General features: G+C 38.3%; 4 protein-coding genes across 4 annotated transcripts; 2 read left to right on the top strand and 2 right to left on the bottom strand.

Annotated features, from left to right (window-relative positions):
- Window positions 1-38,119: 38,119 nt before the first annotated feature.
- Window positions 38,120-40,760, bottom strand: LOC131436729 (uncharacterized). The gene is made up of 3 exons (XM_058605608.1): window positions 40,449-40,760; window positions 40,259-40,381; window positions 38,120-38,608 (listed from the first exon to the last, which is right to left on the bottom strand). The coding sequence occupies exons 1-3, from the start codon at window positions 40,580-40,582 to the stop codon at window positions 38,185-38,187; spliced, it is 681 nt and encodes a 226-aa protein (XP_058461591.1). The 5' UTR covers window positions 40,583-40,760; the 3' UTR covers window positions 38,120-38,184.
- Window positions 40,761-47,102: 6,342 nt separating this feature from the next.
- Window positions 47,103-47,960, top strand: LOC131437014 (succinate dehydrogenase assembly factor 2, mitochondrial). Its single transcript, XM_058606050.1, has 3 exons — window positions 47,103-47,254; window positions 47,323-47,498; window positions 47,584-47,960. Exons 1-3 carry the CDS (start codon window positions 47,237-47,239, stop codon window positions 47,855-47,857), a joined length of 468 nt encoding a protein of 155 aa, XP_058462033.1. The 5' UTR covers window positions 47,103-47,236; the 3' UTR covers window positions 47,858-47,960.
- LOC131437013 (DNA mismatch repair protein Mlh1) lies at window positions 47,923-50,256 on the bottom strand. Its single transcript, XM_058606049.1, has 2 exons — window positions 48,779-50,256; window positions 47,923-48,725 (listed from the first exon to the last, which is right to left on the bottom strand). The coding sequence occupies exons 1-2, from the start codon at window positions 50,017-50,019 to the stop codon at window positions 47,999-48,001; spliced, it is 1,968 nt and encodes a 655-aa protein (XP_058462032.1). The 5' UTR covers window positions 50,020-50,256; the 3' UTR covers window positions 47,923-47,998.
- A 9,034-nt stretch (window positions 50,257-59,290) lies between these two features.
- On the top strand, window positions 59,291-60,333 carry LOC131438585 (exosome complex component RRP42). The gene is made up of 2 exons (XM_058608693.1): window positions 59,291-59,417; window positions 59,468-60,333. Exons 1-2 carry the CDS (start codon window positions 59,361-59,363, stop codon window positions 60,308-60,310), a joined length of 900 nt encoding a protein of 299 aa, XP_058464676.1. The 5' UTR covers window positions 59,291-59,360; the 3' UTR covers window positions 60,311-60,333.
- The last annotated feature ends 7,382 nt before the right edge of the window (window positions 60,334-67,715 follow it).

Genomic DNA, 67,715 nt, shown 5'->3' with positions numbered 1-67,715 from the left:
AATAACAACAAATTTTCTTTCTATATGAAGATAACACCAAAATTTAACACTGTTTTTGCAGGAGTAAAAACAACAACAAACCGCTCCTGCAAACTGAACGATTATTTCGTACAGTATGCTGTCCAACAAACCCTCAACGACCAACAAAATATAATCGCTTGCCTAGTGGGCTATTTTCCAATTTTCGATTATATTCGTCAAATTAGTCTCAATTGTTCCAACGGTGTTTTAACATTTCTACGCCACTTTTATACCAAGATTTCTCCTCAACCTCAAAATAAAAACGCTTCAGTCTCAGCGACGACTTCATCACTCGATGCAAATATCTTTCCAGGAAACTTCTTTTCCAAATTTGAAAAGGGGCTGTCCATAAAAGACGTCACGCTTTTTTTTTGGCGATTTTGACTCCCCATCCCGCGTTTGTCACAAATTGTCACAGAAGCAAAGACCCCCCCCCCCCCCCCCCTCCTCTATGTCACATGTCACAAATTCAAAATAAATAAAATTCATCTCAATACATTCTCAATATGTATGACAAACCATACAAATATGAGGGAAAATCGATTTATTACATGCTGTCATTAGATTAAAAAATATCCCTAAAACTACAAAATCATCGGAATTATATAAATTAACAAAAGTATTTGGTTGGAATTGATGAAACATTTAAATCATCTGTGTTATTCCTCCTAGGGGTACACAGATATATTATTGTTTTAGGTAAAGAATAATATTTCCTTAGTGTAGCGTACAGGGCTGAGAAAATAAACACAAAAACCTCATCAAAACGAGATCACTGCCGGAGAATCTTTTCATGATCAGTTGATCAGTGAATTTTAAATCACATCGATCAATATCGGTACTGATCTTCCGTCGTTTCCTGCATCATTCATTTCCGAATTTACAAGAAGAAGCTTTTACATCAACAAATACACGTTTTCCTATAGAATGTAAACGTTTATTGTGGAGATTTTTTCAGGAAATAGGGCAAAGCAGTAAAATAATTAGGTATTTCAAAAATGCGCTCATTGAAAATATTGGATTTAACATTCTAAAAACCTCCCCCTCTTCCCCCTGTCACAAAAGGTCCCGTTTTATGAACACCCCCCTCCCCCTTGCGGCGTGACGTCTTTTATGGACAGCCCCAAACTGAAAATAGACGCTAGGGCTAAATCTAGTGAATATGATAAAATGAGTAGAAATTCGAATTTCAATTCATGCAATTTATTCATCATAACAATTGAAGTTTGACACTATGCATTCGATCAGCTGTGAGAAATTATTTTTTAAATATTCGATTCTAGTGTTTAAATGAATCGGCCTCCGACACCATGAGTTTAGCTGTTTCAACTGCTATCGTATGGTAATTGAAAATTCTACCTCGCGGAAATGTTTGTACCGGCTGAATAGCGAATTGCAAGTAGGAAGATATTTTAATATAAACTACGTACTAGTAAAAACTTTAGGGTGCTGTATATTTGAATTGAACTAAAAGGAGGTGAATATTTGAATTGAACTAAAAGGAGGTGATTAGGGACGCGAACGAATTGAGCTCACCCTCACCTTGTTATTTCAGGACTTGGAATCTGGATAAATTGGCCGTTAACCGTCTAGAAATGAACATTTAATGTTTTATTTATGATTTATGTATACTACTCTAATGAGAATCCATAATACTAAAATCGAAAAATAATTCGAATTATTTATAATTGTGATTTGTGGGTTTCACTTTTCATGTGATCCAAAGTTTGTTAAAACCTCTGCATAGTAGTCTGAGAAAACTCGATGTACGATTTATTTCTGAAATCGGTGTGGCGTTCAAAATCGAGCATGGTCATCTATAGATGTTATAGCATCGCAGAATAGTCTGACTTTTAATCGTTAAGATTTCATGCTGTTTCACAGACATTCTAATGAATTTAAATTCTGAATTTTAAAATCATCTATCGTTAACACTTGCAAGTGCAAGGTCAGAATCAACGTTTTTAGTTCAGATTGCCAAACTAATTGAATGAAGAATGTGGCATGAAGTATCGCAAGAGCATGATAATAATTGTCGTTCATATAGCTTATTATGCTTGAGGAACTGAACTTTCTTTGGTGCGCTCGACCATGCTTGACCAAATGACGGTTTTACTTTCTGTTATAAAACATAGGTCATTCCGTGATCGACAGTCAATTACTTGTTGGTGGTTTTGATGTGGAGTGCTTTGTACAAATTTTATAATACGTTCGAAATGAAAAAGCTGAATCGCTTGCTTATTATCTATGTTATTTGCATAGTAGATGTCCAAACAGAAGGTAACACTTATATTAAAGTATAATACATTTTCTTGTATTTTATTCGTGGTTTTTAGAACTGAAATTTGTACCATCAGAAAATCTGGATGCTGAAGACGGATGGCGTGTTATGAAAGATTCAGTACTCGATATAAGGAATTTTATTGAAAATGAACCGCATGTTCATCTGACTTCGACAGTGATGGGAGGATTAAAACCGGATTTCTTGAATGATAATAGGAAGTTTCGAATAGAAGTTTTCGATATAAATCCAGAGCAAATAGTAGATAGCCTACCGTTAGAATCATTAAACTTAGCAAGCGCCTCAAATCAAATTGAAGACCAAAATCTCATGTCGTTTCGTTTTGTTCAATCACCGGTTAAAACATTACCAGATTTTTTGAAACCCCCAGTTATCGACAGCGAAGAACAATATTCAATGTACATGCCTATGGAAACCTTACCGGATCCGTTGTACCATTTACCAACATCAAATCATTATTCGCTTTTCAATATCCGACCACATTATTTCGAAAAGCATCAGTTACCTCAGACGTTCAGTGATGATTTGTTATTTTCGACCGTCAAAAAGTTGCCATCCATTACACCTTTCAGGAAGCTACTTCCGGTGAAGGATACGATTAAATACTACGAAATTGATAAAAGTGTTGCTCCGGTGATACTAGGTGAAGAGATTACGTATGGAGGAACGCCTCGAATATTAGGAAAATTACCACCGACTCCTATGAACATGCGATTCCCGATGGGCCAATCACTTCCAAAATCATACTTCATGGGGCCAAGTCCACGAGGTTCGAGGTCTAAAAATTCGAAGCGCAATACTGGCGAACTATCCAACAGTATTCCGATAATTCGTGGTCGGTTTAGAGTGTAAATCGTAGTAAAGTATACATTTTTAAATCTTCTTAATGTTTTGTCTTTGACTGATCAGTTCATAGTACTTTAAATTTGACAAATTATTGAATAATTGGGCTCAACAAAATACTATATCCTACAATTTAAGCGACTTGAAAATATATGTCGAAATGTGTTAGCCGCGTATTATTAGTAATAATAATAATAAATTAGAAGACAAACACGAATACTAAAGTGATCTTTAAGTTCTGATGTAGAGCATCATCAATGTTGGTCATCCAAAGGTAATTTGCCGTCGCTTTCGAAAATTTATCCCATATATTTATTTGAACAACAAAGTTACTAAAAAAGACGGGTAGGTAATGTCAGAGAAATAACAGGATTGAAGTGAATATAGCAGTGACTCCAAAAACATAATAACATTTGTGTATTTGATACATCATACGGTAGAATAATTTCGTTTAGAAAAAATTTTCAGTAGAGCTTCTGCGTTTTCCATAACCTTCAACAGTTAATATGATTCAAATTTTAAAAGCGAAAAAAGGGTAATTTTTTTAAAGTCATTGTACAGAAACATGAAAAAGGCAGAAATTTTTTCCTGAGTGTATCTTTAGATGTAAGGTTTAGGAAAAGAAACATTCATGCAACAGATTAGAATTGCAAAAGGATTTGATTACACGATGATGTCTGCTTAGAGCAGCCCTTTCAACGTCGAAACTATGTTTGTTCGTAACATAAATTGTGTTGACTGTATTTACATTCTCTGTATTTTGAGCCTGTGTAAAAAACAAAGAATCTTCTATGTATATTGCATTTATCACAACAATAACAAACTTACTGAAACAAAAAAGGATTGGTGGACAATGCCGGAGACCTCACTGGATAAAGTAAATAAGAATAAAACTGACGTGCTTTTTCGGCTTTTGCCCTACTTCCAAATATCGATAATCGTACGTACTAGTTGATTGTGGATTTTCTTTCACAAGTCAGCGTTGTCAGGTCATTTTTCCAAAAATCTGTATTCGGCGCACAAATCTATCTGTACCATGTCGGTTTCAGATTCTCGTCAACCTAAGTTCACGGAAATGTCAACAAAGCTCATTTTGGTGAGCAAAAAAAAAGGTCTCGTAGCAACCTTTTCTCCTGTCTATCTATGCTATCAACGAAAATCGGTATTTATCTGTACGATCCGTGAATTATCGGCATTTTGGGAGTACATATCTGTATTGCGGTATAGAGGTCAAATATCTGTATAAATACCGATAAATAGGTATACCTGGCAACGTTGGGGACAAGATCGATAAAGATGACATTAAAAATGCAATGTTAAAGTTAATTCAAAAATAATTTAAATTAGAAAAATCCACAACAAATCATTTGTGATCATCTATGATATCAAAATTTAAGTTAGGTTTTAATATGACATTAATGCCAATAACTTACTTGTCAAACTCATCTCGAAAATACAAATTATATAGTGATTTGAAAGAAAATCCACAAACTGAAACTGTTTTAATCCACCTAGGGGTGTAATGATGCCTTTCTCATGTATAATTTTGTGGTATTCTATTCAAAATTTTTCGCTTCGATTTTTGAAAGAAACCAAGAGCTTGTTTGTGCATTAACTAGTACCTTATGATCAAAAAAGAAGCGGAATTTTCATTTTAAAATTCCCGCGCTTGTCCAATCGGTAAATTTTTATTCTCTCTTTTTATACACATTCTGTCAAATTTTGACGCATATCGTACGATTAGTTTTTGTTTGGCGTCTATACAAAGAAGTTGAAAAATCTTCGTGTGGCGATTTTTATAATGGATGAAAATTTAGAACAACGGCTCGCCTTCGAAGCGTCATTCGGTCGACCCCCTCTATTGAGGTATAGTATCCTATAATGACGTAAGTGACACTCAACTTTAATCAAATCCTCAAATTTCTTCGCATTTACAACAGAATGCGATTAAAATTCTTGAATGAAGGAAATTCAACAAAATATTTAATCATCTTCTTTCTCATTTATTCTTGGAACTGAAAGTAGTTGGGACGAAAGCGTAAAATGGAAAGAAATTTTTAGAAATAACTATAACGTATTCCGTCATGACCGTAACTTAGCACTATTCAATAAAAAATCTGGAGGTGGAGTCATCAAGTGCTGACTTTTCATCCGACAAAATTGAATAAAAAAAAGGCGGGTGGGTAATGTCAGAGACATAACTGGATGTCGTGAATACGAAAACAACTGACATGTTCCTTAACACTTCCGAATATCAATTGTATGAATTATGCACGCATTCCCCTTTTTCACATTTTTCGCAAAAACAAAGAAAGCTTCACTTGATCTCGATTACTGTGAATTTCACACAGCGAAAAGTGCACAAATCTAAGCAAACTGTTCTTGATTTGTAGTAAACTGAGGATATTTCCCTACGATTTGCAAACAACAAATCCTAATAGTTCTTTAGAAAACTTTTAGAGCCATTAGAACGGCTGATATTGTGCAATGCTCTCCACCGTTGTTTTTTTCCCAATGCTAATGACTGGCAGCTGTGAAGAATTCGCTCTTGTCGAAAGCGAAACTAGCTGTGCAGACGACACAATACACATCTGCTCGCAGTGGCGATAGAATCCAAACTGATTCAATTTTTGTTAAGAGATTTCCTTTTATGTGATTTCGTTTGTAGCTTTTTCACTAATGGGCGGTCCTAACGGCTATAAAAATAGCCGCATTCAGAATTTTAATGTTGATTATTTCATTTCGGATTTGCATAATTTATTGAAAGAAACTATCAATATGCTGAAGGGACTCGTTTCTAGCATTCAGAAAAGTCAAATTGCGTAATTCTCTACGACATTAAACTCTGGAACATTTTTCGCAAAAGCAAAGAAATCGGCTGCTCGGCCATCCATGGAAGTTGACCATCAATGTCAACTTCCCTCTCTGAGCAGCCTAGATAGCTGTGTAGTGTCGGTAGCGGTTTCCCAACTGGCTAAGAATAACGCTACGGTCCACCTGTACCGGTGGTATAAGTCCACCAAACAGGTAAGCCGTGTGGCATCCGGCGGAATTATTTTTTTACCAAGAATTGATCCACTGGTTTCCTGTTCCATGTCGTAAAAGGCCACAAAAATAGGAACTCCTAAGCCAAGGTGTATTTCCGTGCCGATGGCTGAATGGCTACAGGAGGTTAAACAATGCAGTCGTGAACGGAATATCTTGGGGTGTTCCCTTACTGTGTTAAGCGAAGCTCTGGCACAGTGGACGACTTCTTTCTTCGCAACTCGTGGGATTTAAATGATAATAACATTTAAAAAAATCCTTACATGGTTCGCTATAGGCGATTATAAGCCAATATATTTGGTTTCTTGTAGTTGTTGTACGGTTGGTGCTGGAGGTGGAATGTTCGTTACTCTAATTTATAATGGTTAGAGTGGCACAAATCAATCTTCAGCATAAACGTACAGCAACTATGAATCTATCCAGACTTCTTCAAGAAGGTAAAGCTTCTATAGCTTTGGTTCAAGAACCATATTTCCAAAAGGGAAACTTCTACGTTGGAAAATTGTTAAACCCAGTCTTTGTTGCCTTCAACAAGATCGGTATGACAAATCCACGTGAAATGCCTCGAGCATGCATACTTGCAAATAGTGCTCTCGATGTTTCTCTCATATCGGAGCTCACAACTCGGGATATTTGTGCTGTCACAGTTAGTATGACTATTGATGGCATAGACAGGAAATATGTCTATTGTTCGGCATATTTACCGCATAACCAACCTTCGCCAAGCGATGACTTCAAAAAGGTTGTATCATACTGCTGCAAGAGTGATATACCGCTTGTAATCGGCAGTGACATAAATGCTCACCATATCATTTGGGGCAGCACAGATATAAATTCGAGAGGCTCTGATATGATGGAATTCGTGAGCAGTACAAACCTGCACATAGTCAATGCAGGAAACCGCCCAACTTTTGCTAGATCTGGAAGAGAGGAGGTTTTGGACGTAACTCTCTGCTCTGATAGAATTGCGCATGAGTTGGTGAATTGGCTCGTCTCCGATGAGCTCGAACCTTCGTTGTCTGATCATAAGTACATATTCTTTGATCATTCAAACGTTGAATTTGATATTGTCACATATCGTAATCCCAAATCTACAAACTGGGACCTCTATGAAGAGGGCTTGGCGACTAGATTTTACGGGTACCAACCAACAATTGAAACCCCAATTGATTTGGAAAATGTTGTCGACGAGACAAATTCACTCATAGTTGCAGCATATGAAGAGGCTTGTCCACTTCGGATTGTGCGAGCTACTAGAGGAACTCCTTGGTGGAATGCTGAACTTGCTAGACTAAGGAAACTATGCAGAAGAGCTTGGAACCACCGACGCAGAGATGGGTCGGAGGCATTCGTGTTGGCTCGAAGGGCTTACAAAAATGCTCTTCGATCGTCTGAGCGAAGTGGTTGGAAAAGCCTCTGCACAAATGTCTCTAGTCTCAACGAGGCTAGCAGATTAAATAAGTTACTTTCGAAGTCTAAGGACTTTAATGTCAGTTTCTTAAGAACTTCAGATGGTGAACACTTGTCTGATGAAAGTGATGTACTTCACTGCCTTTTTAACACTCACTTTCCAGGATGTATGGATCCATCACCGACAGCTCTTCCCGAGACTTTTTCAGGTAGTTACGATTCTTGGGCCCTTGCTCGAAGCGTTGTGACGATTGAATCGGTCAAATGGGCAGTTGAGAGTTTTGCTCCGTACAAATCTCCTGGAAAGGATGGAGTTTTCCCAGTGTTACTGCAGAAAGGGTATGAACATTTCAAACATGTTTTGAAGAAAATACTTACTTTTAGTCTTGCGACTGGATATATTCCAAGAGCCTGGTAGGAAATAATTGTCAAATTTATTCCCAAAGGCGGTCGCGACACTTATGAGGAAGCGAAGAGTTTCAGGCCTATCAGTCTTAGCTCATTTCTTCTTAAAACAGTGGAACGCATAGTCGATCACTATATCAGGAATGTTAGTCTGGGCGTGCAACCGCTACATGGAATGCAACATGCTTACCAGCGTGGAAAGTCCACTACAACCCTGTTACATGATGTTGTGTACAACATTGAAAAAGCTTTCTCACAAAAGCAATCTTGCTTGGGAGTTTTCCTAGATATTGAAGGTGCCTTTGATAACGTGTCTTTCAATTCAATTCTGGAAGCAGCCCGTGGTCATGGCATACCTTCAAGTATCACAAATTGGATACACGCAATGCTTAGCAATCGACTACTTTGTTCATCGCTTCGGCAAGCAGAGATTAGAAAGCTGAGTGTCTGTGGGTGTCCTCAAGGTGGTGTACTATCCCCACTTTTATGGAACCTAGTCGCTGATGGTTTGTTAAGGAAACTTAATAACCTTGGATTTCCGACTTATGGTTTTGCCGACGATTATCATATATTGATGACCGGTATAAGCATTAACACTCTCTTTGATTTAATGCAGCAAGCCCTGCGATCTGTTGAACAATGGTGTTGTCAGGTTGGATTGTCTGTAAATCCGAGCAAAACATCAATGGTGCTTTTCACTCATCGTAGGATAATCACAGGAGCTCGTCCGTTACAGTTCTTCGGTTCAGAGGTCACTGTGGTCGATCAAGTTAAATACGTCGGGGTTATTCTTGACTCAAAACTGAATTGGTCTGCTCACATTGACTTCAGGATTAAGAGAGCTTGTATGGCTTTCGGCCAATGCAGACGAGCTTTTGGAAAATCATGGGGACTCAAACCCAGATATATTCATTGGATCTACACAACTATTGTTAGACCAATTTTAGCATATGGTTGTCTTGTATGGTGGCAGAAAGGAGAAGTCGCGACAGTTCAGTCAAAGCTAAATCATCTCCAAAGGATGGTCCTAATGGCGATGACAGGAGCATTCACGACAACTCCTACTGCTGCTCTAGAGGCGCTACTGTGCATTAAACCACTACATGTGTTCCTAAAACAAGAAGCATTATCTTGTGCATATCGTCTTAAGGTTACAGGGCTTTGGAACAGTAACCCATTAGATTATGCTACCAGCCACACTCGCTTGTGGTCTCAAATGGTTACATGGGATGAGTATTTACTCGCTCCTAGTGACCTAACTCTCACATGCAGTTTTCCTTTCAAAACATTCCATGTGAGCTATCCTCTTCGTGAGGAATGGTTGTCTGGTTGTCTGGAACGACAACTTGATGAACACATAGTTTGTTATACGGACGGTTCTCTGTTGAATGGTCGTGCTGGTGCTGGTGTCTACTGTCGTGAAATGAGGCTGAAGCAGTCTCATTCACTTGGTAGATACTGTACTGTGTTCCAAGCAGAAATCTACGCGATTCTGTGTGGAGTACAATCGGCACTTCAGCAGAGGATCTGTGGTAAACGAATTTATTTTTGTTCCGACAGTCAGGCAGCCTTAAAAGCACTCAGTTCGAATGACTCACGGTCGAATCTAGTGATCGCATGTCGAACTCAAATTGAAGACCTCAGCATTTCAAATGCTGTTTACTTCTTATGGGTACCCGGCCATTCTGGTATTACTGGAAATGAATGGGCTGATGAGTTGGCTAGAGCTGGTGCAACGAATGATTTCGTTGGTCCTGAACCAGCTTTACCACTTTCAACTAGTTGGATAAATCACAAGATTCGTTCTTGGGCTGCATCCAAACATGCCAGCTACTGGCGCAGCTTGCAAACTTGCGCTCAGACAAAAGCATTTCTACCAGATTTAAATCTGAAAATGTCAAAGTGTCTACTGCATTTCTCCAAGCAACATTGCAGTATTCTGGTCAGAGCTCTGACTGGACATTGCAAACGCAATTATCACATGGCTACTATTCAACGTGCTGAGTATTATTCGTGTGATTTGTGTGAATGCGATTATGGTACTTCATATCATCTGATATGTAACTGTCCCGCATTGACGCAGCTACGTATCCGGGTTTTTGGTTCTCCATACATGGTTGAGTCTGTGTATGCGGAGCTAAAATTGAAGGATATTCTCTCGTTTCTCACCCAATGTGGTAAGGAGCTATAGGCAGAAGGGTTCATCGTTCTTCCTGGAGTGAATGAATCCCTTCTGTATTCACCTTAAATAGGGTTTAGCAGATTGTTTGGCATTCTTTAGGGGGTGCCGAATTTACCTCTGCTCGTACATACTGCGAATCGTTCTGCATTCTTCCGGGAGTTCAGAATGGTGTCGCTTTTGTAAGATCTCTAAATCCTCTCGTGGGTTGGAGGTTTTATTAACAGCAGACTGTTCGGGACCTCGTAGAGGTTCAGAATTTACTTCTGCTTCCACTAAATGTGATCCTCAGCAGATTGTTCGGCATCCCTTAGGGGTGCAGAATTTACTTCTGCTTTTATGTGTTTTTGTGTCATCAATTTTTCCCATCCTCCTAGTCCAACCCTTACCATTTCCTTTCAATCCTTCCCTCTTATATATCGGGAAAATGATGCTAAAAACAAATTGATGGCAAGGCACAAATCTCCAAATATCAAGGGGAACGTGCCATTTGAGCCAATTTGTTCTGATTCCTGATTCCTGATAGAACGGCTGATATTGTGCAATGCTCTCCACCGTTGTTTTTTTCCCAATGCTAATGACTGGCAGCTGTGAAGAATTCGCTCTTGTCGAAAGCGAAACTAGCTGTGCAGACGACACAAAACACATCTGCTCGCAGTGGCGATAGAATCCAAACTGATTCAATTTTTGTTAAGAGATTTCCTTTTATGTGATTTCGTTTGTAGCTTTTTCACTAATGGGCGGTCCTAACGGCTATAAAAATAGCCGCATTCAGAATTTTAATGTTGATTATTTCATTTCGGATTTGCATAATTTATTGAAAGAAACTATCAATATGCTGAAGGGACTCGTTTCTAGCATTCAGAAAAGTCAAATTGCGTAATTCTCTACGACATTAAACTCTGGAACATTTTTCGCAAAAGCAAAGAAAGCTTCACTTGATCTCGATTACTGTGAATTTCACACAGCGAAAAGTGCACAAATCTAAGCAAACTGTTCTTGATTTGCCGTAAACTGAGGATATTTCCCTACGATTTGCGAACAACAAATCCTAATAGTTCTTTAGAAAACTTTTAGAGCCATTAGAACGGCTGATATTGTGCAATGCTCTCCATCGTTGTTTTTTTCCCAATGCTAATGACTGGCAGCTGTGACGTAATCGCTCTTGTCGAAAGCGTGCAGACGACACAAAACACATCTGCTCGCAGTGGCGATACAATCCAAACTGATTCAAGTTTTGTTGAGAGGCTTGTTTCTACCTGATTTCGTTTGTAGCTTTTTCACTAATGGGCGGTCCTAACGGCTATAAAAATAGCCGCATACAGAATTTTAATGTCGATTATTTCATTTCGGATTTGCATATTTTATTGAAAGAAACTATCAATATGCTGAAGGGACTCGTTTCTAGCATTCACAAGGACCAAATTGAGGAACTCACTGCGATATTCACCACTTTTCGGAACATTTTTCCCGGACGATTTGTTGTACAGCAGCAGATATTTTGTTCTCTTCCTTAGAACGCGTTCTGATTCTTATCACTCTCTCAGAGGGTAAATTTTGAAAAGGCACCCCATAGTAAAGTAAGTCGTATTCACGACAAAAATGGGTTGTATAGAGGTACAGTAAAGTAAATTCCGCATAATTCTTTAGGAGTATTATTATGGTTTTAAGAACAACCGAATAGAAGTCTGGAATAGAGAACTGGACCCTGAGTTCAAGACCTAAATTTAGATCCAATAACACTCAGAATCCAGTTTCAGTCGCTGCTGGTTCTCGCCTTGGTGGCCAGCAAACGAATGAGAGATGCGACCTGAGCGTTTGAGGTTGTAACCACGCAGAAGGTGCATTCTCCGTCGCTGCTGGTTAACTCTCGCTGCTGCTGCTGGCTGGTCCTCTCGCCTCGATGGCCAGCAAGCGAATGAGAGATGCGACCTGAGCGTTTGAGGTTTTTATTAACCACGCAGAAGGTGCATTCTCTCTCGCTGCTGGTTGATGATTCCACTCCCACGACGTCTGCTTCCATCGAACGCACAAGAAGAAATGATCGATTTTCGACCACGGTTCCCCTTTTATACGCATTCAGTTGAAGATATGTGCCTGACTATCTCAAAATCGTCGTCCTTGCGCGAAAAACCCAAGCGAAAGTAAAAAGTTTTCCGCGTTGTTTTCAAATTTTAAGAAAACTTAATTTTTGAGTTGTTTGTGGTTATCGCACACTGTTCAAAATATTATCCTGAATTCCTGATCATATTTTTGATGAAATGGTGAAAGAATTTGTTTTGTTACCATTAATACAAGTCGAGATATTCGCGATTAAGTTCTGCCCATTCTTCCATATGGCTAATTTTGAAAAGGCGCCCCATAGTAAAGTAAGTCGTATTCACGACAAAAACAAAGAATTTGAAGATGTTTGGACCAAAGTCATTATATCAGGACAAAAACATAGTTTTGCCTCTGTGTATTTTCCCCCTGAAAATGCTAACAAAACCACTTTCGAGCTATTCTTTCAAACCGCAGAAAATGTAATGTCGAATATGGAACCAGAAGTTAAGTTACACATGAACAAAATGAATCAATTCTGCTTCCAATTGCAGAAGAAAATGAAACACTACAATTCCTTTTCGACAAAATTTCTTTATTCGGCTCGAATTAAATAAATTCGGTGAAAAACGAACAAAATTCATATCTTGCAATTGAAGCAATTGAATACTCCATCTTCATGGATAACATTTCTCTCCCTTACGAAATAGAATACGAGGAAGTGCCGGAATACCACAAAACAAATTTCGAAAAAGCAAAACGTAGACTAAGCACATTAAACTGCGAAATATTTTGAGTATAGAAGGAGACGTCAATGAAGAAGTGGAAAAATTCTATCTAATTATTAACAACCTAATTTCGGAAATTGTACCAGTAAAAAGAAGAAGAAGAAGTCACAATAGCAAATTGCCTGTTTGGTTCAACTCGCAATTGAAATACCTGGAAAATAGTGTTACGTTTCGTTTTGTACTTGTGCTTTTCAGCACCTGACCACCAGTTCAGGGTCGTTTACCTTGTTGGTCTCCTGGAGAATCTTCACTTCACTATTTTTTGGCGGACTTTCTTTCCTACCTGTGGCCACTGAGTAAATCGTTTCGGCGGAAACAAGTAACAAATAAAACAAAATGGACGACACAGCTTGTATAAAGAAGAAAGACCGTACAATTTTTAATTCTAAACACTATATTTTATAAAATAAACACAAAAGAATATACTTTTTACTACTTGCGCAAGTTTATTTGGTTGCGGCCGTGCTGATCGTTGGTCGACTTTGGTGATCTCGGCGGGCGATGACGGGCGGGACGGCGCTGACTTCGGGGCGATGGGACAGTGATGTGATGACCAGGGTATCCAGACGATGCAGCAACTCGGCCTATTTGTAACGGAGGCCTGCGTTTCACAAACAACCCGGCGAGTGGTACACGTGCACTTGGATTATCACGAGTGTCTAACGCGAAGTCGAGTGGGATTTTCAACTTGATCGGTCTTTCCCGCCAAACCCTGCCAATACGTGGGTAGTGGCGTCGTAATTGGCGTCTTTGGTTTTGCCAACACTGACCGTCTATTGCACTCGCGGCGTACGACTCAAGGAAACGGCAACCACACTGATCCCAACTCGACTCACCGAACAGAAACTAACGTTCGTGTGGATCTTCTGAACGGTTTAAGATCCCTTTGGATCTAGTTTGAACTTTTGAAACGCACTGTCACTTCTTGCCTGTGACTCGCTGCTGCGATCTTCACTCTACCGGGTCTGAAAAATACTCCTCCTTGCTTAAGGATTTTCCCGCGGTTTTTATCGGCTTGCTGTCCATTTTCCATCCCAATCCCACCGCCGCCTTCAAAGCATGCCACCCCGCATTTTAAGCTGCGATGATGACGACGATGACAGTGTGTAGACAGATGACGGTTACAATGTATTATCGTTTTCTGGTTGGTGTCTTGACTAATATTTATACCTACTATACTTGTTTCCTTTAACCGAAATAATCATAATTTATTAAATGAATTTGTATAAACAAATAGATGAATTTACGAATGTAAATAAATGAATAATATAAATAAATAAATAAATAAATACTTTTTGAATATAATATATAATTTAATAATGAATATGTAGTGAATAAATAAATAAATAAATAAATAAATAAATAAATAAATAAATAAATAGAATAAATAATTAAACAAGACCCTACTTTTGACACCAACCTTTGCTATTGAGCAGAACTTAAACGTGACTCAAACATGTAAACACGGAGTATGAACGCGATTGACGTTTAACTTCTACTCAGACATTTACTGACAATGAAATAAACAAAAATATACAATATTTGAAAAATATATACAAGCTGGACTCAGTGGCCAAAGGAACTACATTGTGACCAAAGAATAACAGGTCACAATAGAAAGCAGAAAGCACACAAGACATATACAAAAGATAGAAGTGTTATCAATCTACAAAACTACCTCGTCATTTGCAATGACCTTAAAATAACAATCAACTCGACACACGAAGAATATAATCTTAAAGTTGAAAGAGCATCCAGTTGAAGAATAACAACCTTCCTTCCCAGATGAACCTAGCCGGAACCACTGGAAATAATAGTACTGAAATTTGCAATTTATTTGCAATTTTTTCCAAGAAATATATACATCATATGCCGAGACAGATCATGAACGTTACTACTTTTCCTTCATACCAGAGCTTTCTAATGTCATCAGTGTCAATCAATTATCAAAGCAAGAAATACTCACTCCACTTGAAAACCTGAACGCAGCTAAGGGACCTGGACCTGACGAAATAGCACCAATACCTATTTTTGAAACAATTAGCAACTGAACTCACAACACCATTACACCATCTTTTCAACTTATCTCTGAGAACAGCAATATTTACAGAAACATGGAAATCCTGCTTCTTAGTACCGGTCTTTAAATCAGGCTCAAAATCAGACATACATAATTATCGGGGAATTGCCATTATCTCGTGCATTCCAAAATTGTTTGAAAAAATGATCAATGGAAAAATATTTCAACGAGTAAAAAATTACATAACCCCAAAACAACATAGCTTTTTCATAGGTCGTTCTACTTCAATAATCTCTTGGAATTCGTTATATTCACTTTGGAGAGTATGGACAATGAAAAATGTGTAGAAACTCTTTATACTGACTTCAGCAAAGCTTTCGACAGAATTGACATACCATTATTAATATTCAAAATTAAAGAATATGGCATTGAACAAAAACTTTTGGAATGGCTTGAATCATATCTCACAAAACGAAAACAAATTGTACGCTATTAAAACACATACTCCAAATCAATGAATGTCACTTCGGGGGTTCTCCAAGGTTCACATTTAGTCCCTCTTCTTTTTATCTTGTACGTAAACGACATTTCCTTCTTACTCAAACATCTAAAAGTACTTGTATATATAAACGACGTGAAGCTCTTTATGGAAATAAAAAATGCTGTAGATGCAGAAGTATTCCAATATGAAATTAACGTATTCAACATTTGGTGCAATAAAAGCTTACTAAAAACCAAACGTAAAGAAATGCAGTTTAGTAACGTTTAGTAGAAAAGGCGGGTGGGTAATGTCAGAGACATAACTGGATGTCGTGAATACGAAAACAACTGACATGTTCCTTAACACTTCCGAATATCAATTGTATGAATTATGTACGCATTCCCCTTTTTCACATTTTTCGCAAAAACAAAGAACGCTTCACTTGATCTCGATTACTGTGAATTTCACACAGCGAAAAGTGCACAAATCTAAGCAAACTGTTCTTGATTTGCAGTAAACTGAGGATATTTCCCTACGATTTGCAAACAACAAATCCTAATAGTTCTTTAGAAAACTTTTAGAGCCATTAGAACAGCTGATATTGTGCAATGCTCTCCACCGTTGTTTTTTCCCAATGCTAATGACTGGCAGCTGTGACGTAATCGCTCTTGTCGAAAGCGTGCAGACGACACAAAACACATCTGCTCGCAGTGGCGATTGAATCCAAACTGATTGAATTTTTGTAAGTAGATTTCCTTTTATGTGATTTCGTTTGTAGCTTTTTCACTAATGGGCGGTCCTAACGGCTATAAAAATAGCCGCATACAGAATTTTATTGTCGATTATTTCATTTCGGATTTGCATAATTTATTGAAAGAAACTATCAATATGCTGTAGGCATTCGTTTCTAGCATTCACAAGGACCAAATTGAGGAACTCACTGTGATATTCACCACTTTTCGGAACATTTTTCCCGGACGATTTGTTGTACAGCAGCAGATATTTTGTTCTCTTCCTTAGAACGCGTTCTGATTGGCTGGTGTTGACATGGAGCAAATGAGACAGGTTTTTCAATAGTGTACTATTGAAATACTTCATTGCTTTTGCTATACACGTTTAAATTGAAAAATTTCGATTCTATTGGTAGTTAGATTATATAAATCCTTTCACAGATCACTGAGCTATGAGCTTTAAAAATACGAGAAAGGCAAACGCGCCTTATGAATTATCCTCTTTGATACTCGTTTATACCAAACATTTCAGAAAAGTTTAATTTTGAATTATTTGAGACTATGTCTCAAAACTGAAAATTTTATCATAAAATTGTGATCATATTTCCATATCGGCATGTCGCAAGTATTATGTTGATTCATTAGATACAACGATAGATATTCACGATCAGAAACTTATCACTCTCTCAGAGGGTAAATTTTGAAAAGGCACCCCATAGTAAAGTAAGTCGTATTCACGACAAAAATGGGTTGTATAGAGGTACAGTAAAGTAAATTCCGCATAATTCTTTAGGAGTATTATTATGGTTTTAAGAACAACCGAATAGAAGTCTGGAATAGAGAACTGGACCCTGAGTTCAAGACCTAAATTTAGATCCAATAACAGACTCAGAATCCAGTTTCAGTCGCTGCTGGTTCTCGCCTTGATGGCGAGCAAGCGAATGAGAGATGCGACCTGAGCGTTTGAGGTTTTTAACCACGCAGAAGGTGCATTCTCTCTCGCTGCTGGTTAACTCTCGCTGCTGCTGCTGGCTGGTCCTCGCGCCTCGATGGTCAGCAAGCGAATGAGAGATGCGACCTGAGCGTTTGAGGTTTTTAACCACGCAGAAGGTGCATTCTCTCTCGCTGCTGGTTAATAGTTTAACTCCCGCTGCTGCTGCTGGCTGGTCCTCTCGCCTCGATGGCCAGCAAGCGAATGAGAGATGCGACCTGAGCGTTTGAGGTTTTTATTAACCACGCAGAAGGTGCATTCTCTCTCGCTGCTGGTGGAAAGTTTAACTCCCGCTGCTGCTGCTGGCTGGTCCTCGCGCCTCGATGGCCAGCAAGCGAATGAGAGATGCGACCTGAGCGTTTGAGGTTTTTATTAACCACGCAGAAGGTGCATTCTCTCTCGCTGCTGGTGGAAAGTTTAACTCCCGCTGCTGCTGCTGGCTGATCCTCGCGCCTCGATGGTCAGCAAGCGAATGAGAGATGCGACCTGAGCGTTTGAGGTTTTTATTAACCACGCAGAAGGTGCATTCTCCGTCGCTGCTGGTTAACTCTCGCTGCTGCTGCTGGCTGGTCCTCTCGCCTCGATGGCCAGCAAGCGAATGAGAGATGCGACCTGAGCGTTTGAGGTTTTTATTAACCACGCAGAAGGTGCATTCTCTCTCGCTGCTGGTTGATGATTCCACTCCCACGACGTCTGCTTCCATCGAACGCACAAGAAGAAATGATCGATTTTCGACCACGGTTCCCCTTTTATACGCATTCAGTTGAAGATATGTGCCTGACTATCTCAAAATCGTCGTCCTTGCGCGAAAAACCCAAGCGAAAGTAAAAAGTTTTCCGCGTTGTTTTCAAATTTTAAGAAAACTTAATTTTTGAGTTGTTTGTGGTTATCGCACACTGTTCAAAATATTATCCTGAATTCCTGATCATATTTTTGATGAAATGGTGAAAGAATTATGTTGCTACCATTAATACAAGTCGAGATATTCGCGATTAAGTTCTGCCCATTCTTCCATATGGCTAATTTTGAAAAGGCGCCCCATAGTAAAGTAAGTCGTATTCACGACAAAAATCAAGTCTTGTCGTGGACGCTCAATTTATTTTATAATATTTTGGAAGATAAAAGGGGCTGACGAGACAGCGGTAAGTACGATCGAAAAATCAGGCTGATCTTAACATAATAGACCGAATTAGAAAATATTTAGCTAGGATGTAGCGTCAAGACATCAAAATCAGAATGTAGACAGGTAATAAATATATATTGCATCTCCTCTGAATGGGAAAACTCACCTAAATTGGTCTCTATTGAGACGCGCAAAGATAAAGCTAAATCAGCAGGTAAAATTAGCATGTTTTTGTCCATTTTTTGAGATTTGAAGTGTAGTAATAGAATAAGAAAAGTGTACATATGTAAGATGAAAATAATGAAGTTGTCTGTTTTTAGTCAGGAAACAACTCACGTGTCTTTTTTTACAATAAAAAAGAAATCCATTCGTTTGGAAGGAAGTCGTTTTCCATGAGGGAAAACGAGAGTTATAAGAAAAGAAAAAGCAATACTTGTGTAGGAAGAAATTTTCGTTTGGGAAATTCATATGTCTCCTTCTTTTAACATATATTTAGGAAACCAACCTGTAGAAAAATTTTGACTCAAAACTTACTTTCGTGGAGCATTATTATACAATTGTCAATAAAGGAAATAGTATGTTAGACCAAAGATAAACTCAAGACTACGAAGTCCCATATAAATTAAAGAAACAAAAACTTGTTCGGTAATCGTGATCCCGAGAACTCAGTAATAGTATACTTTTAGTAGCCCCTTGTTAAAAAGCGTCGATAGCAGCCCGGTGGCAACAATAAGGCGCTCCAGCTAGTGTTATCGTAACCAACATCTCAGTCCTTCGGGGCCTTCAAAGCTAGCAAGTCAGTGAGAGCAAAGTAAACAAAATGAAGTAAAATACAACACTTCATCGATTGTGAAAGTTAGTATTACAATTTGGCACCGCACGTTTCATAACGATATCACATTTATAATCAAACATTAAAAAATCAACTTTCACAGCTAAATGTCACAGATATTTAGCAACAACGAACTTATATACTTCTTCGTTGTTTTCGTCTTTGCGGAAAAGATGATGGTCACGAAAACATGGCAGCCTAGCAGGGACTTGGTCGATAGACATAGAAAAGCGTTGCAAAAATACCATGGTTACGCTACAAAACCAAAAGAAAATAAACAAAAGTTTGAAAGTTTAGCGTAAAAATTTTTGTCGTGAATACGACTTACTTTACTATGGGGCGCCTTTTCAAAATTTACCCTCTGACAGAGTGATAAGTTTTTGATCGTGAATATCTCCTGTTATATCTAACGAATCAACATAATTCTTGCTACATGCCATCGGAAATATGATCACAATTTTATGATAAAACTTTCAGTTGTGTGACATATTCTTAAATAGTTCACAATTAAACTTTTCTGAAATGTTTGGTATAAACGAGTATCAAAGAGGATAATTCATATGGCGCGTTTGCCTTTCTCGTATTTTGAAAGCTCATAGCTCAGTGATCTGTAGAAGGATTTATATAATCTAACTACCAATAGAATCGAAAATATTCAACTTGAACGTGTATTACAACAATATTGAAGTTTTTCAATAGTACACTATTGAAAAACCTGTTTGATTTAACCCATGACAGCACCAGCCAATCAGAACGCGAGATGTCTGTATCTATACAAGAGCATCCATATAAAAGTTGAATGGTTCACTTTTCCTATCATTTGCTGAGCAACTCTTCCCGAAACAAGACACACGACAGCAACTGTTCGCTGAGGCGTAACCCTTCAGTCCAGCAGTTATATCTTGGCGTGCTAATTTAGCTCGCCAAGCTCTAACTGTTGGCAGATTAGCTCAGCTTGTGATTTAGTTGACAGTTCGGAACTGACAGAAGAGGCCTCTTCGAATCAGCTGTAGCGAAATCTTGACTAGTGCTACCAGCCTCTCCACTAATGCCAACTTGTGACAGGAGATTATGAGAGGGGGCGCGTTTTAGCCGATTGTAGGCAGTATAAACTTGAATCGCCACGGTTTCCGGCCAGAGTCCAACCAAACGTGGAAAATGGCTTTGACCTAAACCCAACCTATTTCAGTGGGCAGAGGTTGGAAAATGCGCCTTGATGCAAGTTCATACAACACTAAAATCAGCAAGTCTTGATTTGCTCCAGACTAGAGCCAAAGCACAACTTGCGACAGTGTCGAACTTGAAGAACTAAATGTGATAATCACTACACGCGAGGATACACACACGGTGGTCACTAGTGGTATACTGATTTATTAACAATTTCTTAAAACTATTTATAATGAAAAGAAGTGTTGCATAAAATTAGAATGTCGCGCAACATATTACTGTTTTCTCTTTCCGTCCTGTATCAAGTCCTGGCGGTTTACCCGCTTCCCTAGCTCATGCATACGCGCGCATCTGGTTTACATAATTCTTTGCCTGGTTCTTATAGCCGGCATTTGTTTACCTCCTACATTGAATCGTCTATAAGGCCCTAGCGCGCAGCTCTGTGAAAGTGATCCTGCCTGTGCGCATATGCTGATCCCTTTCTCAAGTGGAACGGAAAGGTTTTATTACTGTGGCCATAAAGTGAGACCCTAATCTTGAGCAAACATTTTCAGTTTTCTGGTGCTCGGTGCTGAAATGAAGCATTTCTTTTGACTGATGAAATCTCGGATTTGAATCTGATGAAATGAATGAAATTTGATTTAATTTAAATCTGCTCATGTAATTCGCTAATTTCAAGCCGTGTTGGAACATTCCGGCCCCAGTAATTCTATTACTCTAATAAGGGTGAAAACACGAGACTGAAACTCGCTTTGCTTGCTTGTGGAGAACTGATTCATGTTATAATATAGAAATAAATTTGTAGATTGTAGATTTGAAAATGTCAATATAATGTAATGTAAATTTGAATATATCAATACAATTAATTTTACTTAGTTGTTTCAAATAATGCGATTTATATCTTATAACTAACACTTGAACAATATATGTATTGGAGAAAAATATATGTTATGTATTTAATGGAGAAGAATACAAAGTAAATGTGAATATAATAGCTCATAATACATGTAATGTAATTCATTTAATGTTTATAAAGTTCATTTAATGTTTATAAAGTTCATTTAATTTGTATCTGATTCGTTGGTTGCCTCCGCTTCTCGATGCGATGGTCTAATGATGTCTGCGTTGAGACTTCGTAGTTGTTTGATCGGGTAGACGTTGCCTGACGTTACTACTTCTAATAGGGGTGCGTTTGGTGTTGGAACAGTTGATTGCTGCGAAGACTCGTCCCGCTGTTGATATTTCATGGAACTTCGATGAGACAGGAACGCTGTGATAGAGTCCCAAAATGAAGCGAACAATTGCCACCCGAAGCCGTAGATCTCGTACAGAATTTTTCCGTGCATTATAGTATCAACGAGAAACTTGACAATCCTTACTATCATGTATATTCCGATCGCTGTAGACGTGACGTCGCCTAGCCACGTTGACCACTTTATGAATTTAGACCAATATTTTCCTATGGCTGCGTCGATTATTTTTTCTGATATTAGTGCATCGAAATGGAAACCCTGCATGTTAGGATGCTGCCCGGATAGCATCTTATGAATTATTGATGACGCTACTCGACTACTTCCTTGCTCGTAGATTAGATTTCTCATTTTTCCAATACTTTCGGCATCATAAACGCCAGCTTCCATCAGACTAGGAAGTGGTGTGTATGTCCAACTTGTAATTATATCTGTAGTTAACTGTTTAGGTGCTGTCGTCTCTCTTATTCGCCCGTCGGTGGTGTACCAATTTCCGCCTAACATGAATTTGGCCGGAAGTAACGGCGTACAATCAATTTCCGTGCCTCTCTGTTGTAAAATTCTAGTCACCGGTGCAATAAACATCGAACGGTTGTTGTATGATACTGGTATCTCCTGATAGCATTCATCCACTGAGCGGAGTGTGGTAAAAACTGGTTTGCATTCTAACACGTACAATATTTCCCCTGCTACCACTGCTGTATACCCAGACTTTCTGATGATACTCGTGGCGAACTCGGCAGGATTCAGTCTGGCCAATGTCAGTTTCGTTTCCATTACGGATTTGTCGAGTTTGCACATTTCGACCATAATAGTATTATATACGTCGTCCAATTTTTGCCCTACGTAGTTTTCGACCATAGTTATCTTTGAATTAAAATATGTAAATATGTCGTGGTTCATTCCTATCGATGCTGTGTTACGAAACGGAGGTCGTATATTTGTCGTTTCTAATATGAAAATTCTATGATGATCAGTGGAATATCCTCCGTAACCACATACTTTTGCATGTTCCTTCGTCCTAATGGAGAACAGATGTGAATTCGATATCGCTGTATACATTACTACTTGACGCTGTTCTTTTCCTTTAGGATTAGGCGAAGTTTTGTTTACTAATCCTTCAAATATAACTTCGAATTCGGTGTCCTCGCATTTGTTATTGAGATTCACGTCCCATGTTATATATCCTTCTTCGGAATCTAAACAACGACCCAAGGAATATTGACAAATTAAACCTTGTCGTAATTGAATTTGGTCGTTATCCAAGTCGACTCTCGCTGTATATTCGTATAAGGATATCTCGTACCTATAGTACACTAGAGCTTTAGTCCATGTATATTCAGCTGTGCGATAAGTTTCGCCCGTACAGCTGCTGCCGCTGACGTGTCCGGCTATTAATGTTTCGCCTCGCGTAGTCGCGTTTACTTTTGCTTCATTTATGTTTATATTGTGGGTCAGCGATACTGAGTTGAGAGCATGAGCTCTTTGACAGCTTTCAGCCGTAAATTCTTTAACTATATATGCAAAGCCTCGCTCATAATCTGAAGTATGCGAGTGCATTCCACAGTGCCTTATTTCTCTTTTAATTATAACTTTGCACTGGTATATTTTTGCGATAGATCTAGCATTTCTCTGAAGGACTTGAATAGACACTTCGCTAGTGGTAATATTATCTGCGGGTGGTAAGCATGCAGCTACATCCAACAGTGAGTAGCTTGTTATATTTATTTCCGGATTTGCGCAATCATACGCAATCAATCCTTTGGTCGACGAAGCGGGTAATTTTCCAAATACGCCGCATAACAATCCAATACAGATGATCGTGATGATATGAAGTGATAGCCCGTAAACAGGTCTAAATATTTTTGGGGCGGGTTTTTTGTTCTTCGCTGAGCGTAAATTCTCTTCTCGGAGCTCCTTGGCTTTTTTCCGGACACGGTCCATGTCAATCTCGTCTTTGGTTCCCCACTTAGGAAACTCCCATTCACGTGGTCTTTTTTGCGGGCGAATACAACCGACGAAATGTTTTTCTTTGGAGTTGCTTGATATGGTTTTTGCTATAGTTCGCTTATTGCTGGTAGATTGTGACAGTGCTCGCTTCAACGGGAATCGTGGAGGAGAAGACACCTCCACTGTGGCTGGTGAAGCTCGAGGTTTCTTTCGTTTAGAGATGATTCTCGCTGTTGTTGAAGAACTTGTCGTTTCTGTTACTGATGAATTCGTCGTTGATGTCGCTGCTGCTACTGATGAACTCGTCGATGTTGTCTCTGCTGCTGCTGGAGGCAACCCATTACTTGTTAAATTTTCTAAAATTGAACTCAAATTTTTAATATAATAAATTGATGATATATGAGTTCTAGCCGCATAAACATCAGGGCTTGTTTTCAATTTATAGTTTATCAAAAGACGAGACATATGTGTCTCGGGTAGTATTATTTTGGCATTTCGCCCGGTTTTCATAATTCCATCGTCATCTAAAAATGGCTCTAAGTTTGTTATAGGACTACTAGAGTCCACTTGTTCCTTATTTTTCAAACTAATTATCTCCTTACTAAAGGCTCTTTCCTGAGCAGCTCGGAATATCAACTCTTTGGCCCTATGCTCGTCTACTATCGATGGAATATTTTTATTATAAACTTGCTTATTCACCTTTGCTTTTAGGGTGTCAACAAATTGCACAACTAATAGTGCTGCCTTTCTAATGGCTTGCCAAGAAGTGGCATATAAAAACAAGGAATGTTTCTTTTCGTTCTTTTTTATTGTATCGCATTTTTCTCGTACATCAAGTACTGCGATTTTTACCGCGAGTCTATGAATTACACCCTTTGCGGTTTTTATTGTAGCGGACCTTACTTGTCCGTCCTTGGCTGTTTGAACGTTTCCTATAATACCTTTCAGCCAAGTTCCTCTGCCGGTAAGAGGATTGTCTTCTGTAACGACAACAACGTCGCCAACTTGAATGGGTCTAATTCTACCCTGCCATTTCCGCCTTTCAATTAAGGTCGGTAAGTATTCATTTCGCCAACGTCTCCATAAATGAAGTTGGCTGTTAACGATAGCTTTAACATTAGTCTGGGACAGATCTACAACATCTGCAATGTAAGCTTCTTCCGGCTCGCTAATCCTCCCGGTTAATAATTGATTGGGAGTTATAAAATGAGAATCCGCATTGTCTAAGGATATCTCGGTCAAAGGTCTATCATTCATCATATCTGCGGCCTTATACAAACATGATCTCAGAGTCTCAACTTTAGGTCTTTTGACTCCGAAAGCTTTTAACATTTCCTTTAGGGATAGCTTAATGATCCTTATTAATCTTTCCCACGCTCCTCCAAAATGCGGACTAAGAGGTGGATTGAATTTCCATTTAACTCCAATAATACTCCCCTAGATTTCATTTCATTGTTCAATTCTTTTAATGCTTTCTTTAATTCTTTATTGGCACCAACAAAATTGGTACCATTATCGCTCCATAGCTGTCTGGGTCTGGCATGTTTTAATGCCATGAAATTGCCTAAACAACATAAAAATGAATTGGTATCTAAACCTTCTGCGAGCTCTATGTGAACCGCTCTTGATTTCATGCAAGTGAATATGACGCCCCAACGTTTATGCACTTGCCTTCCGACCGCCACTTCAATTGGACAGAAATAATCGACGCCGGTCTCTACGAAAGCGCGAAAAACTCCTCCGACTCGACAATCGGGTAAGGGAGCCATTTGAGGTGGTACTGGCTTGGCGGCGTCATTATTACATTTCTTGCAGTCTAGTTTAACCTCACGCAAAGTTGCTCTTCCGTGAGGAATCCAGTATTTCTCCCATAGAGTAGAGAAAACAACGTTATCATTACGATGGAAATTCTTCTCATGGTAATGTTTAACGATCAAGAACGTAATCCGATGTTTCGGCAAAATGATGGGGGTTCTAGTATTAAATGGAACGCAATTTGAGTTAGCGAGCCGACCTCGCGCCCTCAACAGGCCTTTATCATCCAAAAATGGATTACATTTATTCAACTGATTATCGGACGTCGACGTACCGTTCGATAATTCTTTAATTTGTCGGCTATAGACGTCCTGCTGCGCCTTTCTTATCGCGAAATATTCCGCGGTTATTCGATCCTTATAATCGTTGACGTAGTCAAACGGTTTATCTAAATTGTGATATATCTTTTTATTCAAATGTACCTTATACATGAGCAAGGAAATATATAATAACTGATTCTTTATCAGTCTATCCCACGTCGATATACTATTCTCGCGAAGAAGATCAAGCGTCTCTTCTCCTGCGAACTCGGGTCCTTTTCGAGATTCTACTATTCTTAATGTGTTTGAAGTGTTGGCACAATGAATGTTGAACGGGACAATTTCAACATTCTTTTCTTTTGTGTTTTCGCATATAAACCCTTTATCAACTGGGTACTGGTCTGATTGTTCCTTTAAGAAACTAGGTCCTCTAAACCATTTGGAGTTTTTAATTTCTCTTGTTCCCTCATCTGCGGGATTCAACCCCGTGGGAACCCATCTCCATTCATCTATTTTACTGAGACTCAGAATTTCACTAACTCTCAATGATACATATAGTGTATATTTTCTATGCTCTGAGCGTATCCAATTTAGTACTGTCTGAGAGTCAGACCAGTAATATTTCTTTATGGGTATAATTCTCATTTCCTTGGTAATCTGGTCTGTTAAGTTTGCTCCGAGCACTGCGGCTTGAAGCTCGAGTCTATGAATTAAAACCCGCTTAATCGGGGCTACCTTTGCTTTAGCGGCTATTAGCCTTATAACCGCTTTTCCGAATAAATTGCTCTTTGCGTACACACAGGCTGCGTAAGCATTGTCTGACGCATCCACAAATGTGTGTAGTTCTGTCTGTGGATCGGAATCCAATGTTATAGCTCTCGGTATTTTAACTTGTTCGATTTCCTCTATTAATCTTAAAAACGATTGCCATTTCGGCTGCACTGTGGGTGGGATTAAATCGTCCCAACCTAAACTATATTGATGTAGCTCCTGCATGATGAGTTTGCCTTGAATAGTATAATGTGAAATTAAACCTAAGGGGTCAAAAATGCTCATCACGAAGGCTAAAACTTCTCTCATCGTTGGTATGGTGTTAGTGTCTAAATGACCAAAATTTCTTTGTTTGTAATTCAATGCGAATCTTAATTCATCTTGTTTAGTGTCCCAGTAAACTCCTAGAACCTTGTCATAAGAATCCTGATTCTCACCAAACATTTTAATGGTTACATTCTGCTCATTTATTCTTTGCTTTGGTAACCCATTCAAAATTCTTTCCTTATTGGTGATAAATCCACGAATAAGAAATCCAGTTCGATCATGAATTTTAATGACCTGATTAATTGTTTCCATTGCTTTGGCTTCCGTCGCAAAGCTGTCCAAATAGTCGTCAACATAATGTTGCCGACGTACCGCAACAGCGCCCAATGGGTACTGTCCGGATTGCTGTTCAGCGCTATAGTTTTTTACTGCTTGAGCGCTAGCCGGTGAGCAAGTTGAACCAAATATCATTACTTGCATCACATAAATATCCGGTGATTGTGATGAGTCGCAATCACGCCATAAAAATCGTTGGCTGTGTTGATCTTCCTCGCGAATGCGTACCTGATGGAACATTTCTTTTATATCAGCGCTCACTGCGGTATTGTATTCACGGAAACGTATCAATACGCCAAATAAGGAGGCATTAGCATCCGGCCCCGGAAGCAGAGCCGAGTTAAATGAAATGCCTTGAACTGGGGCAGCTGCATCAAATACCAATCTATGTTTTGCTGGTACTTTATTCTTGTTGGTTACTACGAATTGGGGTAAATAAAACACTCTCTTTGGATTGGCTATTAACTCGCTTGGAGTGAGTTTTCTAGCGTATCCCTTATTAATGTAATCGTTTATTGTGTCCTTCACCCACTGCTTCTTGATTACATCTTTGGCTAGAGTTTTTTCTAGCCCTTCAAGCCTGTGTAAGGCATATTTAAAACTGGACGGAAATTGAAAATCATCCTTCTTCCAGAAGAGACCAATTTCGTACTTCTGATACTTATGGTTGTACTTCATTGTCTCGTTTATTATCTGAGTAGCTCTGACTAGCTCAGATGATTTAACTTCAGGCACTGATTTGTTTACAGGCAATTCTTCCTGTGTTATAAAATCACGCACCATTTGTTTCAGATCTTGTTCCTCTCTAATCATAAAGGAGCATTGATGCTGAAAATATTCGGGTGTATTCCCGTAGACCAACCATCCCAGCGGCGTTTTTAGTGCCATAGGAGTATTTATGTCTCCTTTTCTGTGGCTATTCGCAACCGTCAAACCGGCATGGTCTAAACCAATCAAAATTCTCGGTTTAGCATTGGTATAACTAGATAGAGATACATCCTTGAGATGTTTATATTGTTTCTTCAGAGATTTCATAGGTAGACTCTGAGAAGGTAAATCTAGGGAAGGTATCGTTCTCACACCTTCCATAGTGTATTCTGAAGAGTGCTCCCCCTTTATCTTAAAACTTACTCTTCCGCTATTGACATCAGCGGAATGGTTTTGAGTCCAAACTAACCTTAACGGACTCTTTCTAATTTCTAGACCTAATTCTTGTGCTAATCCTTCTTCAATAATGGATAAGGAAGAGCCTGAATCTAGAAATGCAAATGTTTGTATTTGTATATTTCCACTTGAAATCGTAACAGGTAAGATTTGGTATAATATTTTAGTATCGGCATCGTAGTGTTGATTCAAGGGTTTACTTGGGTTGTCACTATGCAGTAATTTATGGTGTACCTGTGTACAACCATTTACATTGCATGGACCCAACGTTTTACATTTATTTATCTTGTGACCGGGTTTCAGACAATGATAACACAATTTATTTTTTACTACCATCCAACGAGAAGGTACGGGTAATTGCTGAAATAAATTACAATTCTGTATATTATGCGTTTTATGATCGCAATATAAACAGTGCCTCTTTTCATTGTCATGTAAGTTCAAATAGGCTTGCTTTTTGGGCATAAATGATTTACCCGCAATATTTTCCCTTTGCCCTATATTTCGCGTTAATCTTAACACGTCGGCTTTGGGTTTTATCCATTCATAAAATTCTTCGAGGCTAGGTTTATGATTTGAATGGAGCTGATCTTCAGTCCATTTTATTTGAATATTGAACGGAAGCTTCCCTACCAACTCTGTTACAAGTCGGTGATCCTGCAAATATGCATCTCCATTTAGAGTACGCATATTGGTTATTAAATTTTCAACTGCTTGTGCAATTGGAATAATTTCACCCTTCACTCTTTTTACTTCCCTTAACAAATTTTCATAGACAAACTCTGATTTACCAAATTCAGACTGGAGCCGCGCCATTATGGCCGGAACGTTTTCCGGATCCAACATGAGCGCTTCGACTCTTCTAAAAGCTTCTCCAGATAATGCACTTTGTAATCTAGTAATATTTTCTAGATTGGAAAAATTTCCTGATATAGTCGTTTCATCAAACATTTTCTTGAAACGAGACCAGTCCCAAGGGTCGCCCTTGAATTCGGGCAGTTTTGCGATCGATTGTCGCTTGACAAGCACTTCTAATGCCATTATTGGCATGTTTGATGCAGTGATTTCATGATTTTTGGCTTTATCTTTTGTAGCCATTTCAAATTTCCTGATCTTTTCATTCTTTAGACTATTTTCGTCCCGTAAAGCATCTAACTCCAATTGAGTTTGCTTAAAAGATCGGATTAACTCTGACATCTTTCGAGATGCAGATTGGCATTTTATACATAAATATGCCTCAGATTTAGAAGGTGCTGATGGCAGCCCTACACAACGAATGTGAAACCACCTATCACATTCGTCGCAGCTTACCATTGGTTGGCTTCCATCGGGATCCGTACAAAGACGGCAGCTACCGTTATTGTTCTCTACGAACACACTCATGCTTATAACTTAAGATACTTGTGTTGCCAATACAAGTACCCGGCACCACTTGTGCACCGTCAAGGAAATTAGCGACGTCTCACTAATCCTTATATTTTTCTTTGTTCAAGACCGTGGGGTCGCTCTGACTTTACTAAAGTCCCCTACGCCTGATAATCGTCAGCATGCCTTTCCTATCAGTCCCGCATGTAAAGGATCTTGAGAATAATAATAAAACTACGGGGCTTTAACTGGAAATTATGATCTTTCTTTGACCAACACTGCTATGGGTTTCTTCTCCAGCTAAAGTCCTCCCGTATAGCGAATCGTTTTACTACGATGAGCGTAAAGCCAAGAATTCTAATATTTAGTAATTCAAGATTTAAATTCAAGTCGTCGGCGACTACGCTTGAATACTTTCGCTCCCAGCTGTGGCAACCAAGGCTCAGCCAAGGCTCAATTTAAATATATATTGAAAGGACACTCACCAAACAGCTGTTCCAAAATACAGTAAAAGATGAAACCCTCTTCCTGCTCCTTCAATTACCTAGGAAGTCTTCCACTGCAGCGCGATCAAGGTGTTCATCAAATTCACTTCCTACACTTCCTACAACTCTAATAAAATTTCACTACTACTGGTCCTAACTGACTAAGCTAACTCACAATGTGACGTGTATCTCGCCGGAGCCTCCAATGTTCGCTGAGGCGTAACCCTTCAGTCCAGCAGTTATATCTTGGTGTGCTAATTTAGCTCGCCAAGCTCTAACTGTTGGCAGATTAGCTCAGCTTGTGATTTAGTTGACAGTTCGGAACTGACAGAAGAGGCCTCTTCGAATCAGCTGTAGCGAAATCTTGACTAGTGCTACCAGCCTCTCCACTAATGCCAACTTGTGACAGGAGATTATGAGAGGGGGCGCGTTTTAGCCGATTGTAGGCAGTATAAACTTGAATCGCCACGGTTTCCGGCCAGAGTCCAACCAAACGTGGAAAATGGCTTTGACCTAAACCCAACCTATTTCAGTGGGCAGAGGTTGGAAAATGCGCTTTGATGCAAGTTCATACAACACTAAAATCAGCAAGTCTTGATTTGCTCCAGACTAGAGCCAAAGCACAACTTGCGACAGTGTCGAACTTGAAGAACTAAATGTGATAATCACTACACGCGAGGATACACACACGGTGGTCACTAGTGGTATACTGATTTATTAACATATTTTTGCATAAATATCTGTTTATTAATCTTATTTTTGTGTATTACATCAACATTTTACAGTACAAGTGTTTTGACCCTTTGGCCTTTCATCTTTGTTGTTCATACGATTCGTTATTAATATTAGGTGTTTTAGTTACTCTTGTTTTACATGCTAATGTTTAATCATAATATTTATTTTAATTATTTATAAAATGTCTACCTACTTATAACTATCCTTAACCTAATACGTACAAATTTTGAATTATTTGTATTTCAGAGATTGAGCACCTCTCTTCAAATTTCGTGCAGTATTGTTCGAATTTTTGTTCTAGTATATCCAGTGAGGCCATCTCATGTACTTCACTAGTTCTTGTCCAAGGGGGTAGATTTAGAATCATCTTTAAGATCTTACTTTGAATGCGCTGAAGCCTAAGTTTGTGTGTTCGTGCACAGCCCTGCCAAACAGGGACTGCGTATTCAATTGCGGGGTAGATGATTTGTTTATAGACAGCCATCTGATTCTTCAGACATAGTTTAGATGTTCTATAAATCAGCGGATACAGAGACCTAATGAGTATGCTGCATTTTTGAACGATTTTGTCAACATGTGACCTGAATATCAGATGTCTGTCAAAGGTGAGTCCTAGATAGATAACTTCATCGGACCATTGAATGACTTCATCACCGAATCGTATTCTGCATTCGTCTGATGGAACAAGTTTTGGAGATCTTGAATGTGGAAACAAGATGACCTGAGTTTTTGCTGCATTGATCACAATTTTCCAGCTTGTAAAATATTCCGTTAAAGCGTCCAGACCTGTCTGTAGTTTATTCTTCAGAGCATTAATGACACGACCTTTGTAAAGAATGGCAGTATCATCAGCAAATTGTGACAGAACACCACCACCTGGAAGAGGTGGGATGTCTGATGTGAAAATGTTGTATAGAATGGGACCTAGGATACTTCCCTGGGGTACACCAGCAGGAATAGTAAATCTTTCTGAAAGTGCATTATTCAGAGAAACCTGGAATGCTCTATCTGCAAGATAATTTTTGATAATTTTAATAAGATACATGGGAAAATTATACCGATGCAGTTTGAACACCAGTCCATCGTGCCACACATTATCGAATGCCTTTTCAATATCCAATATTGCCATGGCAGTCGTTTTGGACACTGATTTGTTTTGCTGGATGACGTTGTTAACCCTTGTGAGTTGGTGGATGGTGGATCTTCCTTTCCGGAACCCAAACTGTTCTTCCAGAAATATATCCTGATCATCTGCGAAAGCAAGAATTCGCCTTTGTATTGACTTTTCAAACAGCTTGGATAGGGCAGAGAGTAAGCTGATGGGCCGATAGCTCTTGGAAAAGGAAGGATCTTTCCCCGGTTTCAAAACTGGGATAACTTTAGCTAACTTCCACATTGAAGGGAAGTAACCAAGCTCCCAGCACCTGTTAAAAATTTTAGCTAAGAAGACAAATGAGCGAATACTCAAATGTTTCAGCTCAATGTTGAATGTGTTGTCGAAACCGGGGGCCTTCATATTTTTGGATTTTTTCACAAAAGCCATCAGCTCATTCGCAGTGACTCTACTTTCCTCAGGAACCAAGCTGTCTGATTGGTCAACCTCAGCTACGCTATCAGCAACGGCTCTTTCATATGGACTAACAATGTTAAGTCCTAAATTGTGAGAACACACAAACTGCTGGCCTAGTGCATTTGCCTTCTCTACTGGTGTGATTAAAGGTATTCCTTCAGCTGCGTCCTGGGGTGACATCAGAGGAGGAATAGGCTTCGGTTTTTTCTTAAGCACCTTCGTTAAGGACCAGAAGGGCTTTGAATGTGGGAGAATTTCTCGAAGCTTTTGCTGGAAGTTCCTGTTGCGAAGCTCAGATATCCTTTCCTGGATTATCCTAGTTAAGTTGTTATAAGTAGTCTTCCTATCTAGAATGCCAGTTCGTTGATACTGCCTCCGGTAGATATTCCGAAGTCGGATGAGTTTCTTGGTGACACTGTCGATTTGAAGAGAGGAACTCGGCATATGTTGTACTGGAACCGTCCTATCACGAGCGACTGTGATTGAATGCTGGAAGGAAGATAGGGCTGCATCGATTTCCATCGGGGAATCAAGTGGCAAATCGATATTAATAAGTTGGTCGGCGATATGTTGAAATTGGACCCAATCGGTGCGATAATAGTTCCTCCGAGGTTGAATAGGCACTGTTTCTGGTGAAGATCCCAACGTCAATATTACTGGAAAGTGGTCGGAAGAGAGCTCGTTGAAAACAACCGGAGTTGCGATGTTGCTGATGAATATATCCAAAATGGAATGAACTCCCGATCTGGAAAGTCGCGTTGGTTGATCCGGAGCGAAGATGTTATATTGTCCAGCTTCGTAATCTTCGGCAAGTACGAATCCGTTTCGATTCTGTCTTCTGTTTCCCCACAGCTCATGCCTTGCGTTCAGGTCCCCAGCAATGATGAATTTGTTCTGTCGTCGAGTGAGCATAGCCAGATCTCGCTTCAATGATGCACACGTACCATCTCGAAGATTGGTTTGTTTGGGGCAGTATGCTGCAATGATGATGATGGGTCCCATCGTCGTTGTAATCTCAATTCCGATGGCTTCTATGAGTTGCAATTTAAAGGCTGACAGAAGCCTGTGCTGAATGGATCGTTTAATGGCAATGGCAACTCCCCCTCCTCTGGTAGTTGCCCTGTCGAGCCTGTGAATCCTGTAATTGGAAATAAAAATAGAAATTTCAGGTTTAAGATGAGTTTCAGTTAAAATAGCAATATCAGCATTCTTCTTTTGAAGAAAGTCGGACAATTCAGCAGTTTTGCTCCTGAGTGAGCAAGCATTCCAATTTACTATAGCCAACTCATTATATTGCATATTCGATGATGAATTTGCCTAAGGCGTTGATTTGATCTAACCGCGTTCTGCAGTTTCGTAGTTTTGTTGTCATTGTTTCAAAAATGACGATCAGTTGTTCAGCAGAGAATAAATCATACGAGTCATCCTTTGCTTGTGGTTGATTATTGCCCCATCCAGGAGGGATTCTTGAGGAAGATTCTTTTTGAGATCCAGCGGCTGAAGTCTTTGGATTGCTGCGAGGAAGTGGCGGCAAATTCGGAATATCCCTCTTCGGTGGGAGCCGTGGGAAATTAAGTGATTTATTAACAATTTCTTAAAACTATTTATAATGAAAAGAAGTGTTGCATAAAATTAGAATGTCGCGCAACATATTACTGTTTTCTCTTTCCGTCCTGTATCAAGTCCTGGCGGTTTACCCGCTTCCCTAGCTCATGCATACGCGCGCATCTGGTTTACATAATTCTTTGCCTGGTTCTTATAGCCGGCATTTGTTTACCTCCTACATTGAATCGTCTATAAGGCCCTAGCGCGCAGCTCTGTGAAAGTGATCCTGCCTGTGCGCATATGCTGATCCCTTTCTCAAGTGGAACGGAAAGGTTTTATTACTGTGGCCATAAAGTGAGACCCTAATCTTGAGCAAACATTTTCAGTTTTCTGGTGCTCGGTGCTGAAATGAAGCATTTCTTTTGACTGATGAAATCTCGGATTTGAATCTGATGAAATGAATGAAATTTGATTTAATTTAAATCTGCTCATGTAATTCGCTAATTTCAAGCCGTGTTGGAACAGCAACATCGAGGACCTGTCGTCTCATTGTTTCCCGATATGAATGCACGAGACACCGTCAGCACAATGCCACCGAAAAAGGCAGCCAAAAAGTCCAGCAAGGCCCATTACCGAAACAAGACACACACGAGAACCATCTCAGATCTCAATATTTCCTACCAAAAGATTCATCAAGATGGGAGTTAAAATAATTTGCACCGTCACTAACACATTCAATTACGAACGGCAATGCGAAAGCGAAAGTGATGATTTTGAACACATCTTTATACTAGTTTACAAATATGCCGTGCGAAACAGAGTTGCCACAGATCAATATGTATTTTTGTCGCGAGTACTTTAGTATGCGGCCGAAAACAAAAATTGTTAGAACAAATGTTTCCACTTGATTTGCGCATTCTACTTTCCAGGCGTATCAGAACTGGCTAAACTTAAAGCAATTCTAAATATTTCTTTATCACAGTGATGTGGTCATCCTGAAAAGGACGGGGTTTTCAACGGATGGCCAGCTGCAGATGGCGAGGGATGATTTTCGTTTTCGTTGTCATGGGCAGCGTTACCGGTCAACTCCAACACTTCGGCAACCAAGTACTCCATCACTGCCGCCAGATAGACCGATGCACCAGCACTGACACGCTCGGCGTAGTTCCCCTTCCGAGGCAAACGATGGATTCTGCCGCCAACTGGGCACTTCAGACCAGCACGGTTTGAGCGGGACTTTGCCTTGCCCTTAATTGTTCCTCCACAGCTCGACGACCCATTCAGTATTACTGGCTGCCGCTCTGCTAACTCTCTTTTATATCGTTTCACTGTTTCCCGTTCTGCGTATAGGAAAGGAATTCTAACAAAGGGGACGTCCTACCGTGCTACCACTAGCACGTATAAAAGGAAATGTGATGTGAGAAATAGCGTCATTTAAGTTAAAGCAGCTACTCTGTACGTACGAGACACCGTCAGAACGATGGCTCCGAAGACAGGTAGAAAAGCAGATTTGTACCGTCACTAACACATTCAATTACGAACGGCAATGCGAAAGCGAAAATGATGATGTTGAACACATCTTTATACTAGTATGGGGTCGTGTGAAAATATGCCTTGCGAAACAGGGTTGCCATATATACAGATTAATCTGTATTATCATTATTATTATTATTATTATTATTATTATCATTATTATTATTATTATTATTATTATTATTATTATTATTATCATTATTATTATTATTATTAGAATCACTCTTGCATACCGAAGATCGTAGATACATTTCAGACCAGGCCATTGCAATTGTCTCGTACTGAAATTTCGAGAAGAATCAGATATCTTCGAACTTCATAGCTTCAATAAAAATAAACTACAAATTTGTCGTACCTAGCTTCCTATATTAGCAAATTAAAAAGGAATTGTTTCAAGTTTGGAATATATAGTTGTAGAATAGTAGCTGTTTAATGTAACTAAACTGTACTTTAATGTAGGTGTATCGCTTCAAATTCTATTAGTGAAAAAGAGGAAAGCTTGCACAATTCATACAATCAATCAACTAACTGATATTCGGAAAAGTGATGGGAGCGTGTCAGTTTTTTCGTATTCACGACATCCAGTTATGTCTCTGACATTACTCACCCGCCTTTTTGGATCTGATTGCTTCTAAAGCATATTAAACCGTCTTAAACGAATTAAACGAAACACGATTTGTTACTAATATGAAAACAAACATCATCATAGTTACGACGCATAGAGCGACTGGGCGTTTGTTGTTTCGGTTCAACTAGTCATTGAACTGCGACTGACGGTGAACTGATTTCATCGAGGGGTCATATTAAAATGGTGTATGAAAAATCATAGACTATTCCATCTTGAGTTTATCTTTGGTTAGGCTTCATTAAACGTTTCAGTCATAATTTTCAGGATCCTTACACAATAAAATTATTATATACAACTTATGTCAGGCCAATTTTGGAATACTGCAATATAGTATGGAACCCATGTACCTCCGTACACAAAGAGCGCATCGAATCTGTCGAAAAACAATTTCTACTGTATGCGCTTCGTAGACTAAACTAGACTACATTTTCTCTTCCATCACATAAGGCGCGTTGTATGCTCATAAGCTTACAAACACTCGAAGAACGCTCCACAACTAAAAAAGCAAAGTCCTGGCATTACATTCCTTTTGTGGAATTTGGTCTTTCTGTTTCAACAGACTTCGCAGCCGATTCTCAGTGTACAGAATCATTGCATGGCTAGTACTATGGATCCTACTGACACTAAGAATCCATCCAGGTCGGGGCTCGAACATACGACAACTGGCTTGTAAGACCAGCGCCCTATGCATTGAACCACCAACGCTCCACAGCTACAATGCTTTATTTTATCAACGACATTATTTCTCAACGAGTATAATCTGAATCGTTGCTTTAACAACTAAAATTTTATGCTCCTAGCTGCCATCTCAGAAGTCGTCAAATATTCTCGAAAAAATAACAAACTATGCCAAAAATAATCCTGTTAATCAAATGATGCGCTTTTACAACGAAAACTGCCGAAAAATCGATCTAACTATGTCCAAAAAACAAATAAAAGAAAAATTGAAACCAAATCGTAGACATAATGTATAGCATATAAGGAACCATTGTATTTTTTGTCTGTAGTCTACATTTGTTTTAAGAATAAATAAATAAATAAACGCGAATCAACTTAGTTCGACTTTTGGCAGTGTAGCACTATCCTATTCGACTGTAAAAAACTGGCATAACGAATTTAATCGTGGTCGTAGTTCGCTTGCCGACGAATTCAAGGTAGGTCGTCCAAAATCAGTTGTTTTGCCAGAAAACATCGATGCTGTGAAAAATCTGATAATTGAAGACCACGTGACGCCCCGTCAATGGTGGCAGCCTTGGGCCCTTGGGCATTATTGTGCAAAGCTTATATGTAATTTTGCATGAACATTTAGTCGTGCAAAAAATTTGTTCACTTTGGGTCCCACATAATTTGACAAGAAAAGAAAAGACTTGTGTCGATTGGTGCAAAGAAACACTGAAACAGTTCAATCGTGGTGCTTAAAATTTGGTGCATAACATCTACACAGGTGACAAAACATGATTTGTTTTTTCGGTATAAACGGACATATCACTACCGTTGCTTTAGAAGATCGAAAGACCGTCAATTCTGATTGGTATACCATCATTTGTTTGCCAAAAGTTTTCCGTGAAATATGGAAAACAAACGTAAGACGCAAGATCATTCTTCATCACGATAATGCAAGCTCTCACACATCGGCTCAAACAACCGAACATTTGAGCACCCAAAACGTCGAATTGATGGACCACCCGCCGTAAAGTCCTGACTTGGCACCTAACCACGTCCATTTGTTCCCTTCCATGAAGGATAAACTGCGTGGAGAGATACAATATTCCTGAAGAAGCTGGTGAACGTTCAAAAACCGTGTTTTGAGGGTACCTCAAGGAAAGAAAACCCGGGTTGGCGGTTCAATGCAGGACTTTGCTTTGCAAGGAGAGAGGAAAAAGTGTTATGAACATTGGATCAAGCGTATGCAAAAGTGTGTTGATCATCTAGGAGATTATTTTGAAAAACAATTAAATCATTTCCGATCCAATATAATACTGTTTGCTTTCTAGACTAAATACATAAGTAACTACCCTCGTAAAGTAAGACTTATTCACGTCAAATGTATAAAATTAACAGTCCAGATATGTTTCATATCACTCATGCTTTATATTGACACGTTACTGGTTTTATTTCCATGGGATACAAAATTAATAACGCATGCTCATTTCATTAAAGTACGTTCTTCCTTCGTGTGCAGAACTTTGGAAACCGCCTCTACCCGCTTGCCTGCTTTTATGCTGTTGATTGTTTGATTGGCGGTTCGCATTATTACTTCCTTGGCCTAAATTTCTGTTGCGATCGCCGCCATTCATCATTACGCCTGAAGATGGTGCAGCGGTCTGTTGGCGACCTGTTTGGTTGTAGCGTGCACTACCAACGCTATCCTGATCATCATAATAATCGATATCAAACATATTGTTGATCTCGTTATCGAAGGCACTATCGAAGTCACGTCCAGATGTATCTCCGCTTTCGGATGGTTGGCGGTTTCGATCACCACGTCCATGGCCTCCTGCCAGTCGTTTCTCTTTGCGAACATCTTTGTTTTGTCTGCCAATGTTTTCGTTGTGCCTATGAAATTCAAAAACATCTTATTATTTATTCATATAAAGAGTAATACTGATAACTAAACGATTTCGAAATAAGTATCCATAACAAACAAAAGACACTGTCACTGTTGATTTCGCGACCATAGGTAAAGCCATTGAAACGATCCGACTTCCGCTGTATCGGTCCTCAGTTTCTAGCTTTTGCGACTCAGCTCACGAATGCTGAATTCTGTAGTTACTCTCTGAGAATATGGTAGTGGTGTTACTAATTTCTAATTACGAACTTAATCGATTATTTACAGAGTTTAGTAACCGAATACTTCATTTTTTCAGAGACGCCTAAGCCCATTTTCGTAAACTTTGGCTCAAATCAAAGGTCTTACAGTCCAATGAGTTGCTATTGAATTTTATTCGGATCCTACTTCCAGTTCAGAAATTGCAAGGTGAAATGTGTTCTAAATTTCATGTAGAGCGGTGATGCAGAAAAAAAACGAAAAACTTCTCAATTTTTGTTCAAAATTGTTTAAAATTGATGTTAGCTACTGGCTAAACGAATCCATTTCGGCTATATCGGTTATTGGTTACCGATTCCGGAAGTGATGGTAAAAAAATTTGAAAACGGAGTTGATTTCGCTTTTGTTTTTATTTAAGATTCAATCCAAAGTTTTTTTTAAAGAATCCTTCCGTAATAATCATGAAAATATGAGTATGATACTCAAGTAAGATACAACCAATCTGTCTGTATCTGGAAGTAGTCTGTCAACCCAGCATTTACACGCTAACACTAAAATATACTTGTAGGTATAATTGAGAACGAGTATCACAGGTATCATCAAACCAGTAGGTGGATTAAAACAGTTTCTATGTCATTTGGAATATTGATGGTTGGGCTCCCTGATGACGAAAACTTGTTTCTAATAGGGCTATTGTACTAATAGTCATCTCATTAGTAGAATCGCCACATTATTTTGCCGATTACTCGACTTTCGATCAAGGAATTGTGATAAAATCGGATACAATATTTTACTTCAGCTCTATAAAACAATACTGCAGTAAAATTAGTTCGAAAATTGTTCCAAACTGCTGTTATAGCGACGCAAAAACTCGAAGTTAATGCACCTATTATCATCATACCTCGAATGTCAATCTATCGAACAGAGACAGCAGATCTCATACTAGCTAGTGGTTTTCGTATATGAGATGACTACTGGAGCTGAGATGGCTACTGAAGCCGTTACCCTACAAATGATAGATATCACGCAATTAGAATCCGAACAAGTGAAAGATTACTCATGAAGTACAGAAAACTTGGTCTATTATCCTCCACCCAATCGATGGTAAATATAATATCCAGGCTTTATTCAAACATAGATCTAAGATTTTTAGAGCATGAAAAAGATCGATAAAAATACCAAAGCTAGTTGCCACAGTGTAAAACATTTCGCCATATTTAACAAGTTGGAATGTTATGTTCAATATTTTTGGTTATTGTCACCAAACTGATATGATCGATATATCAAACCTGGATACTGGAGAGCTTTCATTCCGTAGCCAATTCGATACTTAGTTCAATGGCTCTTGCTTCTAATGCAGATAACGAACAGAATGAAATTTTTCGTATCGAATGCAAAATAATTTGATTTGACAGAACTTTTTAACACAATATACTTACTGCTTAGTGAGATTGCTTTTGATCGGTGGCTTACGAGCAACTTCCAAATCAATTGGCCCAGAATCATCCGTTATATTACGAGTTTTTACATCCTGATTGAATCCGTAGTTTTCATTCTTCCTTCTGTTTCGTTAAAAATACTACATTAGTACACAAGATCATTCGAACTCGTTAGAAAATAAATGTTTACGTAGGTTCTTTAACAACCACAAGCTTTTTAATATTGATCACATAAATATATAAGATAACTAAGAATATAAGTAGAAGTGTTGACACGGCACCAAATACAGCTATTATTAGGTAAATTTGATTTTGTATTTCCATTTTGCAAATGTTATGATTTCATTACAAAAGTTTATTCTTCACTATACATATGTTATACGTTTATTAAACATATCATAGTGTTAATTACAAAATGGCCACACTTTTTGATAAGAAGCGTCTACGCTTCATGCAATGTATTATGATACTAATATTCAAAGCATTGCCATTTGTGAATCACACATTCGAACTAACTTATTGAAAAGAAATTTGCGCTAAATGTTGTTATCATAAGAGGAATGATAAAATTGTCTATCGAATGCCTGAAGTATGTATTTGCTAATGAAGAGCTATTCAATTTACTGTTATCAACTGTGCATCGGTAATTGAAGGATTTCTTATCAACATTTAAAGTTGTAGTTTAGGGATGTGCATGCTATGCGAAGTCTAAATAAATCATTTTTTCTCTCCTCTTCGTTTGATAGTGGACAGGAATAATTAAAAAAGTCCATGAGCGTTGATAAATGCGCGCTTCGCCACACCCGGCACGTGTGAAGTCACCATGCCACGAGTCAAATTTTTCATCATAAGTTTTAAATTAATTGCTGATTCTCAAATTGTTTAACCGGATTTAGATTGTATGATATTTTAATGTTTCGTGATATTTTTCTCGACATTTCAAAAGTCCAGAACATTGAAAAAACCTTGTTGGTTTCAAAAATTGAATAAAATAATCATGATTTTTTTTCGTGATTGTCATACAATAAATGGTCTTACAAGCTAGTTGTCATATGTTCGAGCCACGACCTGGAAGGATTCATAGTGTCAGCAAGATCGTAGTACTATCCATGCAATGATTCTGTACGCTAAGAATCGGTTAGGTTTTCTAGGTTTTTAGTGATAGAACCAAATTTTCAACACTTGAACAAAAACTACAAGGATAAGCCTAATGGGTTGTTCGACCCATTGGTGTGGAACAAGGCAACCAAACTTTCTAACGATCTACAATCAAACAGTTCAATCAATCGTCACACTTTTGAATCCGCAATTGCACGAGAGTCTGCTTAGATTGATCTTTTTTTTTATTTAAAAGATATTTTATTCAGGCCTATTTGCGTACAAGCTTTACGTGGCCGATTTAGCTGAGTTTTTAAATAAAAGATTTTTTTTTTGTATTGGATCTCGTTGTCACCCTTTTTCTAGGGGGAGAGGAGCTTCCATTTTCCTCCTGCGAGGATTGGAGGGCACTTCATTCGTGGTTCGTCTCGTCATCCATTGCCGCATCGGTGGTATTGTTGTTGATTTCGTTGCTAGTTGGTGTAGATGCGCTTTGTTGTACATTGTTTGCAGTTGCTGGTTGGTTGGATGGTAAGCTGTTAACTGCAGCTGGTGTACTTTGTTCTATAGGGGATACGTTTGATGGTTTCGTTGAAGAGGATGCTTCACTGTTGTTGGTGACTGTCACAGGTGTACTGGGGTTGCTTGGGGTTGATGTGAAGGAAGCACCGTTGTCCTTTGGTATAGTTGTCTCCTTGTCCGGTTTATCACATGGCTTACCGTAGTGAACAGCTTTTTGGCAATATTGACATGTGGCCATCTGATTGTCATAGGTAACAAGTGATTTGCACGGTATTCTTGTATCCTGACCGAATGTCACATAAGAAGGTATAGGTCTCCTCAAGCGCATGCGTAACAAACGTACGCCATTTAGAATACCGGGGAAAAAATTCTTCCACTTTTCTTTTTCGATAGAGAGAATCTCTCCGTATTGGGACATAGTTTTGTGAATATAAGGATCGATGATCTTGATTAGGAACCAACACTGAACATTGTTTGTTTTATAGCCGACGAAATTAATAAATATCTCACTTTGCTACATACTTTGTACATACTTGCGATACGGATTTTGATATTTAAGCTTCTCTTCGCCAAGCTTGTGTTCAAGTTTTGTATGCAAGCAGATATTTTTATAGTGTTAAGTTTCTCTACCATTCTGCGATTTCGGTTGAAGCGATAAACTTTTTCTCATTATCAATCGAGTTCATCTTATATAAATTAGAAATTAATCTTAAGCACTCAAAATTTACCCTGGGTAGTTGTCAATTTCTCAGGCAAAACGACATAACATGGAATTTCATTCGAGCTTGCATGACACAAGATCAGAGCATACCAGTTATAGCTTCAAATCGTTTAATGGCACTTTTTGTCTTGCTGTCTAGCAACAACCTACCTCCAGCATGCTACGCGTACCCGCTTGTGAGGAATTCTGGCAACCGTCAGAAGGCTGGCTGCATTCCGGCTGCTGTCAAAATTGTCCAGGCGAAATTGCGTCATTATCTCGCCGTACGTGTCTTGTTTATTTCCCTCCTCTTTCTTTTTTCTTTTTTTTTATTCGACTTCATTTGATATTCGTCAATCCCGCATGTACGTACAAAAAACGAATCTTGAGACGAGGTAAATGAGATTGAAATATGGGTATGTTTGGTAGTGAGAAAGTAATGTTATTGGTAATAACATTTTCCATGATTAGTATATATGAAGGGCAATAACTTTATGCCTTTTATATGTATCTTTTATTGACAAAATAAAACCAAGGCGCATAAAATGTAGAACTGATTCAAAACGGTTCTGCCAATCTTGTATGGCTAGAATCCGACAGAAGAGAACCGTTAATAACCGCTAGGCGAAATTCTCTGCCGGAAACGGTTGTTGCATTGTTGCCAGACTTTTGCCGAAATTCTGGCAGAATTCCGGCAAAAATGTCTGGCAGGCATAGCCAGCCGTCTGGGGGGAAATCTGCCCGCCGCGTACAAGCGGGAAGGCTTCAACTTGCTATCGCTCAGTAAATGCAGACAAGACTGACGTTTACAATGTTCCCAGTAAATGTTAGGATCCCTAACTTGGAGAGAGATAAACCTGATAATGTCTTGATTTGATCTCTTCACTCTTTTGCGTTAGCGATAGAATTTAAATTGTTTGCCAAGAAATTGAAAGGAACGCACAAGTAAAATATTTGTTGTTTTTATCGAAATGTCGTTCGAAACAAACTAACCTATTGTGTAAAATTGATTATCATGTTTAGTACTTTCAAGCAGCAATGTTTTCTAAATCAAACCAGATATTCTTTTGTCACTATTTTAACAAATAAATAGTTGCGTGAAACCCAAATTCGATTTGCAATTGTGGTTTTGCCAAATAGGGTAACAGAGGTATTTTAACCCACTTTAGGATTGATTTTATTTTGGCCCATTTTGTAAAAATATCCACCAAATGTTGTAATATCTATGAAAAAACCTTCCGCAATAGGTAATTTAATGTTATTAGCTTCAAATTGATGCAACATGGGTTACTTAACATCGATATAATCCGATAAAATTGATAAAGTTTGTTAGGTTGGCTAAAATATATGAAGTGACCAAAATACCTCTTCTACCCTACAAATTCTTTGTATTTGGTTTTGCTTCAGTGTATCTCTCCTCTGGCTGTTTTTCGGCCCATACACGATCATTATTTTTGTCATTTTTAATGATGACTAATTTACGATTCAGACGATTCGCCTTCTTTCGTCACCGTCACCGGAACGTCAGCCTCCGTCAAAATTAGTTTAATACTTTATTTCCCGGAACGTTCACACGATCCGTCCGTCAAGACGTTCCGTGACGGTGACGTTACGTGTGAATGGCTCCACAGGAATGCATGTAATTAATGTTGACAGTGACGGTGATGAAGGTTGACTGTGACGTCTGAGTCGTTCATTGTGAATCATTTCGCGGTTAATTTTAACTTTTGGTTAAAATCTGACACTTGAGTGGTTATTTTGTGTCGAGTAGTTGAATTTAACTAAAACTGCGGCCCATTCCAAAGTTTGACGGTTGGAAAGATATTTGGATTTATTTTACACTGGAAATAATTTTGACTAAAGAATTTATATTAAATTTTCTTTGCAAGATTATTTTTCAGTGGCGAGAAATAACCATCGATCTGTCAAAAATAACCATGCTTTAGAGCAGAGCTGCTAGATTTTTTCATTGGAAATCTGTATTACTCTCGGCCCCCTGTCACGACGCCATCTTGAAGAGATCAAAATCGAAACTTCAAAATCAGCTGATTGCAACGTAAACAATCAAACAGTAATACATTTGTTATACGCGTTTACCTTGTTTAGTGCACGAAAATTAGTGAATTTTTTGTCGACTCTCTCCCAATAACTTGTCGGTTTACCTAAAATACAGCAGACAGTGTTTTGGGACATCAAGTGGAGATAATTTTTACAATTTGAGAGTCGCGATGAGTATCAAAACATCGCAGTGTTTGGGGCTCGAAACGCGAGGGGCTCAACGTAATCGGTATACTTTCAAATGGCTGGTGCTCACATGCCGGTGTCAGATGGGTGATTACTCTGTATAAAAAATCTGTATTTATTTGTATTGGCACATTGATTTACCGGTAGCGACACCTGCCAATGAAAAATGGAACCAAGAAAAGGAGGATTCTTTCGGAAATTTTCATATCGGCAGTAGTGATTTGCAACATTTTTATCTTTTATTCAGTAGTACAAATAGATATCAGCAATAAAAGTACACTCGGAGTAGAAGAAAATCGATTTCAAAGTGATTACTACTACTACTACTACTTAGCACAGACTAACAGACAGGACACTCAAATTAAATTCTTCAATCATTTTAACGGTCATTTCGAATATAACTTTATTTGGGACAGTACTCACATGTGTCATGATGGCGCCATGTTACCCTATCAATCCTGTCTGTCATCTAGACTGTGTTTATTTTTTCATTTACCAACAGAGTTGCCATTCATACAGAATTACCTGTAGTGTATTGATTTGTATACGTCCATGCGAATTTCATGCAGGATACAGATTTAATACATATTGCCAAAACTATATACTGAATTGTGCCTACTTCTCATCCTTCAACGCAATAAAAAATCGAACCCGTTTTGTTACAATATTTACTTACTTCTGGTCTGCCGCCACTTAATTTCGGGTGAAAATTACCAATACAATCAAAAATAGTCTAGATTAACTACGTTGAGAAAAATAAATGGTTACCTTCCAACAAATGTTAAATATATTATCAACGAAATCCAATAATTTATTGTGACGATTCATTTTCAAATATTATAATGAAATCAGGTATCCCTGCAAGCAGCTGATCGGTGTTGACAAACGAGGGGGAACCAACTAGTAATAAAACTTTTACGTAACACAAGGGGTGTGCCGATAGTAAATAGTTCGCGCAGTACAATATAGGTGGAACTAGAGTGCCTATAACCAGAGTGACGACATCTCATCCGTAATTTTGGCAACAATTCAAAACATTCCATTAGCTTTACATTGAATTGACAGGTCGTTTGCTCGTTTGGAACTGGGAGCTGTCATTCCAAACGAACAGCTGTCGCCACTCTGATTATAGTCACTCTAGGTGGAACTAGTGCATCACGAAAAATTATTTTTATAAGAATTTACTCATACTGTCATGTCTGTTAGTCTGTGTACTTAGTGTAAACTACGATTAAACATGGAAAATCTTTAGAAATGTGTAAAATTGGGTAAGGTTAGGTTTTTCCTGATCAACATTTTTTTAAACAGATACCAGTGTAATGTTGATTTCTCGAGTGCTACAATGTATAGCGATTGAGTACTATTTATTTTGGATACTTTATTTGTTATTTCCAGGCATTTGAAAAATGGTATCAAACCAAGTTTAATGCTCTATTCTGAATAAACGTTAGATTTCGCACAATGAACTAAGATCAACATTACCACCTCAGAGTAAAAACTTTTTCTTCAACTTCTACTATGATTTTTCAAATGAATTTGCCCGTTTTCAAAAGCAATCGTTGAAAAGGTGGAGTAATTAGAAATTTTCCTACCGATTCGACAGCTCTTGCTAAAAGTATCATCTCTGAACAAGCAGCGACTCTACATTTCAGTTTTGCGACAATATGCCAATTCACCAAGCAATTCACTAATAAAATTAAATTTTAATGAGCAATAATTCTTTCCATCTGTTGGAACAGAAAGGTAAAATTCCACAAAAAGAATTTAATGCCAAGACTTTGCTTCTCGTCACTGCATTCAAATAGTAATAGATTGCTCATACGAAAAAGCTTTTTTTTGCTTCTTGGGGAATCCGTATTAAATTTAGAAAATCTGTATTCTGTATGCGTATGTAAAAATCTGTATAATACAAATAAATCTGTATAAATGGCATCTCTGACTACGATAGCACTTGCTTGCAGGGATGCCAGGTTCACAGATTTTCAATTTTCTGTACAGATTTTAAAAATGACACAGATTCTCACAGATTTCTCAAAATGATCACAGATTTTCACAGATTGTGGAATAAATCACAGATTTTCACAGATTTTTGAAATTAGCACCAAGAAGTACAGAGCGGTTGAGGTACAGAGCGTGTTGGTAGTGAGACCTTTTTTTTTGAATTGCTATTATGGTACGGGAAACGGGCACAGATTTTCACAGACAGGTTTTTGGCTTGATAACAAATTTTTAAAAAATTTACCATCACAGAATTTTTAATCACAGATTTTTTAAAAAATGGCATCCCTGCTTGCTTGAGCGCCGTATCCTTGCCACCGGGCTGGAACAATCATAACAACAAAACAACTAAACTTATTGTTGCTTACAGTTTATGTAATATTTTTTCGTTACATTACAGATTTTTGAAAATAATTATGAATTACATTCGCCTGGTAAGTTTTGCATTAGGAGAAATAAATTTCATATTACTGCCTGTCGTTTATGAAATTATTTTTTCTAGGTGCGTTTCAATCGATGGATGCTTCAGTGCCGTTCGATCTGTGCTAGAAGATGTCTTTCATCATCTAACGACGGTAACAAAAATCTTCCGCCAATGTTTGATTTAGAGGATAAATCACTTCCAATTCCAATATACAAAGCAAAACAAAACGAACCATTGAAACTGCAAAAGTCGAGGTACAAACCAACATTTAAATTACGTCTTCGTTGCCAGCATTAACTAAAAATATTGTATGATGTCATTATTTCACCACAAACGCAGGTTGCTGTACCAATCACGCAAACGTGGAATGCTCGAGAATGGCTTACTATTAAGTACTTTTGCAGCCAAACATCTGGAGTCAATGAATGCTCAGCAAACGAAACTTTATGACAGTCTTATAAATTTACCCTCTAACGATTGGGACATTTTTTATTGGGCTACTGGCGTGAAACCGACCCCATCGGAATATGACAACGAGATAATGGATTTACTTAAAGAACACGTAAAGAACGATAACCGGGAGCAAAGATTTCACCAGCCCAATCTGTATTAGGAGTATTATATCAAACCGAAACTGTAACAGATGATTGCAAATCATAAATTTAATCAAATGTGATATAAAATAATAAAATCGTGTTATTGCTTAAAAAATCGTACATGAGTATGTTGACAATAATTGGTAAACCTCGAAAAATCAACATCTTTCAAAGACGCGATAAAGATCTGGAAGATTGGCCACTTGGAGGAGGCATCCGTTCTTAGCAAATGCTCTCGGTGGTATCAAATATTGTTTGATGGCTGAATAGACCGCGTGTTCAGCTTCCCATTTGTATTCTTGTTCATTTTTAGTTAAAGCTACTCTTGCATAGTATTTGGCTGTTTCGCGACAAAACGTTTTAAAGCAATCTTGTTCATCATCCCATTCGACCTCTGTAGCTAAACGAAGAATGTATTGAGGTAGATAAACTATCGATGGTATGTAATCTTCGATTATTAATGGAATTGCTTCTATATGTCCTTCGGCACTAATACAGAGATTAAAATACTCTCGCATAAGCGCTGCTCTAGAAGATAATATTTCGACAATTCGTTCGGCAAGCTCTGGTATTGGCCCATCTTGTTCAGTCCACCCACTCTCAGGGTCCTGTAGCGCTAAGGTTGCCAATTCTAATAAAGGCAGAGGATCGGAGAAATTTATACAGTCGAAATTTCCAAAGTTGTACAATAGCATCTGATAGCAAAGCTCTTCGCAAAGCACTTTGGTTGACGTGAGAAACATTTTAGTGTCATACTGGATAAGTGCCTGTGTACGATCGATTACACCGATAAAAGCAAGCTCATTAAAAATTTTTCTTAAATCGCGATCGCAATCATCCTCAACACTTCTGCGTAAGTTTAAAATACTAGTAAGTTTTGTTTCCCTAAAAATCGAAACAACTTAAATTAGGACAAATGAAAATTTGTTCAATCATACCTGAATATTTTTTCTTGTTTGAAAATTTTCGTTTTTTCATAGCTTTCATTGAAACTAGCATTTCTAGAAACATTTATCCCAAAAAACTTCTCCAGCTTCTGATCGCTGTGACTTGTGCGAACAAATTTGTATTCTAATTTAGATTTATCACTTCCAGACTCGTTCAGCTTTGCTGAGTTTGGTGGATCGGATGCACCAGGCAGTAGTGCTTGTGTGTAGAACGACCTCGACTCATTGCCACCAAGTAGCGTTCGTTCTATTGCTTCCTTTATTTGGTCGACAATTTCTTCTTCGTGCAAAAAGTGAACCTCGTGTTTGGTCGGATGCACGTTGACATCAACATTGTTTGGGTGTAGTTCAATAGAAAGATATATAAATGGTGCTGATCCCTTGGGTAAATAAAGTGAATAAACCTGATCTATAGCTTTCCTTAAATTAACCGATTCAACTGCACGGTGGTTAATAAATAGCAGGAATATAGCCTTTTTTTGCGAAAAGTTCACGTTTGTAACGTAACCATTAACAATCATTTGTAGAATTTTATTTTCCATAGCAACTTTGAGAAGAGCTTTACCGATGGATGGTCCGTGAATTGTTTTAATATTGTTTTCAACGGTAGATTTTGCCTGGGTTCGTATAGTCGCATTTTCACCGAATTTTTTCAACATGAAGCTGGTTTGTGGGTTATGCACAGCATATTTACTAACGACTTCTGTTATTTTTTGGAACTCTTCATTAGGAGCTTTGAGCGCTTGTTTGCGCATTGGGACATTGTAAAACAGCTCTTCCACAGTTATTTGTGTTCCCTGGTTGCAGGCACACGGTTTAATTTCTCCCTTCAGTTTACCGTCTTCGTATGAAGCTCTGAACGCGCACTGTTCGTTCCGTGTTTTTGTCGTTATTGTTAAATGTGCCACATGACTGATGCTGGCTAATGCTTCTCCACGGAATCCATATGTATCAATTACTGATAAGTCTTCAAAGTTCTGTAACTTTGAAGTTGTAAATCGCTCACACACGATACCTAAATCTTCTCGGCGAATGCCAGTTCCATTATCCTGGATTTGAAGCGACTTCAGACCACCTACTTTGACAATGATTTGTATACTGGTTGACTTTGCATCAAGACTGTTTTCTATCATTTCTTTTAATGCATTTGCTGGTCGTTGAATAATTTCACCAGCAGCTATTCTATTGACAACAGCTTCATCCAACCTACGAATTGTACCTGGCTCCATCATAATTTCACTATAATTTTTCTGTAAAAGCTCTCAAAAATATTTACTCAATCACTGTGTACTCATAACTGATATTGAATTTAAAATGATATCTTGAGATGTATTTTGTTTGCTTTTGGCTTGGGATCGTAACCTCAGCCCTCATATCCAGAGTTACCATATTCACAGATTTTTCTGGAAAATCACAGATTTTTTTGCCTATTTTGCTACGGAGATTTTGTGTCACAGAACACAAATCTCGGTTAATTTTTCAAAAGGGCGTATCTAGGACAGGACCTGACAATTGTTAATCCACTTTTAGGACCAATTTCGGACCAGCTCGTGATTGGTTGAAATTGACATAAGCAAGTACAAGTTGTTGAAATCAATAGCGGCCCTAACACGAGCATTAAAAATGTCATTTTAAATGATGACTAAGTAATGATGTATTTCAAATTTGTTAGAAATCTCGTCATTACTGCACCATTACACGTTCATTAAAATGATATTATTTTTTAGTAATGACATTTTTAATGACTCGTGTAAGGGCCGCTAATATTACTGCAGGGTGGTAGAAAAAATGTTGTCAGTATCGTCGGTAACAATGTAGTTTGATATTGGATATTTTATTTTTCGGGTCATCTTTTCAAAATTATTAATTTCAATAAGATTTAAGTTCAATTTGTTTTTAAGTCCTGTCAATGCGGAAAGTATACGACTACATTTAACAATCACTGGATGATACAAAGAGAAAGCCTGAAATCACGAAGTGATATGGACGAGAATATTGATTATGTTGGTTGAGAATAGCACCGAATCTTTGAATACTTCTGTATGTTATTATTTTTCTCAAATAGAATATGTTGAATACCGACTTTAGTTAATAAAACTGCAAAAGTTAATTACCCAAAATTGAGTGTTTTAGAAAAATTTTATTAAGCTGTTTCATCTAAACGTTTTCTTCAAAACAAACATCTGATCAAAATGAATCCAGAGCTATATTTTTGACCGATATAACATTTGTCTAAGTGTTTTCAAATGATAAATAATTGCATGTTATAAGGGGAGAAAGTTTCCAGAATGAATAATTATCTCTACTGGCAACAGTGATCCCGAGGCATTTATTATTTACAGCAGGGAGCAACCGGAATACGAAGAGAAATATTTTTCTGGAAAAAGAAGCCAGTTGTCTGGTCCTGTCCTAGGGGCGTATAAGCAAGTGACAGTTTCTTTTTAATCACTCTCTCTTTCGATTATTGTGATGTAATTAAAAAAATTTTCTTTGATATCACTATTCTGTTTGAAAGTCGAAAGTTTCAGGGATCATTTCATGCAAAGAGTTGAGTCGACGACACGACCTGCCACTCGCTTTTAAAACTGTATCGTAAATCGAGCTACCCCTCAGTAACTGGTAATGTCAAAATGAGATCTTTTGGAAAATGTTTGAAATTGGCAACGCGGTCTGAGAAATTGTTGTTTTCGAAATAACAGTTACAGTAACCCTAGTTACCATTGTTTATCTTTTCACAGCTAGCGGACTAGCTAGAGTGAAGAAAATTTCATCGTGAGACCAGAATGGTCTGTTTTTGCAATGACTGAGCGGAAATATATATTGGAGAAGCCAAGTGAAAGAAAAACTAACAGAAAAGATGAATTTTTGGAAAAAGATACGCTCAGAGACAGGACTCGAACCTGCGTTCTTATGCATTCCGTGCATACGCGCTACCATTTCGCCACTCTGATCTTGTTTTAGCCACTGCAAAACTCGAAACAGACACAGTAGCAACGTACATCGAACATGGTCTACATCCATGGTACATGGTCTACATCCATGGTACATGGTAGGAAAGGGCAGACAATCAATACAACCTTCATAGGGGTCTGTCGCTGACGATGTCCAGCCAGCGACTGGCACCATTAAGAAGGTGACAAGCGATTATAAATACACTCTCCTACTCAATGCTTGATCGGAGAAATAGGTATAAAGCGAGAGGACTAGTGTTTGATGAACAGAGAAGATGTTTGGATGTGAGATATCGGTCGGGTGAGACGGCCAGGATGTAGACCATGTTCGATGTACGTTGCTACTGTGTCTGTTTCGAGTTTTGCAGTGGCTAAAACAAGATCAGAGTGGCGAAATGGTAGCGCGTATGCACGGAATGCATAAGAACGCAGGTTCGAGTCCTGTCTCTGAGCGTATCTTTTTCCAAAAATTCATCTTTTCTGTTAGTTTTTCTTTCACTTGGCTTCTCCAATATATATTTCCGCTCAGTCATTGCAAAAACTGAACATAGTCATGGCGGCTTTACGTCAAACTAAAAATTAATAAATCGCCAGAATGGTCTGCAACCCATTGAGGCACTCAGATGAACGTGTATGACCCCGAATGTTGGTGATGTGCTGCAATTTCGAAATTCGGTGAAAAGTCCCGATCGTTATTTTTTTTACTTTTAATGCAAATGTACTAAAACAGCTTAAATTATTTATATTTCGAATGTTTTTCGATCCAAATTCTTGTACATTTTTAATCAGATTTCACGAATTTCAAATGACTTCACCAATATTTAATTTATATAAAAATGCAACAATAAATAAATGATTAAGGTACCGGTGAAACATGCTGTGATTACAATTTCAATCAACTTTAATCTGCGCTAACATTTACCGGTTTATTAGTAAATCATATTTCAAACGTCCGGAATAAATAAAAATGTAGAATGATGAAATCTATATTTATTGTGCTCGTATTACAGCAAGTCGTGTTGTAAGTAAATAGTTCTTGAGCGTGCTTTGTTGGTCGTGAGAAAATTTGTTTTGCTACCGATTATCATTAGGCAGATGGTGCTTGATTCTTATAATGAATCTCTTTTTAAACGTCTGTAGAAGCAGAGACAGTCAGTGGGCGGCTTGACAGGGACATTATCCTATCATTTAAATATTGTTGAAAGATACGTAGAAAATGTTTCAGAAAAATTCAGTGGTAAATATAGGCGGATATGTTCCATTTTGATAGATCACCATCACATCCTCATAGTGTTATCTCCATAATAACTGGTACATTCCTACAATGAATATATTTTAGCCTAACTTGATATATGTTAAAGTGTTTTACTTATAATACATCTTTTAAAGTATTACCTGTTTGTTTATTATGCCGTGCATGGCGACTATTTCGTAGCAACCACAGCAGTGATGCTTGTAAAATATATTTTTATTATTACCTAGGGGTCTTTCAATATTCGATAACTGGCGGTAAATCGCTCACGAACACTTTTTATTCCAATTTTGCTTCGGAGTGTCTGGTCGTGTCGTCGGTTGAGTGATAAACGTTGAAACCACTTGGTAATTAATAGAAGAGAAATTAAACAAAGAGAAACTGTCACTTGCTTATGCGCCCTTTTGAAAAATCAACCGAACAATTTTATCAAAACTCACAGATTTCTACAGATTTTTATGAATATTTTATAAAAATGGCATGTGTTTCACAGATTTTTACAGATTATGATCGAAAATATGCAACACAGATGGTGCACAGATTTTTCAAGTTGAAACATAGTTTTCGAAATGGCAACTTTGCTCATATACGCCATTGACCAACGAAACCAGGTATTTTTTTTCAAAAATCTGTGATCAAGCAAATAAAACAGTATGCACGTTTCCCGTAACATATTAGCCGATCGGTATCATTTTGGTGAGTAATAAGAAGTTCTCATTGACAGTCTGTGATCGATATCAGAAATCTGTGGAAATCTATATCATTGACACACTACTCTAAGCGACCGCCACTTGTTATGATAAATCGAAGTTAGAAATCAATTGTAAACGGAATAATAAATAAACACACTTGGGTTATTTAAAAGGAGCAATTTTTACGCAAATTTTATATATGTGAAATAAAATTCGTCGTCACCCACGATGTAAAATACCCTGGTGATCACGTTTTTCTATGTGTTAGTGCGGTTGTCATTTTATTTTGGAATAACAGAGAGACGTGAAGAAGAAAAACCTGTCTTAATCCACCTAGTGGTGTAATGATGCCTTTCTCATGTACATATAATATTGTGGTATTCTATTCAAAAATTTTCTCTTCGATTTTTGAAAGAAACCAAGTGATTGTTTATGCATAACATACAGAATAAAACAGTGCTTTGATTGCGTAAGCCATCCTTAAGAGAACGAAATGGGTTCACTATTATATGCACTTCCGGCACCGGAACCCGAGAACCGGTATAGTCAAAGTCGGTTCGTACGGCCACCAACTAACATGACACACAAACTCTTCTAGTACGCACTCTATAACTCCGGATTCGGAACTCGGATCCGGATGAAATTCAGGAATTCCGTATGGGACCAGAAGACCTTTCATTTGCATATTAGTTTGTGGAAATTGGTCAACCATCGCTGAGAAAAGTGAGTGAGAACCATTTTTGTATATATGACCACTATTTCCGGTACTTCCGGAACCGGATACCGGGAACCAGGATAGCCGGAATCGGTTTGTTTAGTTGCCTAATGATAATGACTATCGATTTGTGTAGTTTTGAGACCAGTTTAGAAAAATTTTCACGTTTTTTGCTTCGCCGGTTTAAGTGATGGTGTACAATATTGAACACACTTTACCCTATAATTCCGGAACCGGAAGTCGGATCCGGATGAAATTCAGGAATTCCGTATGGGACCACGAGACCTTTCATTTGAATCTAAGTTTGTGGAAATCGGTCAAACCATCGCTGAGAAAAGTGAGTGAGAACCATTTTGGTATATATGACCACTATTTCCGGTACTTCCGGAACCGGATACCGGGAACCAGGATAGCCGGAATCGGTTTGTTTAGTTGCCTAATGATAATGACTATCGATTTGTGTAGTTTTGAGACCAGTTTAGAAAAATTTTCACGTTTTTTGCTTCGCCGGTTTAAGTGATGGTGTACAATATTGAACACACTTTACCCTATAATTCCGGAACCGGAAGTCGGATCCGGATGAAATTCAGGAATTCCGTATGGGACCACGAGACCTTTCATTTGAATCTAAGTTTGTGGAAATCGGTCAAACCATCGCTGAGAAAAGTGAGTGAGAACCATTTTGGTATATATGACCACTATTTCCGGTACTTCCGGAACCGGATACCGCGAACAAGGGAATCGGTTGTTTAGTTGCCTACTGATAATGACTATCGATTTGTGTAGTTTTGAGACCAGTTTAGAAAAATTTTCATGTGTTTTGTTTCGCCGGTTTAAGTGACGGTGTACAATATTGAACACACTTTATCCTATAATTCCGGAACCGGAAGTCGGATCCAGATGAAATTCAGGAATTCCGTATGGGACAGGAAGATCTTTCGTTTGAATCTAAGTTTGTGGAAATCGGTCAAACCATCGCTGAGAAAAGTGAGTGAGAACCATTTTGGTATATATGACCACTATTTCCGGTACTTCCGGAACCGGATACCGGGAACCACGATAGCCGGAATCGGTTTGTTTTGTTGCCTACTGATAATGACTATCGATTTGTGTAGTTTTGAGTCCAGTTTAGAAAAATTTTCACGTTTTTTGTTTCGCCGGTTTAAGTGACGGTGTACAATATTGAACACACTTTACCCTATAATTCCGGAACCGGAAGTCGGATCCGGATGAAATTCAGGAATTCTGTATGGGACCGGAAGACCTTTCATTTGAATATAAGTTTGTGGAAATCGGTCAAACCATCGCTGAGAAAAGTGAGTGAGAACCATTTTGGTATATATGACCACTATTTCCGGTACTTCCGGAACCGGATACCGGGAACCAGGATAGCCGGAATCGGTTTGTTTAGTTGCCTACTGATAATGACTATCGATTTGGGTAGTTTTGAGATCAGTTTAGAAAAATTTTCACGTTTTTTGCTTCGCCGGTTTAAGTGACGGTGTACAATATTGAACACACTTTACCCTATAATTTCGGAACCGGAAGTCGGATCCGGATGAAATTCAGGAATTCTGTATGGGACCGGGAGACCTTTCATTTGAATCTAAGTTTGTGGAAATCGGTCAAACCCTCGCTGAGAAAAGTGAGTGAGAACCATTTCGGTATATATGACATTGATTAGTTGCCTACTGATAATGACTATCGTTTTGTGTAGTTTTGAGACCAGTTTAGAAATTTTTTTACGTTTTTTGTTTCGCCGGTTTAAGTGACGGTGTACAATATTGAACACACTTTACCCTATAATTCCGGAAACGGAAGTCGGATCCGGATGAAATTCAGGAATTCCGTATCGGACCACGAGACCTTTCATTTGAATCCTAGTTTGTCAAAATCGGTTCAGCCATCTCCGAGAAAACCTAGTGAAATTATTTGACACATACACACACACACACACACAGATACATACACACACACAGACATTGCTCAGCTCGATGAACTGAGTCGAATGGTATATGACACTTGGCCCTCCGGGCCAATTTGCACTAGTCGGTTTTTCAAGTGATTGCATAACCTTTCTATATGAGAAAGGCAAAAAACATAAACAAATGATGTTCCGGGAGTTGCTTTTATGAAAATATTTAGAGTTGGTTCTGTTTGCGAAAATATTGACAGTGAAATGCGGTGTTTTGTTCCGGGATGTTTCAATCGTTTCCATCACCTGCATTTGAAATGCCACCCACAGCACAATCACTCCATTATCCATAATAACTGTAATAGATACCACAGTGCGATCCGCTCAATCCTTCCTCCAACGAAATGAACAGAATCGGATGTGTGTAAAATTTTCTATATTTCGACGTTACCTTGCAAGCCCTTGAAGAAAAAATGTCCAGATTTTCAATTAGTGCCAAAGATTCGCCAGGCTGCGCGACAACTGGAGTAACTTAGAAGTGAAATCCCAATCTGAAATGGTCGTTTGTTTATGTTTACATGCTTGAATCCCGGCGCGCCATACTTAATTTCGTGAGAAAATTACCAACACAACCAAAACTGTCTTATCACGCCACCAGTGTATTTTACGTCGTGGTCGTCACCGATATTTTTTTTATTTTCTCTGAAGTCACTGCTTTTGCTGTGCCGAAACGGAACGGAAGGGTTCTGACAAAAAAAGAACACTGGCGGCGCACTGCAGACACTTTCACTGAACCGTCACGAAACTGAACCGGAACGGATATGTGTTTTTAGATTTTACCTAAACATCGTTTTCAGAGTTGTTTCATTTTCTCAGCAGATGAGTGGGATCTTACTCATTTTTGAGTAACTATTTTTAACCGTTTAGTTTTTCTATATCTCGGTTGATTTTTCATTAGGGCGTATAAGCAAAAGACAGTTTCCCTTTAATCACTCTCTCTTTCGATTATTGTGATGTGATTAAAAAGATTTTCTTTGATATTACTATTCTATTTGAATGTCGAAAGTTTCTGGTATCATTTCATGCAAAGAGTTGAGTGATAAACGTGGAAACCGCTTGGTAATTAATAGAAGAGAAAGTAAACAAAGAGAAACTGTCATTTGCTTATACGCCCTTTTGAAAAATTAACAGAGATATAAAATATCTGGCATCTCCGCCAACGTTGCCAGGTATACCGATTTATCGGTATTTATACAGATATTTGACCTCTATACCGCAATACAGATATGAGCTCCCAAAATACCGATAATTCACGGATCGTACAGATAAATACCGATTTTCGTTGATAGCATAGATAGACAGGTGAAAAGGTTGCTGCGAGACCTTTTTTTTTTTGGTCACCAAAATGTGCTTTGGTGACATTTCCGTGAACTTATGTTGACGAGATTCTGATACCGATATGGTACAGATAGATTTTTGCGCCGAATACAGATTTTTGGAAAAATGACCTGGCAGCGCTGAACTCCGCTCACATATCTAGGTTATTTTCCATTAGGGCGTATAAACAAGTGACAGTTTCTCTTTAATTAATTACCAAGCAGTTTCCACGTTTATCACTCAACTCTTTGCATAAAATGATACCCGAAACTTTCGTCTTTTAAACAGAGTAGTGAAATCAAAGAAAATTACTATAATCACATCCAGAGATGTCTATCTCCTCTGTGTGGCGAAGAGCAAGCGAAATTTCTCCCCTCGCACTGACAACTTCAACGAGAGTTCTTCTCTTTCACATTTATACACCACTGTTGTATAAACTGTGCACGCATCATGAGTGCGTTTGTTTATTTCCTTTTACCTCTTCCACTGAATCACACCAAAGTGCTAGAGCATTAGCTAATAAATTCTCTGAGGTGGATGCATATACTTTCACAGAGGTGAGCATTCTGCTGTATGGTTTGCGTAGAAGAAGCGTGGACACGCAAAATCAGCAAAATAAAACAATTTATCGTAAAATTTTCGGTTTTCCTTGCAAATTTTTCATAGCAAGGCCAGATCTACTCTCTATTAATTGAAGTTCACAAAGGTGTTCGCTCACCATCACGCGCCAGTGGTCACTTGAATGTATTTAGACGAGAGCGCGTGTGAGCGATACATGCGAAGAGAATGTGTTTCACTCGCGCCAGCTGCTTTAACCACAAGCACACACTCAAATGCTGTCTATTCGACACTGAGAAGAAGTGCGCTTTCCTCTTTGTGCGGTGCTTCGTTTTTTGCATCCTCGGTGTGGACAAGAATCTGACTCCAGCGTGTATCACTCTGGTGAAATGCCATCTCTGATCACATCACAATAATCGAAAGAGTGAGTGATTAAAGTCACTTGCTTATACGCCCTAATGAAAAATCAACCGAGATATACACTGAAAATCATTTCTACTTATTTTTTGAGGAGAACTTACTCATTGTCGAGCTCTTCTATAAGTTACCCAAAATTAGGTCAATATCTACTCAAACATTGAGTTGATCGGTAAAAATGGATAGCGTGCTTTCTTATGGCATAACACGTGTACTAAACTTACATTTACCTAAATTTTGAGATCGTCACTCCTTACCCAAAATTGGGGAGATGCACTTTAGTTGATTTTGGGTAGGTTTTGACCCAAAATTAGGTAGCGGCTGGTAAGAGTGTAGATTTATACATCGTGTTTCACATTCAGAGATGCCATATCTGCAGACTTGTCTGTAAATCTGCAGATTTCGTACATAGTACTGCAGACATGTTGTGCAGACTTTTGAAAATCGAGTTTTTCGCAGACTTTCGTCAAAATTTACAGACTTTTGAAATTGCCGCGATCTTTTTTTTGCTGCCCAAGTCTGTTTTGCGTGTCATACTTTATAGAGAGTTTACTGCCACCCAAGTCATACTTGCTGACTTAGATTTTTTTTTTTCAGATTTTTCAGATTTTTGCAACCCTGCCTACAGATATTTGAAATTTTTACCTGGCATCTCTGTTCATCAGTGATGTTCCATTGTTTATAAAATCGAGTCAAATGGCTAATGTTTTATTAAGTGAAGCAGAAAAAACATTCATACTACATGGCATTCAGGTATGGCAAAATAATAAAGTGTGCACAAATACTGATAAATTTTCCCATAGAAGGACTATAGGAACGATGGTCGAACAAATCGCGACTATCGACCTATGGAGCTTGAAACTGACATCGTTGTTCATGCAATGGGATCGGCTCGACTTCGACTTGCCAATACGGACATTTTGGTTGCTGTGAAGGCGGATATCGACGCTCCTAGTATCGATCGTCCGAACGAGGGTAAAATTGAATTCTTCGTAGATTGTTCCGCGAATGCTACACCTGACTTTGAAGGTCGCGGAGGAGAAGAGTTAGCTACCGAAATTTCCAACACTTTGGCAAAAGCTTACCTTTCAAGACAAGTATTCGATCTCAGGCCTTTGTGCATACTGGCCAAGCATCAATGCTGGAAATTGTACGTCGATATATTGATCTTAGAATGTGGTGGTAATTTGTTTGATGCTGTATCTCTGGCAGTAAAAGCTGCATTATTCAATACCAAATTGCCACGGGTATCATCAGCCGAACTGGATGGTGGTTCTCTCGATATCATGCTTTCTGATGATCCATACGATTGCGAAAGGTTGAATATTCGGCGTGCTCCGTTGTTAGTAACGGTTTGCAAAATTGGAGACCATTGTGTGGTAGATCCTTCGGCTGAAGAGGAAGAATGTAGTGCTATAAGTGTTGTGATTGGAGTATCATATCGCAATGATGATCAGGGATCTGTTACTTCAATAAGAACTTCTGGAGAAGGGTCATTTCACGCTGATACATTGAACAGGAGCATAGAGCTTGGTGTTAGTGCAGGCGCTTTTCTTCATAAGACACTAATGGCTGTACTGGGAACTGACGAAGAACGAAATGCTAAACCTCTCGGAGAAAAAGATATATTTGGATTTATGAAATAAAGTTTATAATGAAAGCTTCATAATTGTGTTTATGGGTAGTCCTACTTTGAACATCCCATAACTTTTTATGACCATTCGGTAGTAACATGTGATTAGGGCATATCGCACAATAGGCCCTTGCGAATGTTACAAAATATAATGCTCATTGCTCGGCTCTACAACCTTCATTAACACAATAATCGATATCATCTCGTAGATAGAAGCCCAATCTACGAAATTGTGCGCAATATGCTTGAATTTCATGTTTAAAACTAGACTAATGAGCATTATTTTTCATAACTTTCAAAAGGGCATATCGCACGATATGCCCTAATCACATGTTAGTACCGCATTTAGGGCATGTTCAGGAGTGTTCTAGTTCTAGATGCATAATTTATGTCAGTTACAAAATTTAAATCTGGTTTTTATAACAAGAAAAACTGGCAGCCCCAGCAGTGTTTTACTCGTGTTTCAAATATACAAAAAAACTACAAGGATCAGCCCCATGGGGTTGTTCGAGCCATTGATGTGGAACAAGGCAACGCCTATATTTCTAATGATCTACAATCAAACAGTTCAATCAATCGTCACACTTTTGAATTCGCAAATGCATGAGAGTCTGCTTAGATTGAACTTTATTAGGAACCAAAACCGAACACGCGAACCCAGAATATAGACTTTATTTGTCGTGATTTGTATTTGTTTTATAGCCGACAAAATTAAACCAATAGCCCAAATGTATGCAATTATATGTTTGTACACTATACGGATATCGATATTTAAGCTTGCGATACGGATATCGATATTTAAGCTTCTCTTCGCCAAACTTGTGTTCAAGTTTTGTACGCAAGCAGTTATTTTTATAGCGTATCTCTACCATTACAACCATTCTGCGATTTCAGTTGAAGCGAGTTTCTTATTATCAATCGAGTTCATCTTATATAAATTGGAAATTAGTCTAATGCACTATAAATTTACCCTGTGGTAGTTGTCATTTTCTAAGGCGAAACGACATAACATGGAATTTCATCCGAACTTGCATGGCACAAGATCAGAGCATACCAATAAAAGCTTCAAATCGTTTTATGGCACTTTTTGTCTTGCTATCTAGCAACAACCTACCCCTAGCATGCTACTCATTGCACTGAAACGTTAGCTATAATTTTGCTTCTATTTATAGATTCGCGTGCTTCCAGCAGCTGCACTTTAGCATCGATTGACCAATCAGAGCAATGCTTTCCCTTTGATATATCGCTTACTCCTTCAAAACCGTCGACTATGGCAGGGAAATCCATTATGCCGGGGATTTTTTTGCAGACAAAATAGGACAGTGCTTGCTATTAATCAACATTTCAATGATACAAAAATTTTCTTGAGTTTCTAGTTTGCACGCCTATATAGAAAACAAAAATGTGTTCCACATTAAAAATAGAACGGCATCGTAGACCAGTTTTAAATTTGACAGGAGAACTGGTCGAATAAATAAAACCAGAACGGCTTGCTGGGGACACGTTTCACTTCCGGTGAAACCCTCAACGAGTGAACACGTCGTATCGTGTTAGTGCGGTGCAAATTCGAGTATTTCGCGAGAAAGAAAGGATTTTCATCCGTACTTCGGTGACTCCACGTTGTCACATAGCGAGGGTTTCACTTGTAGTCCAGTGAAAAGAAAGTCCATTGGACTATAAACGAAAACTAACTGGCAATATAGCTAAATCGCTGTGCCATCAATCGGCGTCATCTCAAGTGAGGTGACGCCACCAGAAGAAGAAGAAGAAGAAGAAGAAGAAGAAGGGGACACGTTTGTTCCAGTTTCTGTTAGTGATGGGCAATACGGCTCATTTCAATGAGCGGCTCTGAACCGAACGCTCTTTCGTAAGAGCCGGTTCAATTGAACGGCTCATTGGCTCTTTTTCAATAAATGTGGAGAAGCGGTTCGAGAGAGTGAGTGTAAGAGCCACGGAAATGCATGAGCGGTATGGGCGATCTAAAATTGTGTTTCACAACTAGAGGTGTCCGTGTGCGAGGAAGCGGGATATTGAAATAAATAAGTTGAAATTCCATTTGAAAAAAACAAACAAATTTGGGCGTACATATCAACACAGATTTTCCAAGTTGAAACACACATTTTAAAAGGGCAACTCTGCTTGAGAGCCGCGGTTCAATTTTGAAGAGCCGTGGTTCGTTCGCTCATTGCTACAAGTCGGTTCAAATGAACGACTCGTGAGCGCTGTTTCTGTTCTATTATAAATCTTCCATATAGAACTTTTAACTGCTGAATTTGCTCTTAGATGTTTTAGTTTCCTACTTATAAATTTTGAATAGATTTGAAATTAATTTCTTATCATTGATTTTATATATTTATTAAATACAGTTAAGTGCCGGTGAATGCCCTGTAGTACTAGGACACTAATTCTACACAATACGAAATGCAATTATTTCACGACATGGTCGAAAATTCTTCGTACTAGTGCCGAAGACACAAGCTTAATGTACATATATTCTAATTTGTCCGAGACTTTTTCGTATTGAACAATCCAATCAGCGTGGTCACCACGAGATAGCGTTATGGTGATTGTTTTGACATATCCCATGTATTTTGAAAAAAAATTGACAAATTTTTCAATTTACTTAAGTTCGAATGAATGCAGATGGCAAAACCTTGCAAATATGGGTAAGAAAAACGATTGTTCACTTGTTGCCATCAAACATATGATTTCAAATTGTCCTATATTCTTGACAATCGTGAATGAAATTTGAAATTTTCAGTTCACATACAGATTTGATTTAGATGATAAAACATGAGTAAATAGACTAGTCATAAAACTTTTGATCATAATTTATCAATTAAACTCAAAATCCAACCTAAAAAACAAAGAATATCCCAGATATAACAACAGTACCCAACCTCACTTATTCGAATTTGGTATTTCATGTTACGATTTCTCCATAAATATCAATCAAACATACCACGGAAAGTTACTGAATCATTAATGATCGATTTTTTTACCAAATTTTCACACGTTTTTGTATGTTAGTATTCGATTCATAGAAAAAAATGAAAACCCTGCATTTTGTTCGAATCTTCAAACAAAATCTGAAAATTATCACTATCGCTTAGTTCAAATCTCGCCACTCGGGCAGCGCAGCGATCGCAAAAGAGTTGGTTGGATTCTTCAATTAGTACTGAGACGGACACGTTGAGAGACGCACCGGATGTCCCAACCAGCGATGCCAGATTGTCTCAATGCCATTTTTGTTTTCTTATGTACGATTCAGACGATCCGTCACCGTCAACATTAATTACATGCATTCTCATAAAGACATTCACACGTAACGTCACCGTTACGGAACGTCGTGACGGACGGAGCATGTGAACGTTCCGGTAAAGAAAGTATCAAACTAATGTACGATTCAGACGATCCGCCTCCTTCCGTCACAGTCAACATTAGTTACATGCATTGTTATGGAGGTATTCACAGGTAACGTCACCGACGTTCCGTTCCGTTCAAGATGTTCCGTGACGGTGACGTTACGTTCGAATGGCTCCATAAGAATGCGAGTAATTAATCTTGATGGTGACGGAGGTTGACTGTGACGGAAAAAGCCGGATCGTCTGAATCGTACATCAAACTAATTTTGACGGAAGCTGGCGTTCCGGTGACGGCGACGGAAGGAGACGGATCGTCTGAATCGCACAAAATTTTGACGAAAGCTGACGTTCCGGTAACGGTGACGGAAGAAAGCGGATCGTCTGAATCATACATTAGCATTCAACAATGAGTTCCTTGCATGCAAGACCAGACGAGCTGGACTATCTGAACTTTGCATTGTAAAATTTTTCGAAATTTAGAAATCATACGGTTTGAAGAAAATTTCTAAAAAGATAAAACTATGATTGTTTGAAACATTTGAAGAAGGTCCACGGGTTTTAGAAGATTTCATAAGAAACAGTTTTATATCCGGAAACATACCAGAAGAGCGGTTACTTAGAGATTTGGCTAAAAGCAGCTCTCACAAATCGTGAGCGACATTCAATGATGTGTTTGTCTTTGTTAGGACGTAGAGCCGTCTTGAGTTAGTTTTAATAGGATCACTATCAAATGGGGGAAAACAGATTGGAAAGTTGAAAAATAACTCATCCTCATTCTTGTTTACAGCCGTATGCGTACGCAGAGCCGTGGAAAGGTGGGAAGGGGGAAATTCCTCCTGGCCCGCACTTTTTCTGGGGGCCCGGGAATTAGAAGATTTAAAAATATTTCTTATTTCTCATAATCAAATCATATCTTGGGACCTTTGTTTTTTGCTCGCCCAATCCTTCAAAATAGAGTTAAATCGACGACACGACCAGGCACTCCGAATAAAAATCAGCATTAAAACTGTTCACTAACGATTCACCCCAGTTACCACAAATCTAGCGACCCCTTGTAAATGATAAAAAAATCTTCTCGAGCAACACTGTTTAAGTTGCTATGGACTAGTTACCATGGAACCATAAAACAAATAAACATGTTTTGAAAGCGGTGGAATAATTCTATTAGTGTTAAACTTTGTCCAAATTAAGCAGAAATGCATTTAAATGAACTCGATTTTCGGAATTTAATCGAAACTATGGATGAAACCAACGAACGAGGACAATGATCCAGCGATTCATCCGTACACTTCAACTGCTAGCTTTTCTGGGCAGTAGGATTCGGTGTAATATGCCGGTGTCAAAATTGTTTTGTGTCGGTTGATTGCGCAGCAATGGCAACAGTATTTCACCTTGTTGGCCACTATTCGAGGATTACTAGTGGAATTCCACAAAGAAATCATTTTACCGTACGTTATGCAGGTACCGCAGAGCACTAGCCTCGCTCAGCTCGTTGTCGGTCATTTCCATGTCTTCCTTCTCACACAACGGTTTCAAGTCAAGACCTGAATTTTTAACTTGGCTTTATAAAAGACATAACTCATACTCCTCAATTTTTACATTCCGCTCGAGTCAGGTAAATCCATTAAAATGTTCCGTAATATAATAACCGATCTGAAATTTATTTTGTTTACATTCATCTTGCCTTCGATATGCATTAACCAAGGTTATGGTGACTGTTATTCAAAATCAATAAATATGTCAACTTGTGCTGCCAGTTTAAAAAAATTCACTAGCGTTTTTGATTTGACATTTCCAGTTACTGATGGGTAGTTAAATTTACGATACAGTTTTGATAGACGAGTGGCAGGTCGTGTCGTCGGTTAAATAGTACTTTTCACCACGGTGACACGATTGTTATCTGCATACAGTTGGCTTGAAGCCGAAATTTTTGGTTCTTTGGTTCTAGTTCGCTGTCAAATGCTGTTTTTAAGCAGTGTTCACATCTTTTTTCATGTGGTTGCACCAATATAAGGAAACGATTTCGACGGAATATAATCAAACCAAAATTTTCTTTTCTTATTCAAAAAGAATTCAAATAACTGGTTATAGAGAATACAAGACTAGAGTTATACTTATATTTGGGTGACTAAATTAACTTTGGACACCATTGTGGTTTGATTGTATTAATTTTTGGATGCATCGGATGCGCACCATACGCTTCGCATTTTGTTTTCTCTTATTTGAATTTTTAGTGAAAGATTGAAAAAACTGAGTTTCCAGTGACCTAGGTATTAAATACCAGTGAATTAAAAGTATTGCTATTACCAAACGGTTTCCGATAAAAAAAACTCTGCTCCGGATTGAAAATTTGGGGATTTTCAGTATAGGTCCTAATTTCTATAACTATATTCTGTCTGCATCAAAATGGTATGAACGTAGCTTAACCTATTGTTGACAACAACGCCACCAAAGCAAAATACGTTGGTTTCAGGAACCAGCTGCCAGAGCAGGAAGGTGTTTTTTTTCTCACTAGTATATCAAATTCGTATTACCTTTTACATAAGAACAACACCAATCCCACTTTAAACCATCAGTTCTGGGACAGACTTAAGTTGTAATAAAAAATATTTGATATCATTTGTTATTTGATTTGTTTTTCCGCTTATTTTGTATCATCATGCTTGTTTACGTCCGAATCGACTATTCGACGAACACATCCCAAGCAACCAGAAGTTCCACAATTACTTAAAAAGTCCACTTTCTTGCTTCTTAAAAGTACACGCGGAACTTTTGAGAACTTGAAAGTACAGATCAAGTTCCCCGTGAACTTTCTAGCTGCTTAAGAAAACACGTGGCAATTTTTGACAGTTCGAAGTACAGAACAAGTTCCGCATGAACTTTCTCGCTGCTTAAGAGTGCACGTGGTACTTTTAGCAACTTGAAAGTACAGAACAAGTTCCGCGTGAACTTTATCGCAGCATAGAAGCTGAACAATGTATTCTAGAAGCAGCTTAGAAGTTCATTCCGCTGCGTCACGCGAACTTTCAAGTGTGGATAATTACTTAAAAAATGGGCTGCTTAGAATGCTATTGATTAATTTTGAGAGCTGCTTAAGCCAAATCAGTTCCTTTTATCCGAACTTTTGGTTAGTTGAGATACTTTCGAACGTACACGCTCTTTGAACATAACTCATGGTTTGAGTTGCGATCACTCAAATTCATAAACTGTGTCAAAATTTGAGTATGGAATTGAGTAAAATTTGATCAGGCCATGAGCTCTCTCGCATTTATTCATACACTGAGAAAAAAACCATAGTAACCGTAACCTGTTCTTCATTGTCATTTCAACTATACGCTTAAATAGTAGCAACAATCATGATATATGAATATTCACCGTCTGTATTGTATAAATTACTAGACAACAAAGAAAACGACTTGAATAAACTATTTGCATTTATGACTTTTCTGGCATGGTCATCCTGAAAATCACAATTTTTAGTAAGAAGAAATTGCTCTCGAGCCTTCATATATATGAGAAGCGAAATAGTTATTGCTACCATGTAAACATGTTCACAGTATAATAATGTTACCATAAATAGAAACATGATTTAAAAGACAATTATGAAGTTCGAAAACACTAGTCTTGTAGTCCATATCAACATAATTTAAGTAGTAAGCACATTATCGTATAGTGTTTTTTAACTGACTATGTATTTCATTTGTGCTGACTATACAAATTGTCAATAAACGGGTGTACTTTGTTATTGTCACATAAAGTTACAATATAACAGAAAATTTAGTACGTGGATATTTTATATTGTGACTTATATTGTGTAATTTGGTAGATCTTGCAGGTGAGTAAAGTTTGTAGCCTTAACAGTTTCCGTCGTTGAGTTTAAATTTTTCAACAATTTTGCCGGCAATGGCTATTAGGAAAATAAAGCAGGTTTTAATGTACTCTTGTTATTCTTGCATCAAATTTTCAATTAATATAACTTTTAAACATTTTCGCATGTTCGAATGATCTTCACCATTGTCAAATTAACCATAATTCCGTGTTTCGAACGAACCA

The sequence above is a fragment of the Malaya genurostris genome, chromosome 3 (assembly GCF_030247185.1).
Source record: "Malaya genurostris strain Urasoe2022 chromosome 3, Malgen_1.1, whole genome shotgun sequence".
Lineage (NCBI taxonomy): Eukaryota > Metazoa > Arthropoda > Insecta > Diptera > Culicidae > Malaya > Malaya genurostris.
The sequence above is the reverse complement of the archived record's forward strand: the minus strand, read 5'-3'. Positions and strand labels throughout refer to the sequence as shown.

Coding starts and splice junctions, on each gene's coding strand:
- LOC131436729 (XM_058605608.1), bottom strand. CDS start 40,582: ATGGAAATACAAAATCAAATTTACCTAATAATAGCTGTATTTGGTGCC. Junction 40,382..40,448: donor GTGGTTGTTAAAGAACCTAC/GTAAACATTTAT, acceptor TTAACGAAACAG/AAGGAAGAATGAAAACTACG. Junction 38,609..40,258: donor AAAAGCAATCTCACTAAGCA/GTAAGTATATTG, acceptor TGAATTTCATAG/GCACAACGAAAACATTGGCA.
- LOC131437014 (XM_058606050.1), top strand. Junction 47,499..47,583: donor TTGAAACTGCAAAAGTCGAG/GTACAAACCAAC, acceptor CCACAAACGCAG/GTTGCTGTACCAATCACGCA.
- LOC131437013 (XM_058606049.1), bottom strand. CDS start 50,019: ATGATGGAGCCAGGTACAATTCGTAGGTTGGATGAAGCTGTTGTCAAT. Junction 48,726..48,778: donor AAACAAGAAAAAATATTCAG/GTATGATTGAAC, acceptor TTCGATTTTTAG/GGAAACAAAACTTACTAGTA.
- LOC131438585 (XM_058608693.1), top strand. CDS start 59,361: ATGGCTAATGTTTTATTAAGTGAAGCAGAAAAAACATTCATACTACAT. Junction 59,418..59,467: donor TCATACTACATGGCATTCAG/GTATGGCAAAAT, acceptor ATTTTCCCATAG/AAGGACTATAGGAACGATGG.